The following is a 72,089-nucleotide window of genomic DNA, read 5'->3' on the forward strand; positions in this document are numbered from 1 at the left end:
CCTTACCATAGTAGTTAGAACAAATAAGGGTTAATTTGCCCAGAAACATGCCATGTTCCTCCTGTTGCTTCTACCCTGCTCCCACCACTCTCCATACAGATTCCAAAGTCCCATGTGGTCTGCTTTCTTCTCAGCTCTCCAATTCCATTCCCAACCAATTTTCCCCACTCTCTTTTCTGTTCTTTGAACTGGGGAACCTCTTTCCCCATTTAAAGCATTTGCCCTTCCTGTGACTGCTGTCAGGAAAGATCTTTCCTTAGCACTTTGAATGGATGCCTCCTTCAAATTCTTCATAACTAAACCTGAAGCTCACTTTATCTCCTCACATGAAAGGATATCTCTGTAACTACCTATATTTTATTAGTGATCATTGTAGTCTTTTAAAATTTATTCTTTTTTTCTTTATTGTGATTGTTTTAACTTTATATTTGGAGATGTTTAGATTCATATTTACAGAAAAATTACAATAAAAATATAGGTGCGGTCACCCCTCGGGCTGAAGTGTGGTTTGCTGGCCTGGCGGGGGAGCAGCCGCGGCAGGCCAAGCCGCTGCCCCCATAATAGGGTGGTTGGTCGGGCCCACCGCCACCCCTGAAGGAAGCTCGGCATGGGCACAGAGTGCCCTCAGGTCTCCCCTTCTCGGCAGCCATGCTTCCGCGGCCACCCCTCCTCCCAGATAGCGCCACATGATGCCTTCTTTCTCCCTGCGCAGGCGCAGGGCGGAAAATTCCAGTCTGCCCTTTTCCCCTCCCCCGACAGCAGCAACAGCCAGGCGTGGGTGGAGAAATCCAGTCTGCCCTTTTCCCCTCCCCCGACAGCAGCAACAGCCAGGCGTGGGTGGAAAAATCCAGCCCGCCCTTTTCCCTTCCCCCGACAGCAGCAACAGCCAGGCGTGGGCGGGAAACTCAAGTCTGCCCTCCACCCCAGCAACAGCAGCCACCAATCCCTAAACCCTGCCCCTTCCCCCAGCAACAGCAACAGCCAATCCCCAATCACCACCCCTCCCCTGTCCAGTACCGCCCACTGACCTTTCGCTGGCAACCAATCAGAACAGGGCGTGGCTTCGACCAATCAGCCTTCCCCAGCCCCTATAAAACTGTTGCCTCCCCTCAATAAAGTGGACTTGCGTGTTTACCTTGTCTCTGTGGTAGTTCTTCTGCCGTGCACCCTCCAGTCCTGAGAGCCCCCGACAAGGGCCTGGCCTCCCTTGTCCCCAGTTCGTCGCCTGCTTCTCCGGGCGACCCCTTCGTTGCCTGCTTCGCCGGGCGACCCCTTCGTCACCGGCTTCGCCGGGCGACCCCATCAGCCGAACCGCGCAACCCCTTGTGAGACCGATCCCTCGTCTGCTGCCGGACCGACCCCTCGTCCCAAGTGGGACCGACCCCTCATCCCAAGTGGGACTGACCCCTCGTCCAGAGCTGGACCGACCCCTCGTCCGCAGCCAGACCCCACCTCTACCGACCGAGCAAGCCGCCGCAATAGGGAATTCCCATACAACATCCTGGCACCCACACATGGTTACCACTACTAATGACAATGCAGATTAGTGTGGTCCATTTGTTAAAACTGATGAACCAATATGGAAGCATTGCTATTAATGGAAGTATATAGATGATAATTCTCTTTGCAATTCCTTCAAATCATTGTATGAAACAATGGCTATCTTTTCTGGAATTTAATTAGGCCTGTTGTGAATAAAGCACCATCATGGTGACAATGATTTGCCATAATGCCAATTTTTCAGTGTATGTAAGTGCACATTTCAAATTGTGAAATGACTAAGGCCAAACATGTCAAGATTTATTGTCCTGTTCCCTCTGAGTGTATAAATATTCAACAGTGAAACAGTACAGAGTCACTGCTCTCCTAATAGAGCAAGTAGAGTAGGCTTCTACCAACCCTGGCCTGAGTAGTAAGCCTGCCTGAGAGACTGGACATGATTGAATCTTTTCCCTTCCTCTTTTGGCCATTTGTGCTAATACACTGTTCATTTACTAGAAGATTTTTTGTGCCTAAGCCTACGTTCCCAAGATGCACTACAGAGCAACTTGTTCCACTGATTTAGGGGGCTGCAAACAGAGGTACCTTGCAAATTATGGAATGGAATTGGTTGACTTTTTGGCAATTATTTTAAACTTTCATATCTTTTGCATGGTGGGGTCTTGAGCAATACAGGATTGAAGCATATGTGTAGTAACCTCTCTACAGCTGATCACTGATCACAGCTTTGATTATTGAATTTCAGTCACTGGGTAATAGCTCTGGGGGAAGTTATTATTTCAACCTGCTCTGCACAAAGTTGGTGGCAGTCAGTGTTTCAACCTTGTCTACAATCTTGTTTAGAGGAAAAATCCTACATTTCAGGTACCTATGGCATAAGGTCTACATCCTCTTCAGGAAGGGTATCAATAAATGGAACTTTAAGAATCCCCCATGAACATTGTACATCCTCCCATGGCCCACTGAATGGAACGTGGCAGAGTATGGGTTATGATGTGGACCATTGACCATGAGGTGCAGCAATGCCCAGAGATGTACTCACCAAATGCAATGGATGTGTCATGATGATGGGGGAGAGTGTTGCTGTGGGGGGAGTGGTGCAGTGGTGGTGGTGGGGGTGAATGGGGACCTCATATTTTTAATGTAGTATTTTTAAAAAATGAATTAAAAAAAAAAAAAAGAATCCCCATGAATACCAGGGAGCTGTCAAACTGGTTTAATCCTGAGATCAATGAGTTGGGGCTACAAGTGCCTGGCCCATTGTTTCTTATATCTCTTTTCATTCTGGAACCAAGATTACAATCAGGCTTCCAAGAATAATATTGTGGTGAGTGTGAGGCCATTCACTGTTCAGGAGATTATGAGAATTGAAGATGGAGACCTGCAGGTGAAATCAAACTTATGAGACAAAAGGAAGATAACAGAGTAGGGAGTTCCAGTACTCAATCCTTCCACAAGTATAAAACAGGCAGAAAACATCTTAAACACCTATTTCAAATGTCCAGGTCTAGTATAACCCTGTACAACATCCATGGAGGAACAGGAGGAAGAGGTCAATAAACTATCAAAAATAAAAAACTGTAATTACAGTCTCTGAGTGGCAGCTACTGGTGCCTATAACACAATCTTATAAAAGGCCACCCCCATGGGTACAGACACTGTCTAGCTGCCACCAACAGAAAGGTATTTAAAAATCCTATTCCCCAAGAACAGGAAAGTGACAGCTGATCACTGATCACAGCTTTTGATTACTCAGCTCAGGTCACTGGGAAATGGCTCTGGAGGAAGTTATTGTTTCAACCTGCTCTGCACAAAGATGGTGGCATCTACCAACCTTTCCTGGACAGAGGCAGAAGGAGTGGTGATTTAAAGAAGCAGTAGTTTCCCAGGGTTGTGGGGGTGACTAAGTTGAAATGCTGCATTTGCTTTCCAGGCTAGAAAAGCTCAGCTTTAGGAAGGCATTCAAGTTTTGCTGTCCTTACTGTCCTCCTCCACAGGACACAATGGAGCAAGTCTGCAACCCTTCATTACTTCCTGGCTCTGTTATGGCTAGGAAACAACTTGGGAACTTCATCCCTGGGGTTACCTTCCTACCAGAATTTGCACTCTACACAAAAGCAGAATAAGACAATGGAATGAATGTAAAAAACTATAGAAGTGGACAGTCTGAGACAAAGGCCTACAGCTTCAAATACTCAGGAAAGGGCAGTCTATATACTAGGAAAAGAACAGAAAACCAAACTCCTGTAAACAGTGGAACTCCAAAATAACTAACAAAGCAACAGGACAAGATGGAGGCCAGAAAGACAAGGAAAACCATGCACAGTATATTTACATTGACAAACCTTCCTGATAAGGGGGCTAAATTCCAAGAAAACGTTTGTCCTCTCACCAGCTGTTTACAAAATGAAAAAACCCATCCCAGGCATAAATACAAGAATTGACATTTCAAATATTAACACATAGAATGTGCACGAAAAAAAAACCAAAATATAAACTGAGGCACAGGAAATGATGGTCCATTCAAAGGAAGCAGATAAAAATACAGAAAATTCCAGTGAAGAAGATGAGAATGTAGACATTGTGAACAAAGTATTCTAAGAGAGGTCTTCAAAACTCTAAAGAGGGTGAATGAACATCCAGGTAAAGAAGTAAAGTATATCAGAAAAACAATAAATGAGCAATATAAAAGTTTAAGAGAAAAATGTAAACAATTTAAGTAAAAGTAACAAAATAAAAGTACTGGAGTTGAGGACCACAATAACTGGTATGAAAAATTTTCAGGAGGGTTTCAAGAGTAGATTGGAGTTGGCAGTGATCTTGAATAAAACCATTTGATGTGAGTTAGGCTGAGGAGACAAAGAGAAAAGAAATATTGAAAGTAAAAATAGCCTAAAACGCCTATTGCATATCAATATATCTGACTCTGCCAGATGGAGAAGATAAAAAGGGCCAGAAGGATATTAAAAAAATAAACATTCACAAACTTTTAAGAAGGTGTGAATATGCAAATCCAAGAAGCTTGCTGATCACCAAAGGGATAACCATGAAAAAATATACCCCAGCATATATTGATTACAGTACCAAATGCAAAGGACAATGAGAGTTCTGAAAGCTGCAAGAGAAAAGCAACATTTTTACATACAAGGAGTCCCAATTAGATTGAGAAGTGATTGATTTCTCACCAGAACTCAGTGGAGGCAAGAGGACAGAGGGTTGAAGTACTAAAAGTTCTGAAGGAAAACTAATACCTGACAAAAATTTATACAGCAAGTTGCTCTTTCAAAAGTGAGGGAGAGGAAAGCAGATGTGGCTCAAGTGATTGGGCTTCCATCTAACAAATGGGAGGACCCAGGTTTGATCCTCAGGGCCTCCTGATAAAGGCATGCCCATATGGTGAGCCAGGCCCATGCAGTGAGCCAGGCCCATGTGGCAAGGTAGTGACTGTGCAGTGACCCACATGGTTTGTCAGTGCCTGTGTGGCAACCAATGCATTGAGCCAGTTCCTGTACAGTAAGCCAGTGCCTGCATAGTGAGCCAGTGCCTATGTGGCAACCCATGTAGTAAGCCAGTACTCATGTGGTGAACAAGTACCCACACAGTGAGCCATGCAGCAAGATAATGATGCAACAAAAAAGAGTTATGAAGGGGAGAGTCAAGGTGAGACAACAACAGAAACCAGCAACTGAGGTGGCACAAGTGACAGGGAACCTCTCTCCACATCAGAGGTCACCAGGATCAAATCCCAGTGCATCCTAGAGGAAAAAATGAGAAGCAAAAACCAAAAAAGAGAAAAAGACGCAGAACATCACACAGTAAATAGACACAGACAGGAAAAAATACAGGGTGGAGGGGAGAGGGGAGAGTAAACTATGAGGGAGAAATTAAGACATTCTCTTTAAAAGAAATGCTGAGGGAATTCAACATTACTAGACCTGCCTCACAAGCAATGCTAATGGGAGTTTTTCAGGCTGAAATGAAAATATACTAGATAGTACTTCAAAACAGTCTAAAAACCTAAATGAAAATGGGGGGAAGAAGGATGTAAGCTGACACTTACATGGGTGAAATCTATGATAAGCTGGAGGTAAGTATTTGTACAAGGAAGGGATAAAATGGGGGAATAGGGTTACCTTTGGGTGGGGCTTTGTGGGCTTGAGGGGGGCTAGGGATGGGAGGATGAGTAATATTGCCCAAGAAATTGGGGGAGGGTGGGGCAACATATGAACATAGGAGGTTGTCAGGTATTTGGTTGAGAGTATAATGCTGAGAAAACTTTAAAAAATATAATAAGGAAGGTTACCTATTTAAGATGTTTAAAGGGGATAATCTTATGCAGGACAGGCTACTAGGGAGTATGTGAATGCTCATTTTGCCATAGTGGGTTATATCATTGGATAGAGCCCCATATAATGAGAGTGAAGGTATACCCACATCCTGGGGAGGACTGATGTTCTCAAATAGAGGGAATTATATCTCTAAAGAGAAATTGTGGCTCCCAGTCCATTGCGGCAGTTGAGCATGTCAAGCCCTCAACACTGTTGCAAATATCTCTGAATATGGCCCTTCAAGCAATGAAGACTGATTGTCACTGTGGGCCCTAATGGCAGGGGGAAAGAGGTATTGAATAGATGAAATCAATGTAACTGTGTGGGCAGAAGTGTTCCACAAGTGTACGCAAGGATGAATATAAGACATGTAAAATTACACCAAAAATATATAGGGGTTGATAGGCTAAAATATAAGTCATAATGTAAAACATAACTAAAAATTTAGAAAACTGTAAAGTCGAAAATATAAACCACAATGTAAACCCAAATGTTACATTGTTTGAAAGCTATTGTCTCTATATCTGTACATCAGTTTCAGTAAATATGAATATGTAAAAAGATTATTGCTGTGTAAGGGGAAAGGGTTTTATGTTGGATATGTGGGAGGACTGTATATGGTATATATGAATTACTGTGATCTAAAACTTTCATGAAGATAAGCTTAATAATTAGGAAAAAAAAAGAAAAAGATAGGATGTAGACACTGAGGAAAAGACAGAAGTAGTTGCCTTGCCAATTTGCATACAGGGCAACACTTACTGCAGTGATGGAAGGCAAAATATCAAAAACAAAGATTTTGCATTTTTAAATTTTTTGATACCCCAATTTATTTTTACCTTAATTTTTCTAAATTAATATGTATTCTATATCTAACCTTTAAACTCATGACTCTATTAAATTTTACTATTAATGGAACCTAGCAATATATTGGGCTTCACTTATGAAGAAGTTTTGGACCACAGAGAGGTTCAACAATAGCAGGGGAGGAATACTGGTGTGGGATGTTATTGACAGAGGACACATGGTTGGCAGGGAGTCCTACAGGGCATATATCCAGGGTACATAAAAATGGATATTTTCATAGTGGTTACAATTAAAAACAACTGGGAGAGTGCTGAGTTCCTAGCCAGGGGAGCTCTATCACAGTCCCTAAAGGAACAGCAACAATCCCCCAAGTGCAACAGCAAAGACCAAAAAAGAAGGAAGGTCCAACAATGAGCCCTTGATAGGAATGACTATGTTTGTGAGCCTGTGCACCTGAAATAAGAACAAGGCCTAGAGCTGCAGTGTGCCTAAGAGTTACCTCCTGAGAGCCTCCATGTTCCTCAAATGTGGCCAGTCTCAAAGCCAAACTCAGCATGTAAATGTGTTGCCTTCCCTCCAGTGTGGGACATGACTCCTGGGGATGAGCCTCCCTGGCACCAAGGGATTACTACCAAGTACCAGCTGATGATGTAACTAGAACCATTTGTGTAATGTTAGCGCCAGTATTATTGTATTGTATTGTTAGGTGTGTAACTCCATATCTTGCTTCCTACAAGTGCATAAATGCAAATGTAAAAAAGGCAGTGATAAATAAAGCCTTTGGTACACTCAGTACACAAATATATAAATGATAATAAGTAAAAAACGGTTGGGGATCGGGGGCTTATAGTATACATGGAAGCTATTGAAGTAGTATGGATGACTACAGGAACTACTGAACAGATTAAAAACAGTTTATTCACTATGTGAGTTCTCTGGTATGTTTAAAGGTTAAATCTCTGGCTGAAGTCTCTTTCATACTGAAAACTATTACACTGTGAGTTTTTACATTTAAAGAATATTGACTGATGGCTTTCTCAAATATCTGGCATTCATAGGGATTCTCTCCAGTTTAAGTAATCTCCTGTTGTCCAAGGTTAGAATAATTAATGTTTCCTCACACATATATTATGATTTCTGTCCAGCATGAATTCTCTCATTTCCTGAGGACAGAACTAAAAGTGAAAGTTTTCCCACATAGACAACATTCACAGGGTTTCTATCCAGTGTGAATTCTCAAATGTTTTTGAAGACTAGTATATTGGCTGAAGACTTTTCCACAAAGATGACACTTATGGGGTTTCTCTCCAGTGTGAGTTCTCTCATGATGTTGAAGAGACTTACGATTACTGAAAGCTTTCCCACATAGAAGACATTCATGGGGTTTTTCTCCTGTGAGTTCTTTCATGTTGTTTTAGGTGAGATAGTTGAATGAAGGCTTTCCCACAAAGATGACACTCATGGGGTTTCTCTCCAGTGTGAGTTCTCTCATGATGTTGAAGAGACTTACGATTACTGAAAGCTTTCCCACATAGAAGACATTCATGGGGTTTTTCTCCTGTGTGAGTTCTTTCATGTTGTTTTAGGTGAGATGGTTGAATGAAGGCTTTCCCACAAAAATGACATTTATGGGGTTTCTCTCCAGTGTGAGTTCTTTCATGTTGTTTCAGGTTAGATGACTGAAGGAAGGCTTTCCCACAAAGATGACATTCATGGGGTTTCTCTCCAGTGTGAGTTCTTTCATGTTGTTTTAGGGTAGATTTTCGAAGGAAGGCTTTCCCACAAAGATGACATTCATGGGGTTTCTCTCCAGTGTGAATTCTTTCATGTCGATTTAGGGTAGATTTTCGATGGAAGGCTTTCCCACAAAGATGACACTCATGGGGTTTCTCTCCAGTGTGAGTTCTCTCATGATGTTGAAGAGACCTACGATTACTGAAAGCTTTGCCACATAGAAGACATTCATGAGGTTTTTCTCCTGTGTGAGTTCTTTCATGTTGTTTTAGGTTAGATAGTTGAATGAAGGCTTTTCCACAAAAATGACATTTATGGGGTTTCTCTCCAGTGTGAGTTCTTTCATGTAGTTTCAGGTTAGATGGTTGAGCAAAGGTTTTCCCACAAAGATGACATTCATGGGGTTTCTCTCCAGTGTGAGCTCTTTCATGTCGTTTTAGGGCAGATTTTCGAAGGAAGGCTTTCCCACAAAGATGACATTCATGGGGTTTCTTTCCAGTGTGAGTTCTTTCATGTCGTTTTAGGGTAGATTTTAGAAGGAAGGCTTTCCCACAAAGATGACATTCATGGGGTTTTTCTCCAGTGTGAGTGCTCATATGTTTTTGAAGATTACTATACACACTGAAGGCTTTCCCACAAAGATGACACTCACGGGGTTTCTCTCCAGTGTGAGTTCTTTCATGTTGTTGAAGAGACCTACGATTACTGAAAGCTTTCCCACATAGAAGGCATTCATGGCGTTTTTCTCCTGTGTGAGTTCTTTCATGCTGTTTTAGGTGAGACAGTTGAATGAAGGCTTTCCCACAAAAATGACATTTATGGGGTTTCTCTCCACTGTGAGTTCTTTCATGTTGTTTCAGGTTAGATGGTTGAACAAAGGCTTTCCCACAAAGATGAGATTCATGGGGTTTCTCTCCAGTGTGAGTTCTCTCATGATATTTAAGGGAAATATAATGGCTATATGTTTTCCCACACAGATGACATTCAAATGGTTGTCCCCCAGTTTGGCATCTCTTATTTTGTTTAAGGAAAGATAATGTAGTGAAGCCTTTCCCACAGAGATGACATTCTTGCAGTTTTTCTCCAGTGTGACATCTCTCATGCTGTTTAAGGGAAGAGGATGTAGTGAAGGCTTTCCCACCTAGGTGACATTCGTGGGTTTTCTCTCCAATGGGAGTTACATTGTATTGCCTGAGTTCAGAGCATTGGATACAGTTTTTATCATTTTGGTAGTATTCATATGATTTACTTGTATGGTGATGTTTAAAATATGAGTAGTCACTGAGGACTGCTGGAGGTAGTTTCCTGAAATAGGATTTCTTTGTTAAGTGAATCAATGCATATTGGGTCACTATGGATGTGAGAGAGGAATCTTCTTGCAAAGAAATACATTTAAAGGAATTCTTCTGGGTGTGAGATCTGTGCTGTGGGGAATCAGATGAGAGACTGTAAAACTTCTGAACATTTAAATGAAATGCTACATTTCCCTATATATGAAACCTAGACTAATCCACAAGTGGTATTATCCAATTAAAACATCTGCCATGCTGGTTTCATATAAAAAGTATTTTATTCCATACACATAGATTTTCTCTATTATAAAAATCTAATTGCAGAGTTATCTGATCAATTTTGAGCTTCATGATGTTTCAAAGATTACATTCATGAAACCTGCTTATGCAATTTGATTTTTATGTGAACTCAAGTTAGAGTTTCTGTTTAGGTTTTTACCGAAAATTGAAACTATCACAAATTTTTGCTGGATTAGCACTTAATTCTAACATTAATTATAATTTCATGATTTACAGTATTCCTAATTTATTCCATCTATAATAGTGTATCTATTTAGAACACTAGGGTTTACAAAATTGAACTTACCAATGACATGATTTTAGAAGTGTCTTTCCTATAGGTAGGTTTACTGAATACCATTTCTATCATTTCCCATGTTTTAAAGGCACATTTCCTCCCTGCAGAGATTGCAAAAAGCAGAATAAAATTTTAGAATAGTACCAGGGGAAGAAAAATTTTAAAAGTTCCAAATATCCTTTTCAGTATGTTTCCCACATTCACAATTAACTGGGAAAGAATATCAAAGTCATAAATAATTCTAGGACATCACAGTCAGAAAGGATTTTGAGACATGGAATGTGAGAAAAAAGCTGGGATGTCAGTGAGGTGAAAAAGAGGAAAATATCTTCCAAGAATAGGAACAGGAAAAGGATTATTATGTGAGAGTTTAATTACAATAATAAATGAATATCCCTTTCCCAATGCCAATGACACTCAATAAAGCTTGAGAAATGTATGGAACAAACACATGTGACTAAAATTTCCCCATATCTTGAGGTACATTTTAGAAATCATAACTCATACAAAGAAAACTGAAGAAATCATTACACACTTAAGGAATCCTGAAGTTAAAGTATTCAAGCACATACTTTATCATGAGACCCCTCTTCTAATGCAGAGGTCTTCACAGCTCACCTGGATTCTGGTATTGAGGAAAAACTACTCCTTCTCTCGACACTTCTTCCTGTTCCAACTGGGAAAGCACATCCCTTTTGCAGACTTGATATCCTGTTTGTATGGAAAAAAGTTACAGGATTTTGAGTTTTGACTGTAACAGGGCATGATCATGATGTACATCACAAGTTACCAAAGAATAGGGTAAGCACTGGAGGTCAGCAATGCAGCAATAACTTGAACTTAGATCATTGACAATATTTCAACAGAAATTGTAACTCTTGACCTTTTGCCCATTTCAATGAGAACCACTGTTTGTTGTTACCCATGTACTAATAAAAAGAGAGACTGGAATTGTCTATATTCTAAATGGTGAGAAATCTCTGTTTTCAAAGTGATTGAATATTATGTCCAAAAATAATCCAATTAACATAAATTCTCAAAAAATGATCTAAATTCTATATGGAAAAGGATATATGCAATGTTTCTACTACTGTGTTCTGAAGCCTCAGCATAGCACTTGGAAGAGAATACTTATATCAGCACAGCCATGATTGTTGGAAATTGAAATTCAAGAAAGACATTAAATTGTGGTCAAGAAGATTAAATTCTATTGGGGTGAACTTGATGTAAATAAAAAATGAAGAAACAAATTCATTTAGAGATTGTTAGCACAGCATAAATGTATTAAAATTATAAAATATAAAAATATAATGTAAGAAAGATTATACAATTTGGAGAAGCTGATTGAGATATCTGAATTAAAAAATGAAAGATGATTTATGATGAATATATAGGTAGATCAGATAGATGTTAGATAGATAAAAGATAGATATAGGTGGTAGATAAATTTTGAGTCTCACCTACTGAGACCAGGTTATTGATATTCTCCAGCATCACTTCTCTGAACAGCGTTCTTTGGGTTGTGTCTAACAGGTCCCACTCTTCCTGGGTGAAGTCTACAGTCACATCCTTGAAGGTCACTAATGCCTAAAAAAATCACAGTAATTTGTTTTCACACAGAGCTATCCTTACCAATGTCTTGAGTGAGATGTACAAAATAACAGCACTAAAGAAGCAGAAACTGTGTATATAAAACTCAAAAGTTGTTGGGGTTCCAGAAACATCATTATCAATGCTGAACTTCCATCTGCCTTTCAGATGCACTCACAGGCACATGTACACTCTGAACCCACAATACCCCATTGTAAAAGAAAATCACATGACATAGGGTATGACATACATCTGGAAATATCCCCATAAATTTGTCATTATGCCTCTTTCTGCTAATTGTTCAGTTTTCCTTTGAGCATTAATAACTAAATCAATATTTGTCAACAATTTTAAGTAAATTTACAGACATTATAAGGCAAGCAATATCAATTACATGTGTCATTTTAAAAGATGGATATGATTAGGTTACTCCCTTATATAGATGAGCTCACTTTCCTCTCATTTATAAAATCATTTAAGAATATGTTATGCATTTTGGCAAATGCAAGTTAATGTATCAATTGCTTTCTATCTAAATTCACTTCACGGGTCTATTATTCATTAAAATGGCAGGGATCCTTGAAAACATAACCAGAATTCTGCAAAACTAAATAAGTTTCAAATCAGTAATTCCTGATTTCCTCAGTGCTACATAGCTCAGGTATACATGGTAATGTATAAATACAGATGGTTCAGTATCACAAGACAGGGACACCTGAGAGAGTGTACTGATACATGGCCTTAGACTGACTATTCCTGTGGTAGAGACCTCCCAATCTCAACTTTCTGGGGTGTACAAAGACCAGTTTCATTGTCTTACTTTTATCTTCATGTCATCTAAGATGAAAACATTCCTGATCATTGCCTCTTGCCTTTACTAATCTTTAAAAATTTTCACTGAGACATAAATTGTATTCTCTCTATTATACAGCTTCTGAAACTACAGCCACAATGAAGGAAAAAATAATTCTATAATGACACCCATTTATAAAATTTGAATACATTTAATTTAGAAAATTGAAGTTGGGAAATTTGACCAAGGTGGTAAGGAGAACTGTAGTTTTTAAGAAATTATTTCAAGAAAAGTGTATGTGTCTCAAATAGTGGGGTTCCTGCCTACAACACAGGAGGCCCTGTGTTTGGTTCCTGGTGTCCCCCTAAAGAAGATGAGCAAGACAACAAGCTGTCATTATGGGCTGGCAGAGTGTGCTGACACAAGATGATGCCATGAAGAGACAATATGATGACCTGGCATGGCAATCTGATGCAACAAGATGATGCAATGAAGAGACACAAATAGGAAACACAGTGAGAGACACAACCAGCAGGAGAAGAGGTGGCTCAAGTCATTGGTTGCCTCCCTCCCACATGGGAGGTCCTGGGTTCAGTTTCTGGTTCCTTTTAAATAAAAGATGAGCATGCAATGAAGAGACACAGAGAGCAGACAGTGTGTGTGAACAATGAGGGGGGTTTAATAAATCTTTTTTGAAAATATTTCAAAATGTACAAATATATTCCATCAAAAGTTTAAGAAAATTAAAATTGGAGGAAACAAATACATTATTTCTAATTTCATTTAATTTACAAAACTTCTCATATGCTTCTGACAAATATATTTACCCCTACACCCTAGTACCTGTAGTGTTGGGCTGACTGCATGCACAGCTGAAACCTCAGCATCCCTTCTGACTGTAAACACTTCTTCTTATTCACCTCTGTCACCATTATTCATCATATGGCCAGGCCAATCTCAAGCACTAACATGATCCATGACTTCATTATTTATTCAATGAGGCCATGCATGAGTGAGAAAAAGAAAACTTCTGTAATCTTCTCAGAGAATACACAGCCTTAATGGTAGCTTTAACCAACTCTTCTAATTACCTTGGATGATTACTCATAGATCCATACCTAACTTACCATAATTAATAAAGAGTCATATATAAACTTAAGATGAGATCCTTGAATAACTCCTGAATACACTTGGAATATTCACACCAGTAGTAGAAATCTTCCCATCTGCTGGCAACAGAGGTGCAAAAAAGAATTACCTACTCACATGTGATTGCATTGCCAAAACCTTGGCTGGCATCTATCTTCCTCTGGATTTTCACTTGCAACCAGATAAGCAGAAGGAAAACAAAGCTGAGAATGGAGAAAGAAGTCTTAAGATTCAAGTCTTGACAACAATTTTCTAGTCCCCCTCCCCATCATGAATGCCAAAACTTTCACCTAGGAGTATCTCCTGCCCAAATGAAATGGAACATATGGTATGCTCAAGAGAAATAAGGAAGGAGTCTCCTTTCCCAAGGTCAAGATGTTGGAGATCTTGTCTTCTCTGGCTAATAAAGATATGATTATCTTCATATTATAGATAAAAAGATGAAAATCCATGAATTGCATGTATTAAATAGCCCATGATGTTCAGAGACTTTGTCTTGAAAATGTAATGCCAATTTTACTCTTTTTGTTTGTAACAGCTTTTTATAAAGATATTTAGATTGCATAAAAGGTTACAGTAAAAATATAAGAGGTTCCTAAATACTCTCACTCCCCACTGCCCACACTCCACCAATATCAACAACCTTTTTCATCAATTTGACACATTCATTGCATTTGATGAATCTACTTTGGAACACCACTACACAGCATGGGTTAGAGTTTAATTGTAGTTTACAGTCTCTCCCAGTCCATTCAGTGGGTTATGGCAGGATACATAATGTCCTGCATCTGTCCTTGCAATATTATTCAGGACAACTCCAAGTCCTGAAAATGTCCCCTTATCACACCTCTTCTTCCCTCTCCCTGCCCTTACCAACTCCCATAGCCAATGTCACCACATCAATGATAGTTTCTTTCATTGCTAGAGTCACAATTCTATAGTACAATACCAGTAAGTACACTCTAATCCATATTTTATTCCTCCATCCTGATGTCCACTCCATCTCTAAATCAAGAGGGTGCTTAGATCCCACATGGTTGTTGGAAGGGATTCTCCTGCTTGTAGTTGTAGACTCTCAGTTCCCTGGTGTGCTGGTTGACCATTCTCATCTCCCTGTTAGCTGACCTGGGTAAGTCCAATGAACCTGAGAGTGGGTGTTACAACTTTGCTGAGGCCAAACTCAGCATGTAAATGCATTACCTTCCCCCAGCATGGGACATACTCCCAGGGATGGGCCTTCCTGATGTCAAGTGATTACTACCAAACACTAGCTGATGATGCAACTAGAAAAAGACTTGATTAAAAGAGGGAAATGGTGAAGACAAATGAGTTTATATGGTTAAGGGACTTTGAAATGAGTCAGAAGGTCATCAGAAGGATCACACTTATGCACATCTCAGCAGGATCTCAGAGAAAGCAAAAGTATATACAACTCCAAATAGTGGTACTCCTGAGAGCTACAGAGACACCCAGGTTCTACAGTCATGACAGATCATGTTCAGTGCCTTGTCAGTGGGCCCTACTTTGGAACTTGTGTCCTGACTGTGATGGAGTTGGGCTCAGATGTGGCCTCTCTACACGTGCCTCTTCTGTCACATACTGAACCTGTGGTAGGTGCTGGGGTTGGTGTATGCTCAGGAGACTTGACTCTCTGGACTGTCCATGTGGCAGCTGGGCCCTGAGCCTCAACAGAATTGCAACACATGCTCTCTGGTTCCCTGGAGACTTTTAATTCATTGCTGATTCCAAAACATAGGTATCCCTTACGAAAATCACATCTGGAATTGGGTTCTCACCATAAGAGGAAGCAGAGTGGAATCTCCCATTATAAATATTACTTTTGTGTGTGTGTGTGTTGTGATACCATTGGTTCTCTCACATGCATTTCTGATTTTTGGATTCTCCCTCTCTGCTCTACCATGAACCTGACCTTCTGGATACATTTGTCCTAAAACATCTTTATTCTTCTATACGTTTAATGCAGCCCACTCAACACTGAGTTCTACATCCCACACAAATATATTTGGAAATCAACTAAGAAACTTAATATGTATTATTAAAAGAAAAGAAGAAAAACTTATATATATATATATATATATATATATATATATATATATATAAAATTATTATGACGTTGATCAGAACCAAGATTAACTTAATCATTTGTACCTCAATTTCAGGAAGAAAGTGATTATATTCAACAAGTTTGAAGAATTACATATTTTAAAATTTTAATCTTCTCAGTACCCCAAATGATAAAGGCTAATTTGCTCCTTTAACAAATGTCCTACATTAAGGTTCAGAGAGGTGAATAAAATGACAAATTTATATGGCCACTGAAAGACACAGCTAGAGTTTGAATTTTTTCTTCCTGTATCCCAATTTTGAGTATCTTAAGCATTACATAACACACCTAGGTATTTACATGGAATGTCACCTCTCACTTCAGTATTCAGATCCTCACTGTTGTCAAAACTTCCTCTTCATAGAGTTTGTTAGTTACATACATGAACAGCAAACCTGTTCAAGGAAATCTCCTTTTCATTGAAGGAGTCATTGAACCTGTCAGATTTTCTCTATGTTCTTGGCTAAGCTATAAGAAATTAATTTCAAGAGAAACCTGGGTTAGTTAGGCTAGTGACTTATTGGGGAATGGTCAGAACAGAAATGGGAGAAAATAACAGATCATAGAGCCCAAGTAAAGAGGAAGGGGCTGGAGAGTGATAAAGACAGTTGACAGACTACAATTCCCCGTTACAGATTATAAATCCCCAGGTTTACTTGTGTATTGATCCAGGTGAGGGGTGAAGAAGGCCAGAACAGTGGGCAGAAGGCAAGAACAGGGGTCAAAAGGCAAGAGAGGGTCAGTTGGCCTTTGCACTTCCATTTAGAAACATTATCACACCCTTTTGCTAATGACAGGGGGTAGTCCCATCTGTTTGCTGTTTTAATTGACTCCCCCACCAATCAATCCCCCAGGAGGAACCTATGATAAGGCCCCTGGAGAATATCCAGGGATTCTCCTGACTTCAGAGGAAATCTCATTCAGAATGGGATTCTTGCAAGTTTCTCCAGCAGCCATCTTGGGAGTACCAATTTCCACATGTTAAATGGTGGTGGTTTTTCTGCCAGGTTCCAGATCTGTCTATTGATTCCTTAACTTGCCTGCTTCAAACCTACTTCCCAAACATTATCTCCCAATTTATGCAATATTTACTGCCAGATGTATTCCAAACATGCATATTTCAGCATATGTTTCATGAGAATATTTTTTTAAATGTTTAATTTTTTAAAAGATACTTAGATCATATAAATGTTACATAAAACATGTAAGACAGGGAAGCAGATTTGGCTCAACTGATAGAGCATCTACCTACCACATGGGAGGTCCAGGGTTCAAACTCAGGGCCTCCTGACCCATCAGTGGGCTGGCCTGCACACAGTGCTGATGTGCACAAGGAGTGCAGTGTCATGCAGGGGTGTCCCCAGTGAAAGGGAGTCCCATGCACAATGAGTGCACCCTTTAAGGAGAGACATGCCACGTGAAAAAAAGTGCGGCCTGCCCAGGAGTGGCACTGCACACACAGAGAGCTGACACAGCATGATGCAACAAAAAGAGACAAAGATTCCTGGTGCCACTGATAAGAATAAAAGCAGACACAGAAGAACACACAGCAAATGGACACAGAGAGCAGACAACTGGGGTGGGGGAAGGGGAGAGAAATAAAATAAAAAATAAATCATAAAAAAAAAAGTAGGACATTCCCATATGCTCCACTCCCTCCTCTCCCACAATTTCCCACAATAACAGCATCCTTCATTAGTGTGGTACATTTGTTGCAATTGATGAACACATTGGAATATTGTCACTAAGTGTGTATTATAGTTTACATTATAGTTTAAACTTTTTCCCATGCATTTTTGTAAGTTATCACAGATATATAATGGCCTGTATCCATCACTGAAACATCATTTAGAACAATTCCAATGTCCCCAAAATGCCAACATATTGCACCTATTTTTTTAAACAGATATTTTGATTACATAAACATTACATTAAAAAATATTGGTGATTCCCATATGCCCTAATCCCCACATATCCCACATCTTCTCACATTAACAAGTCCTTCATTAATGTGGTACATCCACTGCAATTGAGGAACACATTTTGTAGCATTGCCAATACGCATTAATTAAAGTTTACATTCTAGTTTATTTACACTCTCACCCACATAATTCTGTAGGTTATGGCAAGATATACACTAGCTTGCTCTGTCATTACAATGTCATTCAGGACAATTCCCAAGTTCCAAAAATGCCCCTTTATTACCCCTGTTTTCCCTCTCCCATCCCTCAGAACCTCCAGTGGCCACTGCCTCCACATCAATGATATAATTCCTTCCACTGCTAGGATCACAATAGGTCAAAGCAGAAAACCAGTAAGTCTACTTTAGTCCATAGTTCATTCCCCAATCCTGAGGATTCTGGGATGGTGATGTCCATTCCACTTCAAGTTAAGAGAGGGCTGTGGGTGGGGCAAGATGGCATCTGAGTGAGTGCACCTCATAATCTCTCCTGCAAAGAAGTGGCTGAATAGGGTCAGAGTCCTGCTGGACCAGGCTGTTTCAGGTGCTTGCAGGGCAGGAGGTGTCTGGATGTTAATTTGGTGAGACAGTGACAGAAGAGTTTCTTGCAAGAGGTGGAATTTTGGGTTTCTGACATGAAGGTCAGAAGTTGTAGGTGGGATGCCTCCCCTTAGGGTTGGCACCCAGCTGCAATGATCCCTGAAAACTCTGTTGTGCTGTGGTGTTCCCAAACCCCATGGTAACCAGATGAGTGATTCCCAGGTCTGTATCCCCTAAACCCTGGTAGATCACACTCCAGAGACTCACACACATTGAGTCTGCAATACCATGACTTCCCATTCCTGAATCCACCATGCCCTGAAATCCACCTGAGGTCCTTGATTACCCTAACCCTCTGCATTTTTTGTTGTTTTTTTCTATCCTTGAGATTGGAGGAGTGTACCAGCTGACCTGGGGAGAGTCTGGGAAGAAAGGAGAGATGAATCTGCTGAGGAAGCCCAATTTACCTAAAAGTCCTGGGATAGGAAACTTGGTCTGTGACAAGGTGGAGTTCAAAAATCAATTAGACCTTCCCTAGCACACTGAAGGGGGAGGGAGTATAGGAGGTGTTATCCAAGCTTCCAATAGCATATTGGGAGTTCTGGTGAAGTGTAGGTGCTCTCACACTGGAAATAAAGAGTCATAGTCTTCTGTGTTGAGTTGGTTCAACAAGGGCCCACTTGTATCTCTACCAGACCTCTCAGGCAGCTTTCCTGAAGCCCTGGGAGAGAGAGAAGTGAGGAAGGGAGAAAGGGGGAAGATCAGATACATAAGTGTTTTATTTAACTGCAAAGAGGATTCCTAGCTTAAAATGTTGGGTCTTTGTATTTTTTTTTTTTTTGTCACAGTTGCTAATATTGCATTGTCTCCTGGTGTTTCTCCCATTTTATCCCCCAAGGTCCTTTTTCATTTATTTAGTTTCTTTCTCTTTTTCATTTTCTTGCTTGTTTCCCTCACTTTTCTTTGCTCCCCCTTTTACTCTTCTCTTTTTTTCTTTTCTCTCTTTTTCTTCTTTCTTCTTTTATTTTCTTTATATAATAGGTGCTGCAGGGAGCACTTCACATTTGCTCTGTTTCCTCATCCTCCATTTCCTCTTTTCAGTGTGTATTGATTTTGGGGACCTACACTATCCCCTTTCCCCCACATCTTGCTATCCTCCATCATCTACTGTTTCTCTTACATTCCACCTCCCTTTCTTTGGCCCCCAAATTGTCTGACTTTTTATTTCTAATACCTTTGTTCTGTTTTCTGTCTTTTACCCACTCTTGATATTATTGTCTTTCTTTTCTCTTTCTCTCTCTCATGAAAACACTGGCCTTTTAATTCATACTATATTCTTTCCCATATTCAGTTGACTGTCTCATTAAAGGTATTGTACTTACTGTTATAATGCTACACAACTTACATGAGTCTACTATCCCTTCTCCAAGATCTCACACTGTTGCTCTTTATTACCAATACTACTTTATACATTTTCTTTTCTTATTCATTTTGCTTTCCCTAGCCCTAATATTTTCCTTCAAAGAGAACTTAGCCAGCAATAAGAAAATATAGTAAGAAGAACAAAGTGACAAAGAGAAATCATAACACTTATGCACAAACAACAACTAATTAATCCCCAAGACTAGACAAAGAAACTAAGGAACTGATTAAAACCATCAAGATAAAATGATGACCAGACAGCAACAAAAACTACAAACCAAACCAATAATCAGGAAAACATGACTGAATCCAATGAACAAACAAAACACCAGGAAGGGGAGCAGAACATCGGACAAGTAATTAAAGATCTCAAAAGATATATCAGAGACCAACTTAATGAAGAAAATGAAGAGATTAACAATATGAAGAAAACACTTAGGAAATAGCAGAAATATGAAAAAAGATAAGATATGATGGTGATGAACATCACAGTTCAAGGAATCAAAAATACACTCTAAGCAAATAGCAGTAGGTTAGAAAAGGCAGAGGAGAGAAATAGCAACATGAAAGACAGTACATTTGAAATCAAACAGATAGAATTGATCGATAAAAAGATGGAAAAAATCCAGCTGTGTTTTAGGGACCTGGATGACTATGCAAAACACAAAAATATAAGTATTATAGGCATCCCAGAAGGAGAAGAGAAGGGAAAGGGGACAGAAGGGGTGTTGCAGGAAATAATGGGTGAAAACTTCCCAAATCTACTGAGGGAGATGGGTGTACATGTCCAGGAAGCAAAACACAGCCCAAACACCATAATTCCCAACAGGCCTAACCTAAGACATATACTTGTCAAATTATCCAATGCTCAAGACAAAGAGAAAATTCTAAAAGCAGCAAGAGAAAAGAGAACCATCACATAGAAGGGAGGCTCTATAAGATTAAGTCCTGATTTCTCACCTAAAACCATGGAGGCAAGAAGGCAGTGGTATGATATAGTCAAGGTACTAAAAGAAAAAAAATTTGAACCAAGAATACTCTACCCAGCTAAGGTAGCATTAAAAAATGATGGAGAGTTCAAAATCTTCACAGATAAACAGAAATTGAAAGAGTATGCCAACAAGAACCCTGCCCTTCAAGAAATACTAAAGGGAGTTCTGCAGGAAGAAAGGAAAAAACAGGAGAGGTAGAGTTGGAGGAGAGTGTAAGAGCAACAAAAAAGACAAAAAGAGAAGGAAAAAAAAAAAGGCAAACACTAGTCCAAAGAAAATATGGCTAACATCAATAATTCCTTCAAAATAATAACACTGAATGTGAATGGATTAAACTCATGTGTCAAAAGATTCAGACTAGATTGGATAAGGAAATATGACCCTTCTATATGCTGTCTACAAGAAACACATCTTAGACCCAGACATTCAAGGAGGTTGAAAGTGAATGGCTGGAAAACAATTTTACAAGTAAACAATAACCAAATAAAGGCAGGAGCAGCTTTATTAATATCAGACAAAATAGACTTTAAATGTGAAACAATTGTGAGAGACAAAGATGGAAATTACATATTAGTGAAAGGGATAATCTTTCAAGAAGAATGAAAAATCATAAATATTTATGCTCCTAATAAAGGCACCTCCAAATACGTGAGGCAAACACTGGAAAGTAAGTGAAAGAATAGATGCCTCTACAATTAATACCACTATCAACTTTGGACAGAACATCTCAAAAGAGAATCATTAAAGTAAAAACTTTGAAAAGTATATTAGAGGAGCTGGATCTAATAGACATATACAGATCATTACACCCAAATACAGCAGGATATACATTTTTCTCAATTGCACAGAGATCATTCTCCAAGACAGACCATATGCTAGGCCACAAAGAAAGTTCAATGCATTCAGAAAGATCAAAATCATACAAAATAATATCTCTGACCACAGTAGAGTGAAGCTGGAAATCTGCAAGGGCCAGAGGCCCAGATTTCACACCAAGATATGGAAATTAAAGAGAACACTCTTAGAGAAAGAGTGGGTCAAAGAGGAAATCTCAAAAGAAAGTAATAATTACCTAGAAACTAATGAAAATGCTAACACAACATACCAAAATTTATGGGATTCAGCAAAAGCAGTACTGAGAGGGAAATTTATAGCCATAAATCCATACATCAAAAAAGAAGAACAAAACTGAAGAACTAACTGCACATTTTGAGGAATTAGTAAAAAAACAACACAGAATCCCCATAGAAAAAGGAAAGAAAGAAAAAAGATAAGAGCAGAACTAAAATGAAATAGAAAATAAGAAAGCACTTGAAGAGATAAACAAAACCAAGAGCTGGTTCTTTGAGAAGATCAATAAAATTTACAAACCCTTAGCTAGACTAACAAAAAAAAGGGGGGAAGATACAAAAAACACAAAATAAGAAATGAGAAAGGAGATATCACCACTGACCCCACAGAAATAAAGACTATCATAAGGGCACACTTTGAAAACCTATTTTCCAACAAAAATGACAATTCAGAGAAAATGGACAAATTCCTAGAACCACATAAGCACCCTATATTGATGAAAGAAGAAATTGATGATCTCAAAAAACCAATCACAAGTAAAGAGATATAATCAGTCATTAAATACCTCCCAACCAAGAAGAGCTCCAGGCCAGACAGCTTCACAGCTGAATTTTACAAAACACTGTGGGAAGAGCTAACACCAAACTTGCTGAAATTCTTCCAGAAAATCAAAACAGAAGGAACATTACCTAACTCATTCTATGATGCCAACATTACCCTAGTACCAAAGCCAAACAAAGACACCACAAGAAAGGAAAATTACAGACCTATTCCTCTAATGAACCTAGACGCAAAAATCCTCAACAAAATACTTGCTAACCGTATTCAACAACACTTTAAACGAATTATATACCATGACCAACTGGGATTCATTATGGGTATGCAAGGATGGTTCAACATAAGAAAATCAATCAATGCAATACACCATATAACAGATTGGAGGGAAAAAAATCACATGATTATATCTATAGATGTAGAAAAAGCATTTGACAAAATACAGCATCCTTTCATGATAAAAAAACTGCAAAAGATTGGAATACAAGAAAATTTTATGAACATAGTAAAGAGTATATATGAAAATTCTACACCCGACATCATTTACAACTGTGAAATCCTTAAATCTTTCCCTCCAAGATCAGGAACAAGACAAGGATGAACACTATCACCTCTTCTATTTTACACTGTCTTAGAAGTACTTGCATGAGAACTGAGACAAGAACCAGATATGAAAGGCATTCAAATTGGAAAGGAAGAAGTCAAAATTTCATTATTTGCAGATGGCATGATCCTATACATAGAAAACCCTGAGAGATCTACAACGAAGATTCTAGAACTCATAAATGAGTTTAGTAAAGTCACAGGTTATAAGATCAATGTGCAAAAATCAGTAGCATTTCTGTAAAACAATAATGAGCAAGCTCAGGAGGAAATCAAGAAACAAATACCATTCACAATAGTCAATAAAAAAATCAAATACCTAGGAATAAATTTAATCAAAGATGTAAAAATCTTATACACAGAGAACTACACAACATTGTTCAAGGAAATCAAAGAAGACCTAAATAAATGGAAGAAAATTCCTTGTTCATGGATGAGAAGACAAAATATTAAGATGTCTATCCTACCAAAACTGATCTACACATTCAATGCAATCCCAATAAAAATCAACACAGTATTATTTAAGGAACTAGAAAAACTAGCTAGGAAATTTATTTGGAAAGGAAAGAGGCCTTGATTAGCCAAAGAAATATTAAAAAGGAAAACGAAATTGGAGGAATCACACCTGACTTCAAAACATGCTATAAAGCTACAGTAGTGAAAACAGCATGGTATTGGCACAAGGAGAGACACACAGACCAAAGGAACTGAATTGAGAGTTCTGATATAGATCCTCATATATATATTCATATAATATTCAAGAAAGCTGGCAAACACTCTCAACTGGGAGAGAATGGCCTATTCAAATAATGGTGCCTAGAGAACTGGATATCCATATGTAAAAGAATGAAAGAGGATTACCAACTCACACCTTATACAAAAATCAATTCAAGATGGATCAAAGACCTAAATATAAGAGCCAAGACCATAAAAACTTTGGAAAGCAGTGTAGGGAAGCATCTACAGGAACTTTTATTGTTACAGGAAATGGCTTCATGACATTCACACCAAAAGCACTAGCAGCAAAAAACAAATAGATAAATGGGAATTCCTAAAAATTGAAGCCTTCTGCACCTCAAAGGAGTTTGTCAAGAAAGTGAAAAGAGAGCCTACACAATGGGAGAAAATAGTTTTAACCATACATCTAATAGGAGATTTATAACCTGCATATGTAAAGAACTCTTATATCTCAAAAATAAAAAGACAAAAAAAAAACCACAAAACATTTAAAAAAATGGGAAAAAGATTAAACAGACACTTCTCCAAAGAAGAAATACAAATAGCTAAAGAGCACATGAAAAAAAATCCTCCAAATCTCTAGCAATTAGGGAAATGCAAATCAAAACTACAATGAGATATCATCTTATTCCCATAAGACTGGCAGCTACGAAAAAACAGAAGACTACAAATGCTGGAGAGGATGTGGAGGAAAGGAAACACTCATCCACTGCTGGTGGGAATGCAGAAGGATCAAGCCATTCTGGAGGATAGTTTGTTTTTCAAAAAACTAGCTATAGATTTGCCATAATACCCAGCAATTCCACTGCTGGGTATATACCCAGGAGAACTGAAAACAAGGACACACACCGATATACGCACACCAATGTTCATAGCAGCATTGTTCACTATTACCAAAAGTTGGAATCAACCAAAATGCCCATCAACAGATGAATGGATAAATAAAATGTGGTATATACATACAATGGAGTACTCAGCTTTAAGCACAAATACACTACAAACACATGTGATAACATGGATGAATCCTGAGAACCTTATGTTGAGTGAAGCAAGCCAGGCATTGAAGGGCAAACACTACATGACCTCAATGATATGAAATAAGTAAACCAAGCTGCCTCAGAGAGCTAGAGCCTGAATGATAGGGTTAAAGAAAATTGGGGGGTAGAGGAAGGATGTAAGCTGACACCTACATGGGTGAAATCTATGATAAGCTGGAGGTATTTGTACAAGGAAGGGATAAAATGGGGGAATAGGGTTACCTTTGGGTGGGGCTTTGTGGGCTTGAGGGAGGCTTGGGATGGGAGGATGGGTAATATTGCCCAAGAAATTGGGGGGAGGGTGGGGCAACATATGAAAATAGGAGATTGTCAGGTGTTCATTGAAAGTATAATGCTGAGAAAACCTTTTCAAAAATATAATAAGGAAGGTTACCTGTTTAAGATGCTTAAAGGGGATAATCTGATGCAGGACAGGCTCCTAGGGAGTGTGTGAGTGCTCATTTTGCCATAGTGGGTTATATCATTGGATAGAGACCTATATAATGAGAGTGAAGGTATACCCACATCCTGGGGATGTTCTCAAATAGAGGGAATTGTATCTCTTGAGAGAAATGGTGGCTCCCAATGCATTAGGGCAGTTGAACATGTCAAGCCCTCAATGCAGTTGCAAGTATCTCTGAACATGGCTCTTCAAGCAATGAAGATTGATTGTCACTGTGGGCCCTAAGGGGAGGGGGAAAGAGATATTGAAAAGATGGAATCAATGTAAGTTTGTGGGTAATAGAAGTGTTGAACAAGATTACACAAGGATGGATATAAGACATGTTAAATTACACCAAAAATATATAGGGGCTGATAGGCTAAGATGTAAATATAATTTAAAACATAAGATAATTAAAATTTAGAAAATTGTATAGTCTAAAATATAAATCACAATGCAAACACAAATGTTACCTTGTTTGAAAGCTATTGTCTCAATATCTGTACATCAGTTTCAGTAAATATAATATGAATATGTAAAAAGATTATTACTGTGGAAGGGAAAAGGGTTTTATGTTGGATATGTGGGAGTACTGTATATTGTATATATGAATTGCTGTGATCTAAAACGTTTGTGAAGATAAGCTTAATAATTATGGGAAAAAAGGGAAACAAGAGGATGTAGACACTGAGGAAAAGACAGAAGTTGGCTTGCCAATTTGCATACAGGGCAACACTTACTGCAGTGATGGAAGGCAAAACATCAAAAATAAAGCTTTTGCATTTAAAAATTTTTGATACCCCAATTTATTTTTACCTTAATTTTTCTAAATTAATATGCATTCTATATCTAACCTTTAAACTCATGACTCTATTCAATTTTACTATTAATGGAACCTGGCAATATATTGTGCTTCATCTTTGAAGAAGTTTAGGATCATAAAGAGTTTCAACAATGGTAGGGGAGGAATACTGGTGTGGGATGTTATTGACAGAGGACACATGGTTGGCAGGGAGTTCTACAGGGCATATATCCAGGGTACATAAAAATGTTTGGATATTTTCATAGTGATTACATTAAAAACAAACACTGAGGGAGTGCTGAGTTCCTACCCAGGGGAGCTCTATCACAGTCCCTAAAGGAACAGCAACAATCCCCCAAGGGCAACGGCAAAGACCAAAAAAGAAGGAAGGTCCAACAATGAGCCCTTGATACTAATGACTATGCTTGTGATCCTGTGTACCTGAAATAAGAACAAGGCCTAGAGCTGCAGTGTGCCTAAGAGTTACCTCCTGAGAGCCTCCATGTTCCTCAAATGTGGCCAGTCTCAAAGCCAAACTCAGCATGTAAATGTGTTGCCTTCCCTCCAGTGTGGGACATGACTCCTGGGAATGCGCCTCCTTGGTGCCAGGGATTACTACTAAGTACCAGCTGATGATGTAACTAGAAAATGACCTTGAATAAAAGGGTCAACTCGGACCAGCAGAATATCTCAGTCTACATATAATACCAGGAGTTATAAATGCTTTTTGACCTGAAGAAAAGGGGGAAATGGAAAGGACAAATGAGTTTTGATGGCTATGGCTCTCCAAAAAGAGCCAAGAGGTTATCAGATGGGTTACCCTTATGCACACCTCAGCAGAGTCCCAGAGACAGGTAAAGTAGATACAACCCCAGGTATTGGTTCTTCTGAGGGCTACAGAGACCACAGGTTTTATGGTCATGGCAGATGGAGTTCAGTGCCATGTCAGTTGGCCCTACTTTGGAGTTTGTGTTTCTGTGTGATGGAGGTGAACACAGATGTGATCTTTTTCCACAAGTCTCTCCTGTTACTTTTACCAGATCTGTAGTTGTTGTTGGGGTTTAGTGTATTCCCAGGGTACCTGACTCTCTGAACTGACCATGTGATAGCCAGGCCCTGAGCCTCAGCAGATTTGCAACTCCTACTCTCTGGTTTATTGGACTTACCCCAGCTAACATGGAGGTGAAGAAGGTCAACCACCACACCAGGGAGCCAAGAGTGCCTATGACTGAAAGCAGAATTGCATCCAGCATCCATGTGGAATCTAAGCCCCCTCTTGATATAGATGTCGAGTGGACACAACCATTCCAAGGTCCACATGATGGAGGAATAGAGTATGGATTAGAGTGGACTTACTGATATTCTATTCATGAACTATTGTGATTAGTAATCAAAGAAAATGTGGAATTGGTGTCGAGAAATTGGCCATGGTAGCCGCTGGGAGAAGGGAATGGTAGGAAGAGATGTAATGTGGGGGCATTTTTGGGTGTTGGAGTTGTCCTGGGTGGTGCTGCAGGGACAGTTACCAGACAGTGTATGTCCTCCCATGGTCCACTGGGTGGACTGTGTGAGAGTGTGTGCTATGGTGTGGACCACTGACCATGAGGTGCAGCAGTGCTCAGAGATGTATTCACCAAGTGCAATGAATGTCTCATGATGATGGAGGAGGTTGTTATGGGGGGAGGAGTGGGATGAATGGGGTGGGTGGGTGTGGAGACCTCATATTTTTTTAATGTAACATTAAAAATATAAATAAAGACCAATAAAAAAGAGGGCTGTGATCCATTAGGGCTGAAGAATGGAAAGCTCTTGCTCGCAGCTATAAACTTTCTTGGTTCTTTGGTATGGAAATTGTCCAGTCTCACCTCCTTGTTAGTTGTCCTAGGTGGGTCCAATGAACTGGAGAGTAAATGTTGCAACACCATTGAGATTCAGGGCCCAGCTGGCACAAAGACAGCCCAAAGATTTAAGTCTCTTGGATGTACACCTATCAACTCTAATACTAATTATAGTTTCAAATTCAAGAACAGAAGAACCATGTGTAGGGAAATCACAACTAAGTCCAACTGTATCACCTTGGGGAGCATAAATTCCAAAGTAGGGCACATTGGCAAGGTACCAAACTCCTGATTTATCTGACCTGACTATAGTGTCAGGATGTCTTCAGAGACCCAAGGAGCCCTGCTATTTGGAAAAGTAGCTACTTTGACCATAAATGAGATCCTGCTGAGACATGCATAATCATAACCTCTGAAATGACCTCCCAACCCACTTTGAAGTGTCTTGGTCATATAAATTCATTTGTCTTTTACATTTTCCCCCTTTTGGTCAAGGTCTTTTTCCAAGAACATTTCTGATGTCATTGTATGTACCCAATGTGTCAATAGATAACTTACTATTTTCCATATCTGCCCACATAGGAAGTGACTTTAATTTTCTGTCATGTTTATTACTGCACGTGACACAGCACATTACTAAGCTCTCACTTATGACTAATACACAATCACAACTCCTAGTGCTTTCAAATATACCTGGGAAAAAGACTATATCTTGATAATTGAGTCATTCTTCCATCTCCCATAATACTTCACGTCCCGTAGCTTGAATCCATATATTCTCACATTTCATATTACTTTTACCAGAGGAGATTAATCCCATAATAACTAGTTGAATGATGTCATTTTAAAATATCACCTCAACTTGGCACCACGATATCTACAGTTATTCCTGCATTCATACCCATTAGTTACTTCTCCTCTCTCATTGAAGAGCCTTGTCACATGTTTTAAGTTGCATATCTCCAAGAGAATTACAGGCTTCCCTGTTCCTTTCTGAAGTCATTACTAGCAACTGCTCTCTCTTATCACACTCAATCACCTCATCATTTAACCTTATTGTTTCTTTTCTTTTATGAACCAAAATGCCCCTTGCATCTATTTCATCTCTTGTGCCTGATCTCCTTTTCCTTCTTTCATATTCATTCTACATAAGCACTTTTATGCTTTACTCACACACCTTAAAGAATGAGTTAGTAGCATGACAGGCTTCCTCTTAAGTAAATCATGCTACCATCTCCAATAAGCTCCCCATGAATAAATCCAGTGTGTACTTCAGTCTATAACTTGGAAGTAAAGAATTGGACCTTTTGGGAACTTTCTTTTTCCTAGACTTCTCTGACAGTTCAGTCCTGAGTGTATTCCTTCTTGTGTTCTGCATGGCCACACTCAAACAGGATTATTAGACTATCTCAAGGCTGAATTGTATGTAGCCCCCTTTCTCTCCCACTTCTGTACACTATCATGACAATCACACATCTATTCAATTGCTTTAATTTACTCCACTGTTGGCTCAAAACTGAGTGTACATCTCTATTTTCATAGGTAAAGGCAAAAAATCCAACATAACTCAAAACAATAATACCACCAGGAGCCCACAAATCTAAAATAAATTCTTTTTCTAGAGTTAACTCTCTGATTAACCTAGATGTCACCCAAGGTGAATATAATCAAGATATGCCACTTTAACAAAGTATTTCCTTCAAATTAAGTAATTTTAAGTTAGGACTTCTCCAGGCATCCAAGGATTGAATAAGAATTCAGTTCTCAGAAACATTCAAACACATTCATATTAGTTATTATTTCAGCACTGATCACTAGAACCACCCTTCATTTCTGTGGAAATCTCCTCTAAAAACTTCCCACATCATCCTCATGTTCTTTCAGTCTTTGTTTTGTCATTTCCTAAGATATCTCATCACTGAACCCCAACCAGAAGTATCCTTTGCCCTTCCTATAGCCTACATTAAAATTCTACTATTCCTTCAGGTCACTCATATAATTTTTCATTGTACTATTATTCATTTGTTTGTTCATATTTTGGTCTCTCCTCTGGTCTAAATGCATAAAATCCTTCCTTGAGTGGTAATATATTAAAAGAGTCTCCCTTTGGAAATGAGCAAATTATAAATCCAGAAATATTATATATCCACAATAACTTTACCTGACCTCAAACTGCCTTTATCCAACTGCCTGTAGTCAAAGTAAATAACACATTCTGATTAAAAAGTAAATCATTTACAAAATAAATGAGCACTCTCCCACCTGGTTAAAATTCTCTCCCTTATTCATGAGAATCCAAATGAACTGAGAATGCAAGGAATCCAAAGTCTTAATGAGGCTGCTTTCATCACAAGTGTAGTTCAGAGCTTCTTTCTCTCTAAAAAAACCAGCACTTCGATGGCAAACTCTCTTTTAATGTAGTTGTAACAGCATCAGTCCTATAATTCAAAAGACAAAACTAGATTAACACAGATGTTAGTTAAGATAAATCTACTCAATGCACACCTTGTGTCATTCACTTCCTTCTAAAACTCTCAAAACCAACCTTTCTGCTTCTTCAAAGATATGTCACACTTTTATGGATTTTGGTTGTCTCGGGAAAATACTCTAAAGCACCTATAGCAAAAAGTTTCTTATTAATCTGTATATGTAAGAGGAATGGAAATCTACCAATATTTTCTGAGTCACCCTTGTGACTATATTTGTGCTGAAGAAACAAGGAAAATTTTTATTGTTCTAGAGTGTGTATACTTTACTATCAAGCACATACTGATTGCATAAGGCAGCCATCTACAATTTTCTTCCACCAAAAAAGATGAACTCTGTACCCTTACCCAACCCTGCTTTTCATCAGAAGGAAATTTAGTGAACAGTTATAACAGGGGTTCTTAACCATTTTTGTTCCAAGGACCCCTTTGCCAGTCAGGTGAACAAAATGGACCCCTACTCAGAATGTAGCAGCACATAATTTTATGACACAACATCAGCATGTCTTTAAATTAAAATTTTCGATTCAAATTCACAGAGCCCCTGCAAACCTGCTCCTGAAATCTCCACAGACCCTGGTTTAGAGCCCCTGATATACAGTGATTTCATCATGCTCTGGAAGCAAAGAGGGTTCCTCACATCTGGTATGCCAGTTGAAAATTGTGCACAAGTAACTTATCTCCTTTCTGCCATTTTATTCCCATATGCAGTTACTTTATTAAGATAAAGGTTTACACAAAAAGGACTGAGCATGAATATTTTAAAAATGCACTTGCATATTTTCATGCAAAAACAGCCATTAGTAAAACAGGCATAATTATAAACTTAAATTAATGCTGTCTAAATTAACTAAAGAACCTAGCCTTTACAGGCCCAAAATTTTACCTTAGGCCCTCTGTTTATTCATAGCATTTATTTTAGGAAATTCAAATTCTCCCCATATGAAATTTTTTCCTGGCAGACCTATCTCTGAGAATAAATTGAGAACATTGTTGCACAATGACATGACCCAATTTGTAAATCCTTAATGCATTATGCCAAAGATTACCTTCAACAAATGAAGGACACTTTTCCTATCCCACATGACAGACACTCCATTAATCATAATCTGACACCTGGATAAAGGATCTACTGGAAATGACACATACAAATACAGCCCTAGATCCTGATTAAAAGGAACTCTGCCAAGTATTCCTAACTTCTGGTAATGCAAATTTATTACAGGGTGTTGAGCCAGCGGTCCACTTTACTCAACAAAAAAATGTTCTACCAGACTCCTGGAGTAATTTTAGAGAGTTAAAAATCCAACTAGCCAGGAAGGGAAGTAGACAATGTCACAAAGTAGACTACTTATTCCCAAGGTAACAGATCAAATGCTAGCATAAACAAGTCCTCACATAGACTCTACCTTACAAATACTCATAATATATAAAATCTTTATATTTCATTATGCTTTGCCCTTGCACTGGCTTGGAAAGACAATGTCATTGCCTGTTTCTACAAGGACTTTTCAAAGGAATGTAATGACTGTTTGAATTGTCACCATAAACCCTGATATATGCACATTGCAAGGGACCCCACAGTTCTACCCATAACAAATTTCTTTTTTATCCCAAATGGTTCAGTCTCTTCAGATCAAATTGCACAATTTGGTTCATATCAAATGTGAATACTAGACCCAAGTCTTCTTTATTCTGCTTTAAAATTTCTTGGACCTGGAACCTTGTTACCAAGAATTAAGGACTAGCTTAAATTTATGATTATTGAATCATTATACAGATGTTTCTTCCCCTTATTTTTTCACTATATTATAGAATAGTCCAAAGCTAATACCTGAAATTACTGAAACTGGCTAGGTCAACCTCACCTTTCTTTATGGTTATTTCAAATGAGGCACATCCTTGTGTACACATACTATTGTGATGGTTATTACAGTCTGATCTTACTTTTGTTTATGGTTATTTGAAAACTAGGTTTGTGTATTTTTACTATCGTGATTATAACCACTCCACCCTCCTCTGTTTGAAACCATAAAAACCTTAAACTCCTCCAAATCAAGGAGGCAGATTTTTGGGCCCTTGCTAGACCAATGATCTCTTTGCTTGCCTAGCAAATAAACTCTCTCACTTGGAAACCCAGTGTCTCAGGAATTGTTCTTTAAAGTGCATTGGAAGGAAAGTACCTGTTTTTGCTCAGTGTAAACTACATAATAGACACAACTGACTGAGAGAATTATAAAGATATCACAGAAGAATTCGGAAAACTTGCCATAATAGTCTACATACTTCCACAAACTACAAGTTATATTAACAATGCATGTCCACTTTCAGGTTTAGGTTACTGGATCTGCAAAATATTCACAACACAAATAAATTCTGGTAAGCTTTTCATTTATAGTCTCAATAAGACAGACCCTTGGACACTAAGGACAAATGATAGTATTCCTACTAATAAATCTATAAACAACATCACATTGACTGTACTTATATTGTTCTGCCAGGCAATAATTTAAATTTTTTTTCTAAGATTTATTTTATCTATTCATTTTCCTTCCACCCCATTGCCTTGTATTCACTGTCTGCTCTCTGTGTGTTCTTCTATGTCTGCTTGTCTTCTCTTTAGGTGGCACTGGGAATTGATCCTGGGACCTTCCAGAAGAGAGATGTGCTCAAACTCTTGTGCAACCTCAGCTCCCTGGTCTTCTGCATCTCTTATTGTCTCTCCTCTGTGCCTTTATTGTTGCATCATCTTGCTGGGCCAGCTCTCTGTATGGGCCAGCTCTCAGCACTCCACTCAGGCCAGCTCACCATTATGGCCAGCTTGCCTTTCAACAGGCAGCCCTGGGAATCAAACCCTGGACCTCCTCTATGGTAGATGGGAGCCTGATCACTTCAGCCACATCCACTTCCCCAGTCAATATTTTTATTTTGAAAATGTTATCAGATAGTTGACTGGGTTGTAAATTACCTTTATAGTTGATAAAATGCCTGGGCAATAAGCATTTTGTCACCTCACAGTCCTTTAGGAATTCATAATAAATCTGAAACTTCTCACTGGACTACTCCCCTCAAGCTACAATCTCAGGGGAAAGAGAATTTACCCAAGGAGGTAATGATTCTAGGTTTGGTTCTTTGGGCAGATTGCTGTTATCTTGGTTTAGGGCTAACACAAATGAGAACAGGATTAGACTTACAAAAGGAGAAATTACTGAATCTACTGCTAAAGCTATAGCTGCATAACAAGTCATTAGATTTGTTACTTATTACTTGTTATTTATTAGCTGCACAAGGAGGCACTTTTGTCATGGCCAACACCACCTGTTGTATTTGGGTACATACTTCTGTGGAGGTTAAGGTAAAAGTGAATGAAATAATTAAATGCACTACCTGATTTAAACAGGTAAGGCCTTCCTTTTGATCACTTTGATTTCATTTGGGTCAAAACATGGGAACTGGGCTTAGGCATATACTATGGGTGGGCATTTGGACATTTTATCACTCATAGTATTCATTATAATCTCCCTGGTGGACTGTTTTTCCCAAGGATTTGAATGTAGGTCACCAACCACTTGTGACCCAGCAAATGATTTCTTTTATGTCTGGGATGATCTAAAAATTATGATTATGTTAAAACTGACATCATGACCATCGATGAGCCCAACATGAAAACAACTAGCAAATATTACCCCAAGGCCTTCGGCAGTAAATGAAAACGGGTTCAACACCTTACATTTTTATCACAACTCTCAATGGCTGACAGCCAGATCAAACTGAGGTGAGATAAATAAATTACACAGACCCTAGATGGAGACCTTTATGCTAAGCTCTACATCAGCAAACTGAAGCTTAACTTAATTCCTATCTCTTATAAGCGCTCCTTTCCCCAATACAAGAAACATAACAGCCTGCCGTAACTTGCCAGTTTTTCCTCTCTTCCTTCTTCAGGAAACTTCATCTGTTCTCTTTGTTTATGTGTAGAATTTTGTCCCCTGTTCCTATGATTTGTTTAAAGTCTCTTCCTCACTTGGTTCCCCTGTTACAGACTAGCGATATCGACCAGACTCAGACTCTGAATAAAGTTCCAATTGAGAGCTTTATTAGCCACATGGTGACTGCCTTGTCCTACACAAAAGGGAGAGCATCCCTGAGTCATGGGGGGAGTTTGCTTATATAGGCTTTTAGGTTCAGGGCGGGGGGCAATAGCTCAGCAAGCAAGCACATACAGAAGCAGGTGTTTGCAGTTAATCAAGTGCTGGGAATTCTATCAGGGGAGACAGGCTGTCAGGGAGTTCTTGTTATTTACAAGGGTCTGGGTCAGGTTGGTCTTTTGGCAGGGGCTGATGACACTTTCTACAGGAGGAGGCCTTGAGATAAGGTTTTATAGTCAAACAAGCTTGTTACAGAAGCGAGATATAGGCGGTTAGGGGGCTGTGGAATTTCCCTCTCAGGTGGGGGTGGTCACAGGCTCCTACTTCTCCACACCCCATTTTCCTTACACTTTTCATTTCTGGAACTCTCCAGTCCAGCAGGTGTTCAGTTTAATCCTCCCTCTCCATTTTTCTCTGTGAGGCTTTTCTGCCTAAAGTTTCTTCCCTGCTAGGTTATCTTGCCTCAGAGAGTCATTGCAGAAAAGTGGGACCCTCGGAAAGGTCCATTCTGCATTTGGGGAATTCAACCCACACAAACTGGATGTAGTGATGGCATCGCTCAACCACAGCCAATATGAGATTTTATTCCCTACCCCCCCCCCCAAATGGGGGCCCATTTGCTTCCAGCACCCCGCAGCAAATTGTTTTCAGCACTGGGTCTCTGTGCCTGGATACACACGGGGCCCCAACTCACTGCTGTTAGTTCCCCGAAAACCTCTTTCCCGGGAGAGAGGGGTCCAGGCTGCTTGCTGCAGAGCCCAGAAGCTTTGCAGGGCCCCCGCTGAGAGGGAAGCGAAGAGGACCAGTTGGTCCTGGATAGAAGTTTCCTACCTGATACTTTTCTCTTTCTTCAATTCGGCATTCCTGGAGCCCCTCTCCAGTCTTTACCATTTTGCGGAGGTGTTTTCTGGGAATGGCTTCCGGCGCTGGTTGATGACGTCACCCGGCCACCACTGATTTTTTTTTTTTTTCCCCCAAGAGTTACCGGAGATTGAACTCCATGTAAGCGTAAGGCCACTTTGGGAAAATCGGAATAGAACTACATTAAGAAATAGGAATTGCAAGTACCTGCAGATAGATAAATACCTCAGGGCTGCCACTAAGGAGAGTGCCAATAAATAACTTTGTCTGCAGATAAATAAATACCTTAGGGCTGCCGCCAAGGAGAGTGCCTATAAATAATATGAGACTGCTCACAAGAAGAGTTTTTTTTAAAAAAATAGATATGCTATCTTCAGCTAACCGCAGTGTTCCGCTTCTGTGCCTGCTTGCTTGCTTGCTTATTAGTAGATGCCCCTTTCCTAAAAAGCTATAAAACCACCCCTTCCCTGAGACTCGGGGCTGCTCTCTCCCCTCTGCATAGGGTGAGGCAGTAGCCACATGGCTGATAAAGCTTTCAACTGGAATTTTATTCAAAGTCTGAGTCTGGCCAATATCGCTGGTCTATAACATCAGGACAGCTTATATGGGAAGCAAGACCTCACCCACTGAGTTACATCCACTCTCCAATGATGAGGTTGCGGCTCGCTGGGTGAGGAGTCCGCAGAGGGCCGCAGGCAAGTAACGACGAGGGGAAGAACCCACACGGAGACGAGGCTGACGGCGCAGGTCTGATTTAATGAGGAAGTGCTTGACAGTATAAGCCCGAGGGAACGGGGTGGGGCTAGCATGGCGTGAGAGCGGATTGCTGAGCACGGGCAGAATACCTTATATGGCCAGGAGATGCGGCGCTGCAGACTAGTGGGTGGAGACGGGCGGAGGTGGGCCAGTAAGGGGGCGTGGCCGGGGGCAATGTGAGGGCGGAGTCACCCGTACCAGGCGGAGGGCGCAGTCACCCATTCCCGCCACCCCTCCCGGGCAGCTGTGGCGCCTTACAGCTGCCCCGGGCTGGCCACAGAGGTTAACCATACCTCGGCCTGCTTCCTTTCCTCATCTCCCCCTTCTTACTTATTTAAGGACAACGCTGCGGCAGCGATAAGCCGGTTTTGATTACGCAGGTGGGAGAGGGCCGAGAGCGTGCCTTAATAGCAATAGCTATGAGGAGAGTGCCTAATAGTGCCATGCCGTAGAACAGCACGTTAGCAAGTTGGAATAGACTCGCAAACGTTTGGGCTAGCTGGGTAAGGAGGTTGGCAGAGACTATAGGGACGGCAATGTTTTGCGGGGTGGTTATATGGGTTTGGAGGGAGTGGGAGGTAGCTCGGGAAGGGGGTTTCGGAACATGTAGGGGTAGGTTACCGGGCAGTTGCGGATGGTGAAAAGGAGCGCATCAGGGGGAGGCTCAACAGAGACGTTAAGTGGGGCTTGCCGGGGTAGAATGCGAGGATCGCACGGGAGGCTGAGGTTGCAGGAGGAGTGAAGGATGCGGGGGAAGAGAGGGCTGGATGGTGTGAGGAAGAGGAATCCGGGGGGCCGCTGGACGGCGGCCCAGAGCTCCATGCCTTGACCTGTGGTGGCAAGCGAGAGCATGATTATAAGCAGGGGTATTACGCCTTGGGGTTTTTCAGCGATGTGTTGCTGCGCCTTGGCTTGGTGGTAGAGTTTGATGATCGTGTCTAGACCATCCTTCTCCTCCATCGATGCTTGTTTCAGTCGGTGACACAGGGCTCTCATGCGGCGGCATTCTTTCCTCGTGGTTGGCCGCTGTGGAGGTGGTTGGTTTGACGTTTCAGCCCGGGATCCAGATTGGCTGGGAGGCATCTTCTGGAAAGACACAAGCAAAACCTCTCCCTTGGGTGAGGAGGGGGCTGGGCCCTCTCCAGACATTTGTTTCTGGATCCTTCCAGTGGACCATCGGCATGGGCGTGGGCAAATAGGATGGTCCCCAGTGTTTGTGGATGGCCAAGAGGCCCTTGCTGTCAAATGTGAGGAGGTTAAGGTGGATGAGACATGCTGTGATGATCTCATCTGGAGTGTGGTGGGGATGGGTTTCCCTCTCCTTTTGTATTAGAGTTTTCAGGCGATGGTGTGTGTTTTCAATGATGGCTTGTCCTTGAGGGTTGTATGGGATGCTAAAGTGGTGTGTGATGTTGTAAGTCTGAAGAAATAAGTAAAAGCTATTACTGTGGTAGGCGGGCCCGTTGTCAGTTTTTAGGTCCCAGGGGACGCCCATGAACAGGATGGCCTGTCTCAGGGCCTTGATGGAGTATTTGGCGGACTCCCCTGGGAGGGCGGCCGCATAGGTGAGATGGGAGTATGTGTCTAAAATGACGTGGACATACTTAAGCCTCCCGAAAGAGGGGACGTGCATAACGTCCATTTGCCATCTGGAGTTGGGCTTTAGGCCTCTGGGGTTGACCCCCTGGGGCTGCAATGGCCCAAGTGGAAGGAAAGGCGCGCATGTTTTGCATGCACGCACCAGGTGCTTGCAAGTTTCTATAGGCAAGTCTGGCAGCAGGTGCTTTAGTGAGGCTGCCGAGAAATGGAACCTGGCGTGCAGGGATTTTGCTTGATTTATGTGGTCTCCCACCGCGGTAAGGGCATGGACGGAGACGGCGCGGTCCGCCAGCTCGTTGCCTGCAGCCAGGGGTCCCGGTAGGGATGTGTGGCTTCTGATGTGCGCAATGTACCATGGCTTATATCTGCCCTCCAGCAGCTACTTCAGAGCGGAGAGCGCTGCATCGAGGGGTGTGTTCTCTGGAAAGAAGGTGGCATGGGCGATAGTTTTGCAGACCTGCATTGTGTATAGGCTGTCTGTGAAAATATTTACGGGTTGGTCTGCGAAGGCATGGAGGCAGGCGATGACTGCTGAAAGCTCGCCTGCCTGTACGGAGTCTGGGTTAGTGAAGACCTGTTTTATTGGGAGTTTCTTGTGCCTGGCGTATGCAACAAACGCGAACTTATCTTTGGAGGCATCCGTGAATGCCGTAGTACAGTGTGGCAGTGGAGTGGAGCTGGGAAAGGGGTGGTGCTGCCGAGCCAAGGGTATGTGGATTAGACCTTGGAGGAGCTTATGAGTGGGGTAATGATTATCAAAGGCCCCAGAATATCGCTCCAGAAGTGTCTGCATGGACGTGTTCTCCTGTATGAGGTAATTGGTGTCCTTTGCTGTGAGAGGCCAGATGATGGAAGCTGGCTGGGTATTGTAAGTGTGAAGGTAGAGTGTAAGGAGGTCGTGTGCCAAGTTGATATAGGCTTGGATGGCCGGGTATATTTTTGGAAGCCAGCTCTTAGCGAGGTGTAGCCATTGGAGAGGGCCCTCCTGCCAGAGGACACCGGTGGGTGTCCCTGGGGTATGGAGTATGAGGGCAAGTATGAGCTTGTCGGGTTGGTGTCTCTGCAGTGACATGGTGGCGATTGCCTCGTTGACGCGTTTCAAGGCAGCCTGGGCTGCTGGAGTGACCTTGATGTGCTGGCTCGCCATAGCTGTTGGCGGGCATGGTCTCTTTAGGAGGGAGAACAGGGGCTTGAGCTGCGCCGTAGTGACAGGAATGGCTGTGCGCACCCAGTTAATGTTCCCGCACAGCTGCTGCAGCTCAGCCATTGTTAAGCTGTTAGGGATATGTATCTGTGGTGATGTGGGTTGCACATGTGATGTAATGCGAAACCCCAGGAAAGTGAAGGGTGGAGCATGTTGTACCTTTTCTCTGCTGACAGTTAGGCCTAGAGCCAGTAGGTTTGTGAGAAGCTTGGTCATAGTGGTTTGTAAGTGCTCCTCGTGTGGGTGTGCGAGAAGAATGTCGTCCATGTAATGGAGGATGTATGCCTGATCTCTCAATGGCTCAATTGCAAAGTTGACGTAGTTTTGGCAGATGGTGGGACTGTTGCGCATTCCCTGTGGAAGGACGCGCCATTGGTACCGGGGGCTGGCCCCCTTGTGATTACCCAGAGGTACTGTGAAGGCGAATTTGTGCCTGTCTGTGGGATGCAGTGGGATGGAGAAGAAACAGTCCTTAATGTCTAGTATGAGGATGTGGTAATGCGCCAGGATGGTCGATGGATGGGGTAGGCCAGGCTGCGGCGAGCCCATGGGGATTACGTGCTTGTTGATCTCTCAGAGATCGTGGAGGAATCTGTAAGTACCTTTCGCCTTTTTGTGGATAACAAAAACCGGCGAGTTATAGGGGCTGGTGGAGGGCTCTATGTGCCCTTTCTCTAATTGTTCCTGTACTAACTTTGCCAGAGCTTCGAGTTTGTGGGGCGGTAGAGGCCATTGCTTGACCCATATAGGCTCCTGTGTCCCACTGCAGGGGAGTGGGCTCAGGCGGTGTGCCGGGAGCAATGGCCCATCCTATTGGGGGGGAACCGTGGTAATAATGGCCCCGCTCTGAGAGAGGACATCTCTCCCCCAAAGGATGGTGGGCAGCTCTGGAAGGAAGAGGGGCCGGAAACTGCCTGTATGCCCCTCCTCGTCCTCCCAGGTTATGGGGTTTCTGGCTTGCTTGGAGGGTGCTCCCCCCGTGGCGCCTTGCATGGGGGACCGTCCATTAGGTCCCAAAATTTTGCATAGCAAAAGGGGAAGCAGGTAACTTCTGTCCCCAAGTCCAGTGTACCATGAAACCATTGCTCACCTATTTTCAACGCCATGGTGGGCCTGTCTTTGCCGATGGGAAGCGCCCACATTAGGGTTTTAGCAGTGGGTGGGCGGCCTCTTGGTAGCAGGGCTGAGGCTTGCCCCCTCTGGAGTTTAAAGGCTTGCCTGATTTATCAGTTTTTGCGTGGCAATCTCGGGCCCAATGATATCCGCGCTTGCATTTTGGGCATGGCGTGGAGGGTTTATCGTGCCCCCCTTTGCTAGGGGGGGTGCAACGGTAGGGCACTCCCGAGCAAAGTGGCTGGGTTGGTCGCACCTGTAGCAGGGGCCACTGCTAACTGCCAGGGCCTGGGCCAGCAAATTGGCCAGAGTGGTGGCGAGGACTTGTGTAGTTTGGTCTAGGTCCTTGCATGCAAGGATCCAATCATAGATGTCCCCTTCCCTTAGGGGCCCAATGGCATTCTTACATATGGAGTTTGCTCCGTCTAAAATGAGCTCTTTGGCAAGGGCCGTCCGGGCCTGCTCATTCTCTACCTTACGGGTGCAGGCTTCCTGGACCCTAGAGACAAATGTGGTGAAGTCCTCATCCTTTCTTTGAATTAGCTTAGTAAATTTCTCAGTTTTTATTGTGGAGCATTGGCAGAAGGCCTTAAGGGCGACAGTGCGCACTTGATCCCAGTACACTGCTGGGGCCTGGCCGTATATGGCCAGATTGGCATATGCTCCCGTGCCTAGGAAACAGTCCGCGTGTAGCGGAATGCCATTTTTGCCTGTTGGTTTCACCCTGAAGCTCGGCCTGGTCTGATAGTGTGCTCTCCAGTTCACAAATTGTCCCAGGGTTAAGATTGCACGAGCCAAATTAAACCAATCCTGGGGAATGTTTAGGTTAATTGAAATGTTTTCTAACAATTGCTGCACGTAAGGGCTACCTAGCCCATCCTCCCTGACTGCTTCTCTGAGCCGTTTAAGTTCAGCGTGGTCATGGGGGTACCAGGGCAGGGGCCTTTGCGGAGTGCGCATTAGGTTTAGGGGGTAGACCTGAGGCCCCATGGCAGTGTGGGCCTCCTGGGGTGATTGGTCCCATTGCCTGTTGTTATAGGCTCGGGTTTCACAGAGAGTCTGGAAGTAAACTGCCGCAGTGCCTGCTCCACCCCTGGGGTCCCCAAAGTGGAAAGAGGCAGACCTAGGCGGGGCGAGTGTAGTGCTCATCGCCATTAGTGGTGAGCCTTGGTAAGGCGGCGCTGTTGGAGGCTGCGAAAATGGGTTGGTTGAGGGCAGCGCGGGCGGCGGCGGCCTGGGTGGTGTGGAGGCGCCTCCCTTGCACTCCGGGTTGTCCTCCGTATAGGCAGGAGGGGCATCCAGGTAAGTTTTTTGCGTGGCGGTGGGCTGCGCGCCATTTTGGGTTTCAGGCGGAAATGGAGGCTGCCGGTCGCCATTTTTTGCGTCGCTCGGAGAAGAAGGCGGAAGTTCGCCATCTTGGTGGCTGTCCTCGGGCTCCGGCGGAGTCGCGGCATCGAGGGCGTTATTGAGCCGGGCAACAAGAGACTCGGAGTCATCGCCTGACTCCCCTCGGCCCTCCTCGCAGGAAAAGACTGCGGGGGGCGTGCTGCCTTGAAGTCAGGAGCGGATGGTAATGAGTGTAGGGATGAGGCCAGGTGGGAAGCACTTGTGCTCGTGTTCCGTGGCAGCTGACACACGGTTGATAAGCAACCGGTATGTGTTGGGATCCCAAAGGTTGGCTGTAGACAGCCAGGGGTTGAAAGGGACTAAGAGGTTCCAGTAGTGCTGTAGCTGTTGAACTGAAACCTTGCAGCTGTGGCACTCAAGGAGCACAGCAAACGCCCGAACCTGCGGGGCTTGGCGGCGAGTGAGTGAAGCTCCCATGCCGGGCCACGGGGTTACTTACCTGGGTGGAGATTCTCAGCTTGCCCTTGCCCCACGTTGGGTGCCAGTTGAGGTTGCGGCTCGCTGGGTGAGGAGTCCGCAGAGGGGCCACAGGCAAGTAACGATGAGGGGAAGAACCCACACGGAGATGAGGCTGATGGTGCAGGTCTGATTTAATGAGGAAGTGCTTGACAATATAAGCCCAAGGGAACGGGGGTGGGGCTAGCATGGGGTGAGAGCGGATTGCTGAGCACGGGCAGAATACCTTATATGGCCAGGAGATGCAGCGCTGCAGACTAGTGGGTGGAGACGGGGCAGAGGTGGGCCAGTAAGGGGGCGTAGCTGGGGGCAATGTGAGGGCGGAGTCACCTGTACCAGGCGGAGGGCGTAGTCACCCATTCCCGCCACCCCTCCCGGGCAGCTGTGGCACCTTACAGCTGCCCCAGGCTGGCCACAGAGGTTAACCATACCTCGGCCTGCTTCCTCTCCTACAATGAGAGTTGGTTTATTTCAGTTTTTTATTTTGTTTTTAGAAGGTAACGGATTGAATCCAGGACCTCATACATGGGAAGCAGGAAACCAACCACTTGAGCTACATCTACTCCCTCATTGATTTTTTCTGACTTTATCTCTACTTCAAAAAATAAAATAAAATAAAAGGTGGCTTAACAAATTATGGAAGCATTAATCTAAAAATTTTCTGCCCAGTCGCATTTATCATATTTAATCCTAAAAGCAAACTCAATTATTTCTTCACTGCTCAGAAGGATACATAAATGAGCAGAGATTGGTTAAATGGCATGACCTACATCTCCTTCTTAATGAAGAAGATGAAGAAAAAGCTGTTTAATCATATTCACCTCTCATAAAACTGAACTCTTTTTTTTTTACCTTTAGCATTGATATAGTACCTTCCTTGCCTTTCCTACAAAAACATTACAATATTGTTTATAATTATAGTCTATATTAGTTGTATTTTTCTTATCACCAAATTCTTAACATCTTGTAGTTGAAGAACATTCTTGTATTTATATTAAACAGAATCCTCATCTACCACCAAAATGACCTAGTAGACTATCCTATAGCTGTCTTTCAATTAACATTAACCTCCCTAGACTACTTCTTTCATCTACAATCACAGGTTATAAATAAGCAGTGTATGTAATAGTCATTATAATGTGCTACTTTCAACTCTCTCCATTGCAACATATTTACAGCTGATTTATTAAACTTTTTACATACATTCCATATCACCTCCCCCTTCTTAGCTATCATTTTATCTCTTACTAATCTGTACTCTATAGTGTAATTACATAAGCTTACTAACAGTAGTTAGTCCATATCAGTGAGAACATACAATATTCATCCTTTTGTTTCTGCCTTATTTCACTCAACATAGTATCCTCAAGGTTAATCCTTTTTGTCACATGCATCCCGATTTCATTTCTTCTTACAAGTGAAGAGTATTATCTTGAAGTTTATACCGCATTTTGTTTATCCATTCATTGTTTGATGGGCATTTAAGCTTTTTCCATCTTTTAGCAATTGTGAGTAATGCCACTATGAACATGGATGTGCAAATATCTGTTAGCATTCTTTCTTTCAGTTCTTCTGTTTATATTCCTAGTTGTAGGGTTGCTGGATCATAGAGTAGTTCTATATTTAGCTTTCTGAGTGACCACAAAATCATCCTCCACAGAGCCAACACCATTTACATTCCCATCAACAGTGAAGGATTGTTCATATTTCTCCACATCCTCTCAAACACTTGTAATTATCTTTTCAATAATGGCCATTCTGTATGGCATGAAACATTATCACATTGCAGTTTTGATCATTTCCCTAATAGCTAGTGATGCTGAACATCTTTTCATGTGCTCTTTTGGCCATCTGTATTTCCTCTTTGGAAGAAATGTCTATTCAATTCTTTTGCCCATTTTTAAATTTGGTTGTATTTTGGTCATTGACTTATGTGATCTATTTATAAAACATGGCAATAAAACCCTTGTTGGTTTTTCTCCCATTGAATATGCGGCCTTTTAACCTTATTGAAAAATTGTTTGAAATGCAAAAATGTTTAACTTTGAGGAAGTCTTAAGTCCTTTTAATCTGCTTTTTATTTCATTGCTTGTGTTTTGGGTGGAAGGGCCAAGAAACCACCACTTAATGCAAGATCTAAAAGTTGTTTCCCTACATTTTCTTCTAGGAGATTTATGAGTCTAGTTTTTAGTTTGACCTATTTTGAGTTATTTTTGTATAAGGTATAAGATAGGATCCTTTCCTTTCTTTGAGATATGATTATCCAGTTTTCCCAGCTCAATTTGTTGAATAGGCTGTTCCGATTCATCTGGGTTTGTTTCACAGCCTTGTCAAAAATCACTTGACCATAGATATGAGGGTCTATTTTTTTTTGCAAATTCTACTCAATTTATTCATTTTTAAAAAATATTACATTCAAAAAATATGAGGTCCCCATTCACCCCCACTGCCCCCACCCCACCACTCCCTCCACAGTAACACTCTCCCCCATCATTATGACACATCCATTGCATCTGGTGAGTACATCTCTGGGCATCACTGCACCCCATGACCTGTGGTCCACACCATAACCCACACTCTCCCAGGTTCCATCCAGTGGGCCATGGGAGGACATACAATGTCTGGCAATTGTCCTTGGAGCACCACCCAGGACAACTCTCCAAGTCCCAAAAATGCCCCCACATCTCATCTCTTCCTCCCATTCCCCACACCCAGCAGCCACCATGGCCACTTTTTCCACATCAATGCCACATTTTCTCGATTATTATCCACAATAGTTCATGAATAGGATATCATTAAGTCCACTCTAATCCTTACTGTATTCCTCCTTCCTGTGAAACTTGGCTAGATTGTGTCCATTCCACATCTATGTCAAGAGGGGGTTTAGATTCCACATGGATACTGGCTGCAATCCTCCTGCTTTCAGTTGTAGGCACTCTAGGCTCCATGGTGTGGTGGTTGACATTCTTCAACTCCATGTTAGCTGAGTGGGGTAAGTCCAATAAATCAGAGTGTAGAAGCTGAAGTCTGTTGAGGCTCAGGGCCTGGCTGTCATATTGTCAGTCCAGAGATTCAAATCCCCTAGATATATCTTAAACCCCAGCACCAACTGCAATTCCAGTAAAGTAGCATGAAAGGCTTGTGAAAAGAGATCACATCTGAGTCCAGCGCCATCACGCAGAAACACCAGCTCCAAAGAAGGGCCAAGTGACATGGCAGTGAACCCCATCGGCCATGACCATAGAACCTGTGGGTCCTTTTAGCCCTCAAAAGGACCAATACCTGGGGTTGTATCTACTTTATCTGTCTCTGAGACTCTGCTCAGGTGTACATAAGGGCAATCCTTCTGACAACCTCCAGACTCTTTTTTAGAGACTCATAGCCATATGAACTCATTTGTCCTTTCCATTTCCCCCTTACTTTAGGTCAAACAGCATTTTTAACTCCTGTTATTATATGTAGACAGGGATGTTCTGCTGGTCCATGTTGAACCTTTAATTCAAGGTTGTTTTCTAGTTACATCATCAGGTGGTACTTGGTAGTGATCCCTTGGTGCCAGGGAGGCTCATCCCTGGGTGTCATGTCCCATGCAGGGGGGAAGGCATTGCATTTACATGCTGAGTTTGGCTTCGAGACTGGCCACATTTGAGTAACATGGAGGTTGTCAGGAGGGAACTCTTAGGCACAGTGCTGCTCTAGGCCTTGTTCTTATTTCAGGTGTATAGGCTCACAAGCATAATCATTAGTATCAGGGGCTCACTTTTGGACCCTCATTCCTTCCTGGTCCTTACCATTGCACCTGGGGGACTGCTGCTGCTCCCCTAGGGACCACAACAGAGACATCCCTGGCCAGGAACTCAGTACCTCCCCAGCTGTGGTTTTTAATTGTTTCCACTATGAGTATATCCAAACATTTCCATGCACCCTGGACACATGCCCTGTATAACTCCCTGTCAACCATATATCAACTGTCAATAAAATCCCATACCAGTATTCCTCTGCTGCCATTGTTGAACCACTCCGTGATCCAAAACTTCCTGAAAAGTGAAGCCCAATATAATGTCAGGTTCCCTTACTAGTAAAATGGAATATAGCGATGAGTTTAAAGGTTAGATATAGAATACATATTGATTTGGAAAAATTCTACATCCCATCTTTTTCTTTTCTTTTTTCCTAATTATTGAGCTTCTCTTCACAAGAGCCTTATATCACAGTAATTCATATATACAATATACAGTACTCCCACATATCCATTATAAAACCTTTTCCCTTCCACAGCGATAATCTTTTAACTTATTCATATCATATTTACTGAAACTGATGTACAGATATTGAGACAATAGCTTTCAAACAAGGTAACATTTGTGTTTACATTGTGGTTCATACTTTAGGCTATACAGTTTTCTAAATTTTTTAGTTATCTTATGTTTTACATTATGGTTTACATTATTAGTCTGTCATCCCCTATATATTTTTGGGTGTAATATTACATGTTTTATATCCATCCTTGTGTACTCTTGTGAAAGACTTCTTTTGCCCTCACATTTACTTTGGTTCCATCTATTCAATATCTATTTCCTCCTCCCCTTGGGCCCCACAGTGACAGTCAATCTTCATTTCTTGAGGAGCCATGTTCAGCGATTCTTGCAACAGTGTTGAGGGCTTGACTTGCTCAACTGCCCTAATGCCCTGGGAGCCACGCTTTCTCTTGAGAGATACAGTTCCCTCTATTTGATGTGAGGGTCTATTTTGGAACTCTTGATTTGACTCCATCAATCTATCTTATACCAGTACATGCTTTTTTTTTTTTTTTTTTTACCACTGTAGGTAAATAATATGCTTTACAGTCAGGAAGTGAGAGTCCTTCATCTTCATTCTTCTAGTTTAAGACAGTTTTGGTTATTCAGGGGCCCATATACTTCCAGATAAATTTGATAATTGGGTTTTCCAATTATACTAAGAAGGTTTTTTTTTTTTTTAGGACACTTGTTTTATTTTTTATTTTTTATTTCTCTCCCCTTCCCCCCCCCCCAATTGTCTGTTCTCTGTGTCTATTTTGCTGTGTGTTCTTCTTTGTCCACTTCTGTTGTTGTCAGCAGCATAGGAAGCTGTGTTTCTCTTTGTTGCATCATTTTGTTGTTGTAGCAGCTCTCCGTGTGTGCATTGCCATTCCTGGGCAGGCTGAACTCTCGTGCTGGGTGGCTCTCCTTATGGAGAGCACTCCTTGCGAATAGGGCTCTCCTATATGGCACAGCACTCCTTGCGCATCAGCACTGCATGTAGGCCAGCTCCATATAGGTAAAGGAGGCCTGGGGTTTGAACTGTGGACCTCCCACATGGTAGATGGACACCCTGACCACTGGGCCAAGACAGCTTCCCTAAAAAGGTTTTTAAACTTGCATCGGCATTGCATTAAATCTGTAGTTCATTTGGTGTAAAATTGACATCTAAGTGATGTTTAGTCTTCCAACATATGAACATGGAATATTCTTCAATTTATTGAAGACTTCCTTGGTTTCTTTTAAAAATGTTTTACTTCTTTGAATACAGGCCCTTTATGTTTTTGGTTGGTTATTCCTAAATGTTTGATTCTTTTAGTCACTCTTGTAAATGGAATTTTTTCCCTACCTTCCTCCTTGGTTTGCTCTTTGGTATTATATAGAAACTGTATTGACTTTTTGCATATTAATCTTTTATTCTGCCACTTTGCTAAAAACGTCTATTAGTTCTAGTAATTTGGTGGTGGATTTTTCAGGATATTCTAATATAGGACCATATCATCAGGGAATAGTGAACATTTTAGTTCTTCCTTTCCTATTTGGGTGCCTTTGTATGTTTTCTTGCATAATTGCTCTAGTTGGAACATCTAGCACAATATTGATTAACTGGAGAAGTAGTGGACATCCTTGTGTTTTTCCAATGAGATTGGGGAAAATATGATCTTCCACCATTCACTACCATGTTTGTCTTGGGTTTTTTAGCATATGGCCATTATCCTATTGATAAAGATTCCTTCTACTGCTATGTTTCAGAAAGTTTTTATCAAGAAGTGATGTGTTTTGTGAAAAGTCTTTTCAGCTCAATTGCAATAATCAAGTGCTTTTTACCTTCAATTTATTAATGATGTGTAATACACTGATTTTCTTACATTGAACCATCCTTGCATACCTCCTATAAAACCCACATGATCAGGGAATGGATGTTGGTCAAATGGTTGAGTCTCTGCTTCCCACATGTTTAGTTCCCAGTTCCTCCTAAAATTAATACAAACAAGCAAACAACAAATGAAAAAAAAAAAAACTAACTCAGGGAAACCAATGTGACTCAGTGGTTAAGTGCTGGTTTCCCACATACAGGGTCCTACATTCAATCCCTGGCATCAGTACCTCACACACACAAAAAACAACTTATTATTATGATGCATAATTTTAATGTGCTTTTTAACTTGGTCAGGAAGTTTTGTTTGTCTTTTTTTTGAAGATTTTTGCATCTATATTCATTAGAGATATTTGTCTATAATTTTTTTAATAATATCTCTGTCTGGCTTTAGTATTGAGGTTATGGCTTCAGTGACAGAGTTTGGTAATGTTCCTTCCTGCTCAACTTTTGGAAGAGGTTGAGAAAGATCAGTATTAGATCATCTTTGAATGATTAGCAGAATTCACTGTGAAGCCAACTGGTCTTGGGCCTTTCATTTTGGGGGGTTTCTGATGACTGTTAAATTTGTTTTACTTGTGATTGGCTTGTTGAAGTCTTCGATTTCCTCTAGGGTCAGTGTGTGTTGTTCATGGGTTTCTAGGAATTCATCCATTTTATGAACATTGTCAGGTTTGTTTGCATACAGTTATCATCTTTTTTTGATATTTTAATTTCTGCTCAGGTAGCATTAATGCCCCCATCTCATTTCTAATTTTATATATTTACATCGTCTGTCTTTTTCCTTTGTTTAAACTAGCTAATCTTCTCCAAGAACCATCTTTTGGTTCTATTGATTCTCTCTTTTGTCTATTTTTTTTATTAGCCATTTTATTTAGTCATGCTCTAATCATATTGTTTTTTTTTCTTCTACTTGTTTTTGGGTTGGTTTGCAGCTCTTTTTCCCCCAAATGTACAGTTATGTCTTTAATTTTAGCTCTTTCTTCTTTTTTGCAGTAAACATTGAAGGATATAATTTCGTTGTGAACAGTGCCATAATTGTTTTAGGAGGTACTGGAGATTGAACTCAGAGCCTCATACATGGGAAGCAGATACTCAAACAATTGGGCTGCATCTGTTCCCCTATTATAAGGTTTTTTAAGATTTACTTTATGTATTTCTTTCCACCCCCTTGTTGTTTTTCACTTACTGTGCCTGTTTATGATCCTTGATTCTATAGGAGGCCCTGGGAGGCAAACCCCGGACCTCTGCTGTGGGAGGGAGGTGCTTAATTGCTAGAGCCACCTCTGCTCCCTGCTTTGTTGTGTCTCTTATTCTGCTTTTCCTCCCCACATTTCGTGTTGCATCAGCTCAGCATGCCTTCCCATCACACTAGTTAACTGTCTTCTTTAGGAGGCACCAGGAACCTCTGCTCATGCTTTTTTGTGTCTCTCAACATGTTTTTTCTTCTTGAGTCTCTTGTTATGTCAGCTTGCCATGCCCACCTATCATGCCAGGTTGCTGTCTTCTTCAGGAGGCATGGGGAGCTGAAACAATGACCTCCCATGTAGTAGGCAGGAGCCAAGTTGTATGAGCCATATCTGCTTCCCTGTCATAAATTTTTATATGCTATGTGTCTGTTTTAACTCATCTTGAGGTATTTACTGACTTTGCTTGCAATTTCTCCTTTGAATCACTGATTATTTAAGAGTGTATTGTTTCATCTAAAATATTAGTGAATTTTCCTTTTTTTAACTTGTTATTAATTTCCAACTTAATTCCATTATCATAAGAGACAGTCTTTTCTTTAATTTTAATCTTTGTAAATTTATTCAGATCTGATTCATGTCCCAACAAAAAGTCTGTCCTGGAGAAAGGTTAATGAGCACTTGAGAAGAATGTATATCTTGTTGCTTTGGGGTGTAATGTTCTATAAATGTATGTTAGATCTATTTCATTTAGCATATTATTCAAGCTCTCTTTTTCCTTATTTATTCTCTATCCAGGTGTTTTATTCAATTCTGAAAGTAGAAACACTGATTTCTCCCTCCAGGTTTGCCAGTGTTTGCCTCATGTACTTTGGAGAACTAAGTTAGGTGCATAAATATTTATTATTGTTATTTCTTCTTGTTTACTTTCCCCATTTATTAATATGTAGTTACCTTCTCCATTCATTGTAACAGCTTTGCATTTAGAATCTATTTTGTCTGATACTAATGTCATTACTCCAGATCTTTTTTGATTACTACTTGCATGGAATAGCTCCTTCCAAACTTTCATTACCAGGCTGATTGTGTCCTTGTGTCTAAAGTGAGTCTTTGGGGGAGTGGGTGTAGATCAGTGGGTGAGTGCCTGTTTCATATGTATGAGTTTATGGGTTCAATCCCCAGTACTTTCTTAAAAAACTAATAATAATAATAATAAAGTGAGCCCCTTGAAGTAAAAAACAGATGGCTCATATTTTTAATCCATTCTGTCATTCTATGTCTTTTGATTGAGAAGTTCAGTACACTAACATTCAGTATTACTATAAAGCTTTACTTATCTTGTCCATTTTATCCCTTGGATTTCTGTTGTCATATCTTACTATTTTCTGTCTTTTAACACTTCCAGTAACCCTTATTTAATATCTTCATTACTAAACTCTTCTCCAAGTCTCTCACCCTTGTTGTTTCCTTTCAGACTGTAACATATGCTGTAGTATGTTTTGTAGAACCAGTCTCTTGGTGACATACTCTCAGATTTTCTTTGTCTGTGAAGGCTTTAAATATTTCTTAAGGATAGTTTTGCTGGAGACAGAATTCTTGGCTGGAAATTTTTTCTTTCAGTACCTTAAAAATATCACGTCACTGTTTCCTTATCTCCATTGTTTCTGTGGAGACATCAGCCCTTAGACTTAATAAGGCTTCCATATAAGTGGCAAATTGCTTTTCTCTTGCTGCTCTATGAAACCTCTTTATTTCTTGCCTTTTAAATTCTAAATAGAATATGTCTCAGATTAAATATATTCAGATTTATTCTGTTTAAGATATGTTTTAATTCTGGGATATTGATAATCATGTCTTGCATAAGGTTTGGAAATTTTTCAGCCATTATTTCCATAAAAATTCTTTCTCCATTTTCTGTTCTCTTCTTCTTGGAATCCTATAATGTGTTTGTTTGTGTGTTTCATGCTAATATACAATTCCTAGAAACCATGTTCAATCTTTTCAATTCTTTTCACTTTCTGTTCTTCTGTCTTTTTAAGTTCAGATGCTCTGTCATCTACTTCACTAATTCTGTCCTCAAACAAATCAAATCTGTTATTATATGACATTAATGTATTTTTAATCTATTCTATTTTGTCTTTCACTTCTATACATTATGTCCTTTTCTTTACAGGCTTTCAAATTGTTCTTTATGCTCACACAGTATCATCTTTTTTTTTTTTTGGTTCAAAATTCCTTTCTTTTTTATTGACTTCTTTTAAAAAGATACACATATCACACAAAATGTTACATTAAAAATATGAATTTTCCATATACCTGACTCCCCACCCCTCACTCCTCCCATGTCAACAATCTCTTTCATTAGTGTGCCACATTCTTTGCACTTGATGAATACATTTTGGAGCACTGCTACACCACATGGATTATAGTTTACATTGTAGTTTACACTCTCCCCAGTCCATTCATTGGGTTATGGAAGGATATATAATGTCCTGCCACTGATCCTGCAATATCATTCAAGACAACTCCAAGTCCCAAAAATCCTCTCATATCACACCTCTTCTTCCCTCTCCCTGCCCAGCAACTCCCATGGCCACTGTCTCCATATCAATGGTGCAATTTCTTCCATTGCTAGAGTCACAATAGTTCTATAATAGAATACCAGGAAGTCCACTCTAATCCATATTTTCTTCCTCCATCCTGAGGACCCTGGGATGGTGATGTCCACTCCACCTACAAATCAAGAGGGGCTTAGGTCCCATATGGTTGATGGATTTGATTCTCTTGTTTGGAGTTGTGGGCACTCTCAGTTCCCTGGTGTAGTAGTTGACTATCCTCACCTCCCTGTCAGCAACCCTGGGTAATTCCATTGAATAAGAGAGTAGGTGTTGCAACTCTGCTGAGCCTCAGGGCCCAGTGGCACATGCACAGGCTAGAGATTCAAGTCTCCTGAATATACACCAACTCCAGTGACAACCACAAGTTCAGTAAGTGTGACAGAAGAGGCATGTGTAGAGAAGTCTCGCCTGAGTCCAACTCCTTCACACTGAGGAGCACAATTCCAAAGTAGGACCCGCTGGCAAGGCACTGAACTCCAGAGTAATCTGCCATGACTGTAGAACCTGTGTATCTCTGTAGCCCTCAAAAGCAGCATTACCCTGGATTGTATTTATTTGGCTGTCTCTGGGATCCTGCTGAGACATAAATGTGACCCCTCTGATGACCTCCTGACACATTTTGAAGTCTCTTGACCAAATCAACTCATTTTTCTTTACCATTTACCTCTCTTACTCAAGGTCTTTTTCTCATTGCATTACCAGCTGGGATTGGTAGTAATCTCTCAGTGCCAGGAGGCTCCTTCCTGGGAGTCATATCATATGCAGGTGGGAAGGTAATGTATTTATATGCTGAGTTTGACTTAGAAATTGGCCACTTTTGAGCTACATAGAGGCTCTCAGGAGGTAAATCATAGGCACACAGAAGCTCTAGGACACATAGAAATTTTAAGTACATAGGTTCATAAGGATAGGCTCATCAGCATGAAGGGACCATCATTGGACCATCCTTCTTCACTTCACTTTGCCCTTGTACTTGGGGGATTCTTGCTCTTCCATTGGGAAATGCAAAAACTCCCCTGGATGGGAATTCAACACTCCCTCAATTTTCTGTGTGTACTGATTTTGGCTACCAACACTCTCTCCTTTCCTTTACATTTTTCTATCTTCCATCTTCTGTTGTTGCTCTTATATTCCACCTCTCTTTGTTTAGCCACCAAATTTTCTGGCATTTTATTTCTAGCTCTTCTATTCTGTTTTCTATCTTTTATTCACACTTTATGTTATTGTCCTTTCTTTTTTCTTTCCCTCTCTCCTGATCACACTGGTCTTTTAATTCACACTGTATTCTTCTCCATATTCAGTTTCCATTCTCATTGTTGGAACTCCACTTTTTATTACTGTAACTCTACAGAACTTACATGAGTTTATTTATTTTTTACATTAAAAATATAAGAGGTGTCTTTATAATTAACACTGCATTAGTGTGGTACCTGTGTTACAATTGATGAAAATAATTATACTATTAACCACAGCCCATAGTTTATGTTAGGGTTCACACTTTGTGTTGCACATGAGTTTAATATTCATTCACTTAAGTCTTATATGGTTCTTCTGCTAGCATTTACTATCAATACTATTATTATATTATTTCATTTCTTACCTCTTTTGCTTTCCCTGGTCCTAATCTTTTTCCTTCAGTCTAAGGAACTTAGACAACAACAAAGAAATAGAAAATAAAGAACAAAGTATCAGAAGGAAGACAACACATACACAGAAACAGCACCTAAATAAAACCTGAGACTAGAGACAGAAGATAATCAACCGAACAAACAATCAACATAAAATGACGACCAGATAGTTAGCAACTGAAAAACACAAACCATACTAATAATCAGGAAAACATGGCCCAAGACAATGAACAAGCTAAAAACCAGGATGTGGAGCAAAACATTGAACAACTGATCAAAATTCTCCAAACAAATATAATGGTTCAACTTAATGAAGTGAAGGAACAGATTAGGATATCAAAAAAATACTTGGAAAGCATACTAAAGAAGTTGTAAACATATGCAAAAAGATAATGGATATGATGGTGATGAATGGCACAATCAAAGAACTAAAAACTACACTCCCAGCAAATAACATCAGATTTGAAGAGACAGAGGAAAGAATTAGTGATATGGAAACACAGTACATCTGAAATCAAACAGTAGAATTGATAGATAAAATGATAGAAAAAAACATAGGGACGTGGAGATTTGAATGACAACACAAAATGCACAAACATACACATTATAGGTATCCCAGAAGGAGAAGAGAAGGGAAAGGGGACAGAAAGGGTGTTGGAGGAAATAATGGCTGAAAACTTCCCAAACCTATTGAGGGAGATGGATGTACATGTCTAGGAAACACAACACATCCCAAACAGCATAAATCCCAACAGCACTATCCCAAGACATATGCTTGTCAAATTATCCAATGCTCAAGGCAAAGAAAAAATACTGCAGGCAGCAAAAGAAAAGAGAAACAACATGTACAAAGGAAGCTCAATAAGATTCAGTGCTGATTTCTCATCTGAAACCATGGAGGCAAGAAGGCAGTGCCATGGCATAGTCAAGGTATTAAAAGAAGAAATTTCCAGCCAAGAATACTCTATCCAGCAAAGCTGTCATTCAAATATGTTGGAAATTTCAAAATATTAACAGATAAACAGAAACTAATAGAGTAAGCCAATTAGAAACCTGCCCTTCAAGAATTACTAAAGGGAGTTCTGCAGGAGGAAGGAATAAAACAGGGGAGACAGAGTTGGAGGAGAGTGTAAAAAAACAACTAAAAAGACAAAAAGAGAAATAAGAACAAAATATGACATACACAAATCCAAAGAAAATATGGCTAATATATGTAATTCCTTGGAAGTAATAACACTGAATGTCACTGGATTAAATTCACCTGTCAAGAGACACAGATTAGCACAATGGATAAGGAAATATGACCCATCTATATGCTGCCTATAAGAGACCCACCTTAGACCCAGGGATTCAAGGAGGTTGAAAGTGAATGGCTGGAAAACAATTTTACAAGCAAACAATAAACAAAAAAGATTAATATTAGACAAAATAGACTTAAAATACAAAGCTATTGTGAGAGACAAAGATGGACACTACATATTAGTAAAGGGGATAATCTTTCAAGAAGAAAAAACAATCATAAACATTTATGCACCTAACAGTGACATCTTAATATCTTTATCTCATTAGTCATATCTTTCTTTAACTTCTGGAATTGGTTAAGAAGATTTTTGTTAACATCACTGATTGGTTATCTTTACTCCTCTGTCTCAGCTGGATTCTTAGTTTGTTTCCATGCTTGGCCATATATTCCTCTTTTTATGTTTTGTTATTTTGTTGCTCTTGATATCTGGGCATCTAATCATGGTGGTGATCTTACTCTGTTCATCAACTTGTTTCTCTTGCCTAGTGTTTTTTTTTTTCCCCACAGCTTTTTTTAAATTTCTGGTATTATTTTTTCTAAAACTTTAACTTTTCCCAGTTGAAGTTATCAAAACAGGGTCGGGGATCCAATAATGTGGCATGGAATAGATCAAATTGGCTGGGAAAGAATCAGGGGCAACAAAGTCTGTCTTTCTTCACTTTCCTGGCTGGACATCAGATGGTGCTCTTTGTCAAATCTTTTCACTGATGAATCCTTCAATTTCCTTTGACTTCTGAACCATAGACTCAAAACCAAATTATATTGGTTAAACACCCTTAACACAAACCACAGTCAGGCCTCTGCCACACTCTTTCTTTCCCTGGGAGGAATATGCCCTTTTCCCTCTCTGTTGGCTACTTTGCTGCAGGTTTTATGGAGCTTGTTCTCCTTGAGGATGGGGGATGGGTGCCATTCCCTGCTTTGGTGTCAGCCGCTCACAGTTTTCCTTTTGGGCCATTAATTTTTCCATCTCCAGTTCTCTTCAATGATGAATGTGGCACTCTTCTTTCCTGTAGGTCCCCAAACTAGCTCCATGGGATGATGTCTATGCTTTCTCCCTATTTTTATTTATTTTATTTTTTTATGAGAGCTGCCCCCTGTATGAGCTACTCTGGTGCCATTTTCCCAAGAATCTCTATCATTGATTCTTCTTGCCTGGGTTTCACTTTTGTTAACATTTAATTTCTCTTAATTCTAGACCTTTGGGAAGACTTACATCACTTAATAATTTTTACAAACATTTCCATTGCTCTTTTATATACTTAAAAGGGGCATGTCTCATTTTCATGTTTATGAGGATTCTGTATACATGAGACCATTTCACATCTTTCCTCATGAATATGGATTTCCTATTTTGCCTTCAACCCATCAGGACTGGAGGACACATTGAGGCAGATACTCTCCTAGGCCCATTAATGCGAGATTATTTTAGAGTCCAGGATCTATTATGGGACTATTTGTTATAGGACACATATAAACCTAAATTCATACCACCTGGGAATGTTCCACTTTTTCAGTATATGTGAGATGAATGATTACTCTTTCCCTATGAATAACCTTCGGTAAATTTAAATTAGTGCTCTGGGACTATTTACATAAAGTATGTGCCACCAAGAAGGGAGATTAGCAATTCCACTTGGTAAATGGTAATCATATTAGAAAAGAATGTGGAGCAAAAACCCTCTCCCACCATGATGAAACTAGACAATATTAGCAATATTTTTATTTGTAATATTATTATTGGTAATAATTCACACCAAGAAGGGAAGCAGGATAAACCAAGTAAAAGCCTATTGAATGGAGACCTATACCATTTTGTTGGGTTTTTGTTGTTGTTGTTGCTATTGTGCTTGGTGCTTTCCTTCATTTGTAATCCAGAGGCCCAAATCCTCCAAATAAGTCATTCTTTCAAACAAAAATATCAAATGCTGAGAGCCATGTGCCATAAAATTTGGCTAATACAAGCCCTGCTGTACAAATACCTTGCTGGCTTAACTATGTCCAGTTGAACAAACAATTCAGGCAAATAGCCCATAGGAATTGGATAAATTGAAGGAGCTGACTACAGGCAACTTTTGGAGCTCCAATATTAGGCACACATATTTTAATTACTAAACAAACTGACAAGTTATTAGCTACATGCTCCCAAATTTGGCCATATGATTTAAAACCGTTTTGCAACAGAGTCCTCCTCATCACATATCTGATCAAAACCTTGGACTGTTAGTAGATTTTACTTTCAATTGCCATTAGTTGGGGTTTTAATTCTACTAATTGGGTTCTGGCTCTTTGGTCAAATTACAGTAGCAACAAGTTTGCTAGCTCTGCACTGACAAAGCCATGGATTTAATTGATATTTGCATATCAGAAACTTGCCCAATGTTGTCTTCAAATTTTACAATCAGTTAGAGGTCCTGAGATGCAGGTCACAGGCCCTGTGTGTGCAGTCTTTCATGGTGGAGTGGTGGGTCCCTTCTGGTAGTGGGCCCCTGCATAAGCATAGGCTTTCTCCTGTACCCTGCTCTACTTGGGCAGTTGCTTCTTCATGACTGACCTGTCAATTTGTCCAGCCTTGCTCCAGGCAGGCCTAGGACTTCAGGAGCTGGAGCCCAATGCCCAGAAGTGTCTGGAGATGTTGTGTGGCCTCAGTGCTGCCACTGGTAATACCAGATCCTAGAAGAATAGGTGGGGGTAGCAAGTTCTCCTTCAAGCTGCCCAGACCCACATTCAGATCCTATGTCCTGCTACTGACCCAGGCTGATGATAAATTTAATTTGGAACCAAACATTAAAAAACTGAAGCTAGTTCTTTTGCCAGGAGAATTGTCATGAATGAAGTCAATTTTGAATAAAAATGCATTGCAACAGATACAAGCCAATAAGCTTTGTGGGGATAGCTGATATGCAGTAATTTTAAAGTTTCCTTTATTAATACTTTTTAAGTAACTGTTTTATTGAGGTAGCATTCATATACCATATGTCATTCTTTTAAAATTTACAATTAAGTGGATTTTTTAGCATATTCATAATTTTACAAACATCACCATTATGTAATTACAAAACTTTCATCACTTCAAAAAGAAACCCCATTAGCATTCACTCTCCATTCTCCCCTCCCCTAAGCCCTTGACAATCACTGATTTACTTTTTGTCTTTGTGAGTTTGCCTATTCTGAGTATTTAATTTCATTGGAAGTATACAATGTATGGCTTTTTGTGTCTGGCTCCTTTCACTTAGTATGTTTTCAAAGTTTATCAGTGTTGAATGTAAAGAATATTCTTATACTATTAGCCACAATCTTCATGCATCACCAAAATCACTATATTATACAGTCCCTCATTATTCTCTACCTTCCTTTCAATTAAAATATTACATCCACAGACTACCCCTTTCAGTCACAATAACATTTATAAAAAAGCAGTGCTGTTTTACTCACTGTAATGTAAATTATCACCAAATCTATTCATTTCCATACATTTACAATAAATATTATTAAAAATACTATATACATTAAGAATCAGCTCCCATTCTCAACCCATATTGTATTTTCTGGAGGGTTGAAGGGGTTATGGGATTTTTCTTTTTGGAGTAAGGAAAATTGGGATGATGACAGCACAACTCTGTGATGAAATGAGAGCCACTTAGTTTACACTCTGAATGGATTTTTAAAATTATGGGACTATATAACACAATGAATCATTTGGTGGAAGCTGGACTGTGGTTATCTGAACAAATATGAGAACATTCTCCTATGAACTATAACAACTTTATAATGCTAATACAGGGTGTCTGTAACCAGGTGGATTGTAGGAAAAATACACCTAATGTAAGATTCTGGCTATAGGTAGTAGTAAAGTTTTGATGATCCTTTATATAGTTTGTAACAATTGTTTCACAACAGAGAAAGGTGTTGGTGTTGGGGTAATATATGGGAGCCCTGAATGATGATATGTCTGTTTTTTTTCTTGCAAGTTCACAACATTTACTATACACTTATTGTTTGTGGATGTTCATTTATGAATGATAAAATTCAATTTTTAAAAAGTTTTAAAAATTTCATTTATTCCAGATGATCCAATGCCATTTTAATAAATTCTATGACAAAACTTTCTTCTTGGTAAATGTGATGTTCCTTTGAAGTGTATTGAACAAATTGCACAATAAATGAACTCAAAAAGAAGCAGAAAGTCCTAGGCCTGAAGCAAAAATCTAATTTGATCCACTAGAGTTAGTTATTTACTGTAACATTCCAGGAATGTCAGATTTTGCTTTGAAAAATCATGTCCTAAAACTGCTAAAAAGGTGTACCTTGGAAATTCCCTATTCCCAGCTAACACTATTCCCAGCCAACAGACCTGCAGCTAATCTTTAGATTTGAATATGCTGGGAAAAATACTACAGTTCAGTAAAAAAAATAAATGGACTACCCTCAGGAGGTTGAGGAGGAGGTGTTAGAGCCGGTGGTTTGAAGTTACTCAGAATGGGACAGAGGTATCAATAGGATGGGTGTTTCTGTGTGGAGAGTTTATTCCATTTACAAGGGTTACACGATATCCACTTGCCTTCCAGAATACTTTGTACTGCCAAGTTTTTTAGCAAACAAAGACCTAAAATAATGTCCCCCTTATTTATTGGAAGAAGATTGCCACTCCAGTGCTGGAACCACCCTGATGGCAGATCTTGGTGAGAATGGCCCTCACAAAAGATGTGTTACAGCAGAGAAAAATTGATCTAAGTATCTGTAAGGCAATAACTAGAAATCACCCACAGAGATGTGATGATTACAAATCAGATTTGAATAAGACCTTGTCTAATATCCAAGAAATACAGAAGGTATTTATAAAACTTAAGCAACTATGTGTTAATGTACCTTTTGAAGAATCTTAACTGAAATGACTATCTTCATTGCAATGTACTAGGTGGTTAAAATATGTAAAGGCATTCCTTAAACATTCAATACCATTTATGTACAGGCTGGAAAGCAAACATACCTCTGTAATCCTACCATAGGAGGACTAGTAGATTTGAGTTACTTCATATTTTCTCTTATTCAAGTGATGCTGGATGCCTCCATTAGTACAATTTCTGTATTTCCGTGTCTGATACAGAAGGAGTGGATCATGGCTAGCTATCAGTTCCTGGACAGATGCAACCAATTAATGAGATCAGAAAAAGAATCTCCCTTAGTTTTGCAATTCTTGGATGCCACAAGGCAACTGTTAATATCCAGCCATGTTCAAGTTGTAATGAAACTAACTTAGTGGTCCTGTAAAACAGTACCCATATCTCACTGTTAGGCATGTTCCTATTCAACTGTCCTCACCAGTGGGTTAGGCAAACCATAGAATTTGTTATAAGTGAAAATAGTCAATTGGGTGATGAAAAGGGCTTAAAATTCAAATTGGTTTGGGATTGGTCTTTTCAGTTTACTGAGAAGTATCACACTATTTTCTGTAATGCCTTATACATTGGAAAGAGCATACCTTATATACAGAATTGCTCAATGAAATTTTTTAAATGGACAAAGAAAAGCTACAGTTCCATAATAAGAAAACAGCTGTCCTCCTTCAAGAATGGACCCATCAGTGACCAAATGCTTCCTCAAAGGAGAAACCCCTTAATATTACAAGTGAAAACAGAATTATGGGAAGATGACATCATATGAGGCAAAAACAATGGAGAAAGATCCAAAAGCTCTCCAAGAGGCCTGATTTTGGGGTCAGCAGACCAGGATAGTGCTTTACAATTCCCAGAAGGGTGAGGGCCAGAGAGATGACCTAAAAATTACAAATATAAGTTACCAAACCCTTGTGGCATCCTGGAAGAGCTACATTCCCCCACCCCAAGACACTAAGCTGGGGTAAAACCCCTAGCTTACTGCAGATGACTGAAAGAGGAACATATTCCAATCTGTGATCTCTTACAAGGAAAAGAAAAGGGATTGGGGGGAATTTCTTCAATGACTTCAGCCAGCAGAGTCTGATTTCAATCTCAGTTTTGGCCAGAACAAAACACAGGAAAACAGATATTGAAATAAATACCTCCATGCAAAGGTGTTCTGGGAAGTGTCATCTACAGGCAGGTATGAAAATCACATGGACAAAATTGCATTGGGATCTCTCTGTACCCTAATTTCTAGGAGGAAATCTGCATTTAACCTGGGCACTTTTAAAATCATAGAACAAGTTGAACCAAATAGCAAAGAAGATATGTGAAAAAAAACATAGGCCAGAGAGCAAATTCACCAACATATTCAGATGCCTGGAATATAAGCAAAAAATTACAGATCACATCAGGAAACAGGAAGAGTTGGTATAAGCAAATGAACAAACCAAATATCCAGAAGAGATATGGCGTTTAAGACAAGACATGATAATCACACAACTCTCCTAAATCAATTCAAAGAATTGAAAGAAAGTATGACTAAAAGGCTAAAAGATATTAAGAAGACTCTGGGTGAACATGAAGAACCATGTGAAAGCCTATAAATAAAATTAACAGGCCTTATGGGAATGAAAGTTATCATGTATGGGGTTAAAAATACATTAGAGATACGTAAGAGCAGAGTTGAATTGCTCAAAGACAGAATTAGTGATTTAAAGATAGAACATCTGGACTGGAAAAAACAGGAAAACAGAAAGAGAATGGAAAAAATGGAAGAGGGTCTCAGGGAATTGAATGACAATGTGAAAGACACAAACATTCACATTTTTGGTTTCCCAGAAGGAGAAGGGAATGGAAAAGACACATAAAGTACATTTGAGAAAATAATGACCAAAACTTTCCACTCCTTATGAAAGACATAAATATCAATAGCCAAGAAGGACAACATACTCCACACAGAATAAATCTGAATAGACATACCCTCAGACAGTTACTATTCAGAGGACAAATATCAGAGATAAACAAAGTCCTTTGAAATCAGCAAGAGAAAAGCAAACATCACTTACAAGGGCACATCAATAAGATTATGTGCCAATTTCTCATCAGAAACCATGGAGGAAATAAGAAAGTGATATGATGTTTCTAAGGTACTGAAGGAAAAAAAATTGTCAATCAAGAATTCTGTATCCAGGAAAACTGTCCTTAAAAAATGAGGGTGAGTTCAAAGACTAAACAGACAAACAAAAACTGATAGAATATTTTACCAAAACATCACAATTGCAAGAGCTAATGAAGGCAGTGCTACATCCTGAAAGAAAAAAGCAAAGGCAAGAGATTTGGAGAAGAATGTAGAAATGAAGATTATTAGGAAGGATAAATTTAAGTGTAAATAGACAGATAGTAGTATGACATGAAAACATAAAGCCAAAGGACAAAATGCATAAAGTAATAATGCCGTTAAACTAATAACTTTGAATGTTAATGTCTTGAACACCCCAATTGAAAGACAGACTGATAGAATGGACTTAAAAAATGAAACAAATATATATGTTGTCTACAAGAGAGTCACCTCAGAAATAAGGACAAATACTGTTAAAAAGTGAAATGTTATTTCATGCAAATAATAACCAAAAAACCTATTGTAGTGATACTAATATTGGACCAAAGAGATTTTAAATGCAAAACTCTTTTAAGGGATGAAGAAGATCATTATATATTAATAAAAGGGTCAAGTCACCAAGAAAAAATATCTAACCCAAGTGCTCCAAGATACATGAAGTACATAGTGGCAAAGCTGAAGGGATAAATACATGTCTCTACAATAAGAGTCAGAAACTTCAATATATCACTCTTAGTATTAGATAGAACATGTGGACAGAGGATTAAGAAACAGATAACTTGAATAATATGATAAATGAACTAGACCTAACAGACAAGTATAGAGCATTGCACCCCAAAACAGCAGGATATACTTTCTTTTCAATCATACTAATGTATCCTTCTCCAAGGTAAACCATATGTGGGGTGGCAAGAAAAGCCTCAATAAATTTAAAAAGATTGAAATTAAACAAATCACTTTCTCTGATCATAACAGAATGAAGTTGGAAATTCATAGGGTTGGAAAAAGGAAAATTGAAAAAACATGTGGAGATTAAAAAATACACTCAAATAATCAGTGGGTCAAAGCAGAAATTACAAAAGAATTCAGCAAATATCTTGAGATGAAAGAAAATGAGAACACAGCATATCAAAACCTATGGGAATGGGACCTCATATTTTTTAAGGTAATATTTTTACAAAATCAATAAAAAAAATTAAAAAAAATACTTCTAGGGCAAAAAAAAAAAAAAGTGTTCCACAAGATTATGCAAGGATGGATGTAAGACATGTTAAATTACACCAAAAATATATAGGGGCTGATAGGCTAAAATGTAAATCATAATGTAAAACATAAGATAACTAAATTTTAGAAAATTGTATAGTCTAAAATATAAACAACAATGTAAACCCTAATGTTACCTTGTTTGAAAGCTATTGTCTCAATATCTGTACATCAGTTTCAGTAAATATAGGATGAATATGTAAAAAAAAAAAAAAAACCTATGGGAAACTGCAAAGGCAGTGCTGGGAGAGAAATTTATAGACCTCAATGCTTAAAGTAAAAAAGAAGAAAGAACGAAAATCGGAGAGCTTACTGCTACCTGGAAAACCCAGAAAAGAACAGCAAACTAATCTCAAACCAAGCTGAAGGAAAGAAATATAAAGTTCAGAACAGAGATAAAAGAAATCGAGAAAAAAGTAGAGTGAATCAACAAAACCAAAGTTGTTTTTTTGATAAGATCAACAAACCTGACAACTCCTTAGCTATAATGATAAAGAAAAAGAGAGAAAGACAGGGCAGCAGACTTGGCCCAGTGGTTAGAGCATCCGTCTACCACATGGGAGATCCGTCGTTCAAACCCCGGGCCTCCTTGACCCGTGTGGAGCTGGCCCATGTGCAGTGCTAATGTGCACAAGGAGTGCCCTGACACGCAGGGGTGTCCCCCATGTAGGGGAGTCCCATGTGCAAGGAGTGCACCCCATAAGGAGAGCCACCCAGCACGAAAGAAAGTGCAGCCTGCCCAGGAACAGTGCCACACACACGGAGAACTGACGCAACAAGATGACGCAACTAGAAGAGACACAGATTCCCATGCCACTGACAACAGAAGTGGACAAAGAAGATGCAGCAAATAGACACAGAGAACAGACAACCATGGTAGAGGGGGAGAAGGGTAGAGAAATAAATAAATAAATAAATAAATAAATAAATAAATAAATAAATAAATAAATCTTTTTAAAAATATATTAAAAAAAGAAAAAGAGAGAAGACAGAAATAAATGAAATAAATGGGAGGGAGGACATGACTACTGAACTCACAGAAATAACTGTGATCATAAGAGGATTCTATGAGCAACTCAATGCCAAAGAAACACAGGACCCACCAACACTGACCCTAGAAGACATAGAAGATATCAACAAACCAATCACAATTGAAGAGATAGAAACAATATAAAAAAACTCTCAAAGATGAAATTCCAGGGTCCAGATAGGTTCACAATGAATTCTACCAGTTATTCAAAGACAATTTTATACCAATCTTGCTCAAACTCTTCCAAAAAATTGAACAGGTAAGAGAACACCACCAAACTCATTATATGAAGCCAACATCACCCTAATACCAAAACCCAATACAGATACTATAAAAGAATTACAATTCAATATCTCTAAAGGATATAGATGCAAAAATCCTCAACAAATAATTGCAAACTAAATACAGAAGCACATGAAAAGAATTATATATCAATATCAAGTGGGTTTAACTCAAGTATGCAAGGGTTGTTCAACACATGCACAAAAATAGTGTAGTAAATTGATAAAATGCAGAAGAAATATCACATGATCCTTTAAATTCATGCAGAAAATGCATTTGACAAAATACACCATCATATATTGATTAAAAAAAAATACTCCAAGAAATTGGAATAAAAGGAAGCATTCTGTCTATAGCAAAGTGCATATATGAAAAACTTACTGCTGGGGAAGTGGACTTGACCCAATGGATAGGGCATCCACCTGCCACATGGGAGGTCCGCAGTTCAAACCCTGGACCTCCTTGATCCGTGTGGAGTTGGCCCATGTGCAGTGCTGATGCACACAAAAGGAGTGTCATGCCATGCAGGGGTGTCCCTCTTTTAGGGGAGCCCCACACGCAAGGAGTGTGCCCCATAAGGAGAGCCACCCAGCACAAAAGAAAGTGCAGCCTGCCCAAGAATGGCGCTGCACACATGGGGAGCTGACACAACAAGACAACACAACAAAAAAAGAAACACAGATTCCTGGTGCTGCTGATAAGGATAGAAGCGGTCACTGAAGAACACACACACAGCAAATGGACACAGATAGCAGACAACTGGACACAGATAGCAGACAATTATAAATAAATATAATTATTTATTATAAATAAATAAATACATAAATAAATAAAATCTTTAAAAAAAGAACAAAATCCTACTGCTAGTATTGTACTCAAAGGTGAAAGACTGAGATCTTTAATGCTGAGATGAGGAACAAGACAAGGATGCCCCCATCACAATTATTACTCAGTATTGTGCTAGAATTACTAGCTAGAGCCATTAGGTTAGATAAAGAAATCAGAGGCACCCAAGTAGGAAAGGAAAAAGTATAACTTCACAATGTGCGGATAGTATGAACCTATATCTAGAAAAACCTGAAACATCCACAACAAAGTTACTAAAATTAATAGACAAGTTCAGCAAAATGACAGGATGCAAGATTAATATACAAAAATCAATAGATTTATTGTACACTACTGGTGTGCAATCTGAGGAGAATATTCATTTAAAATAGCAATTAAAACAAGAAAGTATTTAGGAATAAGCATAGCCAAGGACATAAAGAACCAGTATTCAGAAAAGTGCAAAATATTTTTTTATAGAAAATGAAGAAATTTACATAAATGGAAAAACATTCCATGTTCATGGATTGGAAAACTAAATATCATTAAGATGTTAATCTTACCTAAACTGATTTACAGATTCAATGCAATCCCAATAAAACACCCAGCAGCCTTTTTGAAGAAACTGAAAAGCCAATTTACAAATTTATTTTGAAGGGCAAGTGTCCCAAAATAGCCAAAAATGTCTTAAAAAAAGAAACATGTTATTGGAAGACTCTCACTTCCAGGAGTAAAAGCATATTACCTATAATGGCAAAAACAGCATGATATTGGCATAAAGATAGACCTGTTTGAAAATAGAATTGAATCAAGAACTCAGAAATAGATCCTCACATCTGTAGTCAAGTGATTTTTTGACAAGGTAGCTAAGCCCACACATTTGACCAGAACACTGTATTCAACAAATAGTCCTGGCAGAATGGGATATCCATATCCCAAAGAAAGTCTATCCTGATCTCACAAATTAGACAAAAATTAACTCAAAATGGATCAAGGACCTAAATATAAAAGGTGACAAACTTAAAACTCCTAGATAAAATTGTAGGAAAACATCTTCATGATATTTTAGTAGATGGCAGTTTCTTAAAACTTGCACCCAAAGCATGAGCAACAACAACAAAAAATACTCAAAATTAAACACTTTTGCCCCTCAAAGATCTTTGTCAAATGGGTGAAAGGCAGTTGACTCAATGGGAGAAAATATTTGGTAATCACATATCTGATAAAGGTTTAATACCCATGTTATAGAAAGAGATCATGTAATTTAACAATAAAAAGACAAACTACCCAGTTAAAAGTGGGCAAAAGACTAGAAAAAGCAATTGTCCAAAGAAGAAATGCAAATGGTGAAGAAACACATGAAAAAATGTTCAATATCACTGTCAATTAGGGAAATTCAAATCAAAATTCAAATCATTTCACCTCTATTAGATTGGCCACTATTAAAAAGGAGAAGTGGAGACATAGGAATGCTTATTCACTTTGGTGGGAATGTAGAATTGTACAACCACTGTGGAGGATGTTGGAAAGTTCCTAAGGAACTTAAATATCAACTTTTCATGTGGACTTTTCCAGGTATATAACCAGAAGAAATGAGAACAGTAACATGAACAGACATCTGCACACTTCATTATTCACAATTGCCAAAAGCTGGAAATAACACAGGTGTCCATAAACTGATGAATGGATAAGTAAATTGTGCTCTATACATATGATGGGATATTATGCTGTGGTAAGAAGAAATGAAATCATGAAGCATATGAAAACATGAATGAACCTAGAGGCTATTAAATTCAGTGAAGCAAGCAGACATAAATATGACAAATGCTGTATGATTGTGCTATTATGAATTAAATTATATTGTGTAAAATCAAGGAATTAATAATTAGAATATAATGGCCAGAAAATAGGATGGTGGTAGAATGTAAAGGTCAGAGTTTATTTGTGAAGAATTGGTAAAAAAACTTTAAAGTTTTGAATATGAATGGAAATTGTGAGACCACATCATGCTGTTCATGAGCAGCAGAGCTAGTTTATGGGTTTGACAATGGTTAAAAGGGAAATCCTAGGGACATTTACTAGAAGGAAACATAAAAAGTGTAACATTGCATATATAAAACTATTTTTGCAAAATATAAATGCAAATAAACTAGAGAGATGGAAAAAGAATAGCAGTTAGGTATAGCAGGATAAGCATAGAGAGATTGAATGGTGATGAGTTGTGTTTGTTTCATTGGTTTTTTAGTATTGCTGTTATTACTGGAATAATGAAAATGCTCTAAAACTGAATTGAATGCACAACTGTGTGATTACATTGAATACCATGATTGTGATGCATATTTGTACTAATATGCATCAATAAATTCGATATGTTAAAAAAATGAAACACAGCTCTCTTGGGTTCTCAAATTATTAACATATTCAAATTACCTTTCTCAATTGTGTTAAGGTAAAACAACGAAATTTTCTTTATTTAATAAAGAGGAAAGGGGCAGATGCTTCCCATTCTCCCTCCTTATAAAATCCCTCTGTAAACATAATAAGCCCAGTAAGAACACTGAACTTTTGACTTTACACTGCAACATCTTGGGCTATCTAAACACTGGAACTGTAAAGACATGCTTCCAAAATTAGTTCTTGTATCATTCACTGAATGACTTAGTGTACCAGGGCTTCCATGACAAATAACACATAATGATGGGTTTAAAAAACAGGAATTTATTATCTTACAGACTTGAAGGCTAGAATCCCAACATCCTAGTATCCATATGCCATGCTTTCTATCAGAATTTGTAGTGTTCTGGTGCTAGTTTGCCAGTAATCCTTGGGGATCTTTAACTTGTAGTTGCCTCTCTGCATTCATCACATGGAAAACTCTCCTTCTCTTGCTTCTCCTCTGGTTTCCATTTTTGCTTATAAGGACTTCAATCTTATTAGATTAAGGCCTGATCTCAACATATACTTGTCAAATTGTCCAATGCTCATGACAAAGAGAGAATACTGAATGCAGCAAGGGAAAAGAGGCCAATGATATTCAAGGGAAGCTTGTTAAGATTAAGTGCTAATTTCTCATCTGAAACCATGGAGGCAAGAAGGCAGTGGCATGGCAAATTTAAGGTGCTAAAGAAAAAATCTTCCAGACATGAATTCTCTATCCAGGAAAGTTGGAATTCAAAACTGAAGAAGAGTTTAAAATATTCACAGAGAAAACCAAACAAACAGAAATTAAGAGAGTTTGTAAAAAAGAAGTGTGCCCTTCAAAAAATTGTAAGGGAAGTTCTGCATGTTGAAAAGAAAACACAGGAGAGAGGGAACTGGAGGAGAGTGTAAGAATTCCTTAAATATTAAAAAGAAATAAAAACAATATATGGCATACATAAACCTAAAGAAAATATGGCTAATGTAAGTAATTCCTTGAAAGTAATAAAACTGAATGTTAGTGGATTAAACTCTCCAATCAAGAGACACAGATTGGCAGACTGGATAAGGAAATATGACCCATTTAAATGCTGTCTGTAAGAAACTCACCTTAGACCCAAGGACACAAGGAGGCTGAAAGTGAATGGTTGTAAAACAATTTTACATGCAAACAATAACCAAACAAGAGGTGGATTAGATATACTAATATCAGACAAAATTGACTTTTTATTTATTTATTTTTAATGTTACATTCAAAAAAATATGAGGTCCCCATACACCTCTTCTCATATCAACAACCTCTTTCATCATCATGGTACATTCATTGCATTTGGTGAATACATTTTTGATCGCTGCTTCATCACATGGATAATGATTTACATTATAGCTTACACTTTCCCACGGTCCACCCAGTGGGCCATGGCAGGACATACAACGTCCAACATCTGTCCCTGCAGTACCACCCAGGACAACTCCAAGTCCTTAAAATGCCCCCACATCATATCTCTTCTTCCCTCTCCTTATCCTCAGCAGCTACCATGGCCACCCTCTCCACATCAATGCTACGTTTTCTTCCATTACTAATCACAATAGTTCCAGAAGAAAATATCAGTACATCCACTGTAATCCATACTCCATTCCTTCATCCTGTGGACCTTGGGATAGTTATATCCACTCCACCTCTATGTTGAGAGGGGGCTTAGATTCCACATGGATGATAGATGCAATTCTCCTGCTTGCAGGTGTAGGTACTCTTGGGTCCCTGGTGTGGTGGTTGACCTTCTTCACCTCCATGTTAGATGGCTGGGGTAAGTCCAATAAAACAGAGGGTAGGAGTTGCAAGTCTGTTGAGGCTAAGGGTCTTGCTATCATATGGACAGTCCAGAGATTCAAGTCCCCTGAGTATACACCAAACCCCAGCACCAAACACAGTTCCAGTAAAAGTAACAGGAGAGGCTTGTGAAAAAGATCACATCTGAGTCCAACTCCATCACACTCAGGAACACAAACTCCAAAGTAGGGCAACTGACATGGCACTGTACTTCATCTGTCATGACCATATAACATGTGGGTCTCTGTAGCCCTCAGAAGAACCAATATCTGGGCTTGTGTCTACTTTGGCTGTCACTGGAACCCTGCTGAGGCATGGGTAAGGGCGACCCCTCTGATTACCTCCTGACTCCTTTTTGGAGATTTATAGCCATATAAACTCATTTGTCCTTTCCATTTACCTCTTTTATTCAAGGTCAAAAAGCATTTTTAATGCCTGAAATTACATATAGGCTGAGATATTCTGCTGGTCTGAGTTGACCCTTTTATTCAAGGTCGTTTTATAGTTACATCATCAGCTGGTACTTGGTAGTAATCCCTCGGCACCAGGGGGACTCATCCCCGGGAGTCATGTCCCACACTGAGGGGAAGGCAATGTATTTACATGCTGAGTTTGGCTTTGTGAGTGGCCAAATTTGAGCATCAAGGAAGCTCTCAGGAAGTAATTCTTAGGCACCCTGCAGCTCTAGGCCTTGTTCATATTTCAGGCACACAGGCTCATAATTGGAGCCATAAGTATCAAGGGTTCATTGTTGGATGATCCAATTTGTTGGTCTTTGCCATTGCACTTGGGAGATTGTTGCTGTTCCATTGGCGAATGTGATAGAGGTACCAGGGCCAGGAACTCAGCATCTCTCATCTGTTTTTTCCAACTGAAACCACTATGAAAATATCCAAATGTTGCTATGTACCCTGTATACATGCCCTGGAGAACTTCCTCCCAACCATGAGCCCCCCACCAATAACACCCCACACAAGTGTTTCTCCCCCACCATAGTTAAACCTCTCTGTAGTCCAAAACTTCTTCAGAAAGGAAGCCCAATATATTACCAGATTCCATTAATAGTAAAATGGAATATAGTGATGGGTTTAAAGGTTAGATGTAGAATACATAGTAATTTAGAAAAATTAAATAAAGGAAGAATAAATTGGGTTATCAAAAAATGAAACAATGAAAAAGCATTGTTTTTGACATTTTGCCTTTCATCACTGCTATAGGGGTTGCCCTGTATGGACAGTGGCAAGGCAATTTCTTCCATTTCTTCCTCAGGGTCTACCTCCATTTTTTTTTTTTCTAATTATTAAGTTTGTCTTCACATAGCTTTTAGATCACAGTAATTCATATATACAATATTTGGTACTCCCACATATCCAACATCAAACCCTTTGTCCCTTACCCAACAATGATCTTTTTACATGTTCATATTATATTTGCTGCAGCTAATGTAAAGATATTGAAACATTTGATTTCAAACATGTTTCCAGAGGTGGGGCAAGATGGCGTCTGAGTGAGTGCACCTTATAATCTCTCCTGCAAAGAAGCAGCTGAGTAGGGTTGGAGTCGTGCTGGACTGGGCTCTTTTGGGTGTTTGCAGGGCAGGAGGTGTCTGGACGTTGATTTAGTGGGATGGTAACAGAGGAGATTCTTGTAAGAGGTAGAATTTTGGGTTTCTTTCACGGAGGTTGGGGCTGTGCGTGGGATGCTTCCCCCCTGGGGCTGGCAGCCGGGTGGTGGCAATTCCTGGAGTCTTTGCTGTGCTGGGGAGTTCCCAAGCCCTAAGCAGGCAGTTTTGGGGGATTGCAGGGTGGGAGGTGTCTGGAATTCTATTTGGTTAGACAGTGATGGAGAAGATTTTTGCAAGAGGTGGAAATTTTGGTTTCTGACATGGAGGTCAGAAGTTCTAGGAGGAATCCTTCCACCTAGGGCTGGTGGCCCATCTGTGGCAGTCCCTGAACTCTTTGTAGTGTAGCAGCGCCCCCAGGAGGCTGTTTTGGGGGATTGCAGGGCAGGAGGTATCTGCATGTCGATTTGGTGAGACAGTGACAGAAGAAATTCTTGTGAGAGGTGGAATTTTGGGTTTCTGACACGGAGCTCAGAGTCTGTGAGCAGGACACTTCCTCTAGGGCTGGCACCCAACTGCAGGGATCCCTGAAGGCTGTGTTGCACTGCAGTGCTCCCAGGCCTCTGTTAACTGGATGCATGGTTCCTAGGTCTGTGTCCCCTAAACCCTGGTGGCCCACACTCCAGAAACTCACACACCTTGAGTCTGCAATATCAGACATCCCATCCCTGAATCCACTGCATCCTGAGGTCCATCTGCTTGATTATCCTAGCCCTTGGCATTTGTGTTTTTTCTTTTTGTCTTGGTTGCTAACATTGCATTATCTCCTGTTCTTTTCTCCCATTTTATCCCCCAAGGTACTTTCTTGTTTATTTAGAATTTTTTCTCCTTTTCTTTACCTTGCTTGTTTCCCTCCCCTTACTTTACCCACCCCCTTTTTTCTTCTCTTTTTTATTTTCTCTCTTTTTCTTCTTATTTTATTTAATTTATGTAATAGGTGCTGCAGGGAGCACTTCACATTAACTGTGTTTCCTCAACCTCCATTTCCTCTTTTCTGTGT

The 72,089-nt window shown here is 39.8% G+C and overlaps 1 protein-coding gene across 4 annotated transcripts; it reads right to left on the bottom strand.

The window, feature by feature from the left end:
• Window positions 1-7,535: 7,535 nt before the first annotated feature.
• Window positions 7,536-36,175, bottom strand: LOC101418673 (zinc finger protein 709-like). Of its 4 annotated transcripts, XM_071211115.1 has the most exons (8): window positions 36,014-36,141; window positions 35,361-35,546; window positions 30,158-30,333; window positions 13,888-13,973; window positions 11,699-11,825; window positions 10,857-10,949; window positions 10,248-10,339; window positions 7,536-9,793 (listed from the first exon to the last, which is right to left on the bottom strand). In XM_071211115.1, the coding sequence occupies exons 4-8, from the start codon at window positions 13,918-13,920 to the stop codon at window positions 8,012-8,014; spliced, it is 2,127 nt and encodes a 708-aa protein (XP_071067216.1). In that variant the 5' UTR covers window positions 13,921-13,973; window positions 30,158-30,333; window positions 35,361-35,546; window positions 36,014-36,141; the 3' UTR covers window positions 7,536-8,011. The 4 variants fall into 4 exon arrangements, with proteins under 4 accessions (XP_071067216.1, XP_071067217.1, XP_071067219.1 ...); XM_071211116.1 differs by lacking the exon at window positions 35,361-35,546 and having other exon boundaries at window positions 36,014-36,175; XM_071211118.1 differs by lacking the exons at window positions 13,888-13,973; window positions 35,361-35,546.
• Between the last annotated feature and the right edge of the window lie 35,914 nt (window positions 36,176-72,089).

This window comes from Dasypus novemcinctus, chromosome 23 (assembly GCF_030445035.2).
Source record: "Dasypus novemcinctus isolate mDasNov1 chromosome 23, mDasNov1.1.hap2, whole genome shotgun sequence".
In the NCBI taxonomy this organism is placed as follows: Eukaryota; Metazoa; Chordata; class Mammalia; order Cingulata; family Dasypodidae; genus Dasypus; species Dasypus novemcinctus.

What these genes read in the sequence shown, in the direction of transcription:
- LOC101418673 (XM_071211116.1), bottom strand. Translation starts at nt 13,920, where the DNA reads ATGCCAGCCAAGGTTTTGGCAATGCAATCACAT. An exon ending in TTTTGGCAATGCAATCACAT is followed by an intron (nt 11,826 to 13,887) that starts GTGAGTAGGTAA and finishes TGATTTTTTTAG; the next exon opens with GCATTAGTGACCTTCAAGGA. An exon ending in CTTCTAAAATCATGTCATTG is followed by an intron (nt 9,794 to 10,247) that starts GTAAGTTCAATT and finishes GATTCCCCACAG; the next exon opens with CACAGATCTCACACCCAGAA.